This window comes from Mesoplodon mirus (genome assembly GCF_964341445.2).
Source record: "Mesoplodon mirus genome assembly, chromosome: 3".
In the NCBI taxonomy this organism is placed as follows: Eukaryota; Metazoa; Chordata; class Mammalia; order Artiodactyla; family Ziphiidae; genus Mesoplodon; species Mesoplodon mirus.
In genome coordinates this window covers 177250832-177322920 of record NC_138978.1, presented here as the reverse complement: position 1 = coordinate 177322920, position 72089 = coordinate 177250832, and the positions used below count along the sequence as shown (strand labels likewise).

General features: G+C 43.9%; 2 protein-coding genes and 1 pseudogene across 3 annotated transcripts; all 3 read right to left on the bottom strand.

The window, feature by feature from the left end:
• Window positions 1-5292: 5292 nt before the first annotated feature.
• LOC309801476 (left-right determination factor 2-like) lies at window positions 5293-7852 on the bottom strand (the record flags this gene model as incomplete). The annotated part of the gene is made up of 4 exons (XM_082616320.1): window positions 7547-7852; window positions 6467-6713; window positions 5988-6230; window positions 5293-5656 (listed from the first exon to the last, which is right to left on the bottom strand). Exons 1-4 carry the CDS (start codon window positions 7794-7796, stop codon window positions 5293-5295), a joined length of 1104 nt encoding a protein of 367 aa, XP_082472446.1. The 5' UTR covers window positions 7797-7852.
• Window positions 7853-16024: 8172 nt separating this feature from the next.
• Window positions 16025-16958, bottom strand: LOC309801098 (deleted in azoospermia-like; annotated as a pseudogene). Its single transcript has one exon. The product of its transcript is annotated as a deleted in azoospermia-like (transcript).
• Window positions 16959-41063: 24105 nt separating this feature from the next.
• On the bottom strand, window positions 41064-54704 carry SDE2 (SDE2 telomere maintenance homolog). The gene is made up of 7 exons (XM_082612071.1): window positions 54513-54704; window positions 48257-48374; window positions 47141-47252; window positions 46645-46814; window positions 45517-45631; window positions 43305-43812; window positions 41064-41399 (listed from the first exon to the last, which is right to left on the bottom strand). The coding sequence occupies exons 1-7, from the start codon at window positions 54684-54686 to the stop codon at window positions 41178-41180; spliced, it is 1419 nt and encodes a 472-aa protein (XP_082468197.1). The 5' UTR covers window positions 54687-54704; the 3' UTR covers window positions 41064-41177.
• Window positions 54705-72089: the final 17385 nt, after the last annotated feature.

Here is a 72089-nt window from a genome sequence, read left to right as displayed (position 1 = left end):
GGCGCCTCGGTGCGCCCGGGTTGGAGCTGGGAGGCCCCCGGCTGCCGCCCGCTCCCTCCCGGCCCGCGCGGGGAGGCGGCGGGGGAGCCGCGGTTACTCACTTGAACTTAAGTGGTTCACGCGATTGGTCTTATTAACTGGATTGCGAATAGGGTTAGTTCCTCTGTTTAGGAAATGATGGGCTCTTTAGAGCCTGACTAAAGTAACCCCGACCACCGCCACTTGCTTTAAAACGCTCCACAAACGTGATGTTTACGTTTTCATCAGTAGTAAATTTAAGTACTACGGGGGGACAGGTGACAGAGGAAGGAGATGGCATCTCAAGAGGGAGGCGTCTCAGAACAGCAGGAGAGGCCCTTGGTTCCCCACCGCCTCTCTCAGTCTTTCTACAGGCCTTTCCGTATAATCCACACCCCACCCCCAGCAGCGGGCTGCTTTCTGCAATGTTCCTCTAGTTGATCACGTCCAGGAGGACAAGTCCCTGGTTCTTGAGTTTCTGGACCCTTAAAAGTGAGGACCAGGGACTTCCCTGGTGTTGCAGTGGTTAAGAATCCGCCTGACAATGCAGGGGACACCGGTTGGATCCCTGGTCCTGGAAGATCCCACATGCCCACATGCCGCGGAGCAACTTAGCCGGCACGCCACAACTTTTGAAGCTGCACGCCTAGAGCCCGCGGGCCACGACTACTGAGCCCGCGTGTGACAACTACTGAAGCCACAGCAATGAGAAGCCCGTGCACCGCAATGAAGAGTAGCCCCCCCCCTCCTTTGGCAGCAAGGAAGACCCAACGCAGCCAAAAATTAATTAATTTTTAAAAAGTGAGGACCAAATATTTACTATGAAGCAAAATTACATTTCTATAACTTTCTCTGATTAGGAAAGTAATACATGTATATTGAGAAAAAATTTAGAAAATACAAAAAAAGGAAAAGTCAAAATCACCCATAGCCATACTTCCTAAGGACCATTTTCTGCAGACCTTTTTTGTGTGTTTCCTTACACACTATTTTGTATGCATACATAGCTTTTCCATCGTTGGAAATGAATGATATACATGTGGTTTTGAAATTTCTATGCTAGATATACAATAAATATTTTCCAATGTCACTGAAAAGTTATTTAAAACAAGATTTTAGTGACGACTTAGCGTTCCATTAAATGGATGCACTGTACTAATTAGCCATGCTCTCAAAGATCAGCATTAGGTTTATTCATTCATTCAGTATATATTTATTGAGCCAGTTTCTGGGGATCCAGCCACGAACAAAACAGACAAAAGTCCTTACCTTCATAAAACCTCTATCAATTTTAAAAATTACTGTTCAAACTACTGTGAGAAAGTCTTTACCTAACTCTTTGACTATTTCCTTAGCCTGGATCCCTGAAAGTGAGATCTCGTGGTTCCGTGTGTAGAAGCCTTAAATGCTTCCCATAGTGGCCATGTTGCAGCCCAGCCTAGTTGTCACCAGCATGGGCTCTGACACCAGAAACCCTACAGCTCAAACTAGCTGAAGGAAGCGGGGGACTTACGACACAGCCCTTAGGAAAGGTGCCGAGGAGCACACTAACCAGAAGGAACACCCACATCACGAGGACCTTGGGGACTGGAACCAGAACTTCCTAACGGTGCCTGTGCTTCTGAGGGATGCTCGGGTTCCCCACGGTCCACTGGGAGCGTGCAGGGCCCCCTGGCCGTCTGGCTCTGACCTGCAGTACAAAAGGTTGTGCGCCGAGTGTGTGTGTGCGCGCATGAGTATGTGTGTGTTGGAGTGGGGCGAGGTGTAGGAGACACCAGTATCTCACACCTGTCAGTCCCCTTACACACATCCATCCCTTACCTGGTTGCCTTGGTAACTCCTGCCTCAGCTTCCAGGAGTGGAGGTGAAATATGAGGAGGACTGGAGAGCCTGGGAAAGGAGGCCGAGTTGGTGGCCCCCGGTGCTGGCTGGATTCCCAGCCAGGGCAGGCCACGTAAGACAGAGAGCAGCCAAAGCACTTGGTCCTCCTGACTAAGCTTGAACATGTGAACTCCTGACCAGAAACTGGCTATTTTGGGGGGTACTTTGTGATCTTTTTTTTTTTTCATCTCCAAAGTTTAAAGTTTAGGCGTACAAAGTTTTAAATATATTTTTTAATTGCAGGCAATCCCATTTCATTTTCTTGTAATGACCTTGATGACTCTAAAGGCTCATTTCGTCTGCGCAGCGGCCCCTGCTGTGCCTCCCATGGCCATTACGTTTGCTGCCTGTGAAGTTCCTTTGGGTACAAGTGTTGGATGGATGAGATGAGATGAGATGAGAAAAGACCCGTCCTCCCCACCCAGCCACTTAGGACATACCCTCAGGAAGCCTGGTGCTGCCATTCTGCCATGGACATATACTCTCCTTCTCTGGCACCTGTCTTCTTGGGTGCCTACTCTATCACTTTCCTCCATCTGAACAGACAGAGAAGTCCAGAAGGAAAACAGGGAGTTCACTAAGCTTCCAGGACGGCCCACCTCACTCCTCTCCTCTGATCCTCGCATCCACCAGTCAGATGGGTTGAGCTGTTCCTGCCCCTCCTCCCTTCTCACCCCCCACCCCACGGTCCTGCCCCCTCTTCACCTCCAGCTGTCCCAACAAAGTGGACAGCGCTTCATTTCTGCCTTCACTTGTCCAGGGTCTTCACTCTCAAGGCTTCAGGGCATCCTTCCTGGTCTGTCTCTGGATAGCAGGCTCATCTTCCTAAGAATGGAGATGATCCAGGGAATGAGGGCGAATCCTGAGCTGCTCCCAGCCAGTCAAATGGCAGGTCCCCTTGACTCCTTCCCGATATAGGAATCTCCAGGGAGTCACACTTTGCACGCATATTTGACTTGTTGTTGTTCTTATACCAATAATCCATGTTTACTGCAGAACAATTAGAAATTAGATCAAATGGAAAAACGAACACTGCCTTTAATCCCACCACCTAAAGAGAATCAATGTGACCCTTCTGGAATATGACTCTACACCTCTTTTTCATATGCGGTAAGGCACACCTTAACCTTGATTTTTTTTTTGGCCATGCCACGCGGCTTGCGGGATCGGGCTTTTTCCCCGACCAGGGATCGAACCTGGGGCCCTTGGCAGTGAGAGCGCTGAGTCCTAACCACTGGACCGCCAGGGAATTCCCTTAACCTTGATTTTAAAAAACAGGTACGTACTCATGTTGTATGTAAACAGGTCAGGTTGTGTATGAACAGGAGATTCAAAAAGCCCCAATCTCCCTATGTTAAGGTCTGTAAACTTAATTACATTTGCGAAGTCCCTTTGCCATGTGACAGAACATAGTCACAGTTTCTAAGGATTGGGGGGCATGGACGTATTTGGGGAGAACATTTTGTCTGCCACATTGTTTCCCTGTACTGATGAGCACATCCTTACATTTTGAAATGAAGCCGATCTCCCAGGTATTTTTAGCTCGCATGGGATGATGTGAGCAGGCCCATCCTTGGCACTGATTGCATGTGACTGGTTGGGAGTCCACAGACCTTTTAGAGCCACAGATACATCACTGAGAAGCTGGTAGAATTCTTTAGATGATTTTGATATCCTTCTTGTAGAGAAAGCGACTGTATGCCCTGGTACTCACAACATGCCAAGTGGCAGTTCTTCATTTTGATGTCTTATAGAGGTAAGATAGCCATTTACAAGTCAGAGACAAATCTTCTCTCCCCATCTCCAACAATATTCTTGCCAAGTCCTCAAGTCCTGGCTGTCCATAGACTAGCTCGTTTTCCCCTTTGCTATTCAGTTGCTATTAATTAGCTTTGTATGCCAAAATAGAAAATCCATGAACTTCAATAAGTCAGGCATAAGGAAACCCTGCTGAGCGGGAAAGGTAAATGTAGGGGAGTTGCCAGATGTGGCAGCTTCCAAATGACATGTTAACTAATGCCTGCGTCATCAGCAGAGCATGGGGCATGCTGATCTCTAGCCCATAGATTTGCATTGCCTCAGCCTTGATTTCTTCATCTGAAAAATGGGAATAATAATACCTACCTCAAGGAGTAGTTGCAAAAATTAAGTCATATAATGTATATGAGGTTGCCTAGCATAGCTCCCAGGTTCAGAGTGAATGCTCAGTAAACATTCGCTTGCCTGCCCTGTCCCCAGAACCACTATTGCAAAGGTTAAAGTGCTTTCTAAGGAGATGACATATGTGAGTGATTGTTTACAATACTATTTTTGGAATGAGAGTTGGAGGGATATAAATATTACAAATAAAAGCAGAATCTAAACCGTTATTACAGTCTTCAGCGCCACCTAGGGGTTGGGGGACCTTGGTCACGCCCATTCTTCAGATCATTATGTCGCTCTCATTCCCCATTATTGCTCCCTCTCTCCTACGTCAAGGACACTAGAAATTAAATACAGAGACACAGAGTGAAACATCACTTTTATTTCAGCAGATTATCTACATTCGATTGTTTTCTTTTTGCTAAGTTAAAAAAAAAACGAACACGTAAATACATGTGGGTTCTGGTGATAAGTTCTCTAAAACAGTGGGGGAAATAACCTAAATATGGACAGGCAATGCTGTCTCTGGAGGAGCAGAGAAGTGGGTGAGTTTAGGGCTGTCTGATCCCCAGGGCAATGAAGTCCTAGAGCTGAATCCCAAACCCTCCTTTTTAAAAGGAAATGGTGGCCCAAAGGCTTCTGCATTTGTTTGAGGTCACAGTTTATGGCCCTATTAGATCCAGAAACCAGGTGTCCTGATACCCTGTCCACTGCCCCTAGCCTAAAACCCTTCATCCTCCCTTCTAGCACTCTCTCAGGGGACTGGGGACCCAAGTATATGTACAAAGGCCCAGAGTGGATGAACATTTTGGTGAATGGGGGTTCTTTTTAGACCTCCTCCCTACCTAGGGGAAACAGAGGGATTTTTTGTTTTGTTTTAATTCATCATATAATAGAGTAAATCAGTCTATTTTCCCACTTCTCATTGTAGGGTCTGTTGTCCCATACTCGGTTGAGAATCTGCTAGAGAACAGAAGCTCCTAGCTGACAATCTGTCCCTGCTCAGCTATATCCTTTAACAAGTAGGCTGGGGTTTCCTTCTACAGCTCTGCAATCGGGTTGCATTAATTACTCATGTAAGTGCTTAGGGTGACGGACAGGAGAGCAAGAAATGGAAGAACACACGAGAAAGGTAAAATAGGGGCACTCAATTGGGGCAGGGGTAACTTGCTAAGTAGAAAATTAGGACCTATGTTAAGACCTGTTTTGTGCACGCATCTAGTCAGAGGCCTCTATGGCTGCACCCCACACCTACGGCTTCAGCTTCCTTGGTACAGGTGCCCCATCTGAGGCACAGCTGCACTTCTGCACCCTCATGTTGGGCAAGCTGACTACCTGGGTCCTGGGCTTGCCTCCCTCCGGGATGCTGACAATCATGGGCAGCGAGGTCGTCTCTGAGGCGATGCACTGTCGAGGCCCCAGAAATGGCCACTTGAAGGTCAGGGGCTCTGGGGGCTGCTGGCAGGTGCCCACACACTCATAGGCCAGGAAGCCTGGGGGCTCCAGGACCCAGTTCTCGGCCCACTTCATCCCCTGCAGGTCAATGTACACCTCCTGGCGGCAGCAGCGGGTGCCCTCGGTCACTGGTGCCTTAGGATCACAGTTTCCCTGAGCTCTGTGGGGGGCAAGGAGAGGCAGAGTCAGAGGTCAGCTGGGAGGGCAGAGGTCAGGGGGCCCAGGGCGGGGCTTAGTGGGGCATCTGGAGGGAGATGTATGGTCCATCTCTTGTTATGTTCAAAATGCTGGGTATTTGTGATAAGGATGGATAACTAGAAATAACCCCCAAATAAATAATTAGACCTGATACTACTCCTAAGAGCGTTAGGAGAAATTTTGTATATTCATCCATTCCCATAGCACCCTGTAAAGTTACCCATTTCAAAATAAGTTTAATTCCGCCATTTGCCTCATTATTCGGGTTCACCCATCTGACCCACAGCACCTACCCGTAATCCCTGAGGTCCAGGGTGTGCAGCTCCAGCTGGGGCTCCCGCTGCCTGGCGCCCGACGGCCCCTGCGAGGCAAAGCGGACCAGCCTGTGGGCGCTGGAGGCCAGCGGGCCCAGGTGCTCCCGCTGCACCAACACCTGGAGCAGCAGCGGCTGCCGGGGCCGGCGCAGCTGCTGCCAGAAGTTCACGGCATCCGTCACGTCCAAGGCCTTCCAGCCGCTCTCGTGGATGGACACCAGCCTGCGACACCACACGGAGACACAGGTCCGCGCTGAGGGGTGGGGACTGGGACGGCTGGGGTGGCCCCGGGGGGGCCCTCTCCCACCCCCTCCCTTCTCCCCTCCCTCTCCCCTCCCCCGCCAGGGGCCCGGCCCCGACCGCGCCGCCCCTCCTCCCCCAGGCCGCCCTCCTCCCGCGCCGGGCCCAGCCCCCTCCTCATCCCCCGCCCCACATCACCCCAGCCGCCACCTCCCCACCTGGAGTCGATGAGGGAGGTGCGGTTGGAACCGTCGTCGCGGACGTGCAGCCACTGGACGGTGACCCGGGCGCGGTCGCTGCGCGGGAAGAGCCGCTCGTGGCTGCGGAGCGCGGCCTTGGGGACCGGCTCCTGGAAGAGGCGCAGCACGGCCTGCACCAGCTCGCTGTGGGGCGGCAGCCGCTGCTCCATGTCGAACACCAGCAGGTGCGAGGAGACCTCGGACACCAGGAACCTGCCGGCCACCTCTGGGGACACGAGCGGGGTCAGCGGGGCCCCTCCGGGCACCAGGGGAGCTCTGAGGGTGGCAGGGCCACTGAGGCGGTGGCCAGGCAGGGAGAGACCAGCCCCTGTTCTGTCTCCCTGGGCCAAGCCCAGTTACCTGAAAATCCCCCTATGCGTCTGGGCCTTGTTTGTAACAATCTCCGCCCAGCGGGAAGGCTGGCAGGGCTGACAGGGCTGCCTCAGCTGAGATGCTGAAGATCAGAATCCTCCCCTGGGGGCACATGGCCTTGGGCCTAGCTCTGGGCACTGAGGAGGTGAGTCCAGCCCAGGGAGGTAAGAGGCTGAATAGGACTCAGGATGGCTGCATCCCTGACAGCTGAATAGCTCGGCGTTACACTACAGTGTTGTCCCTACACCTTTTCATCCACAATAACGCACTTTAATATTCACAGCGCTGGGAGATGGGTCAGCTACAGTCACACCAGTGCTCCGGAGGAACAAACAGAGAAGCAAAAAGATGATCCTAAAACCATTTGCTCAGGCTACTGGTGGCAATGTGAAAACGGTACCCCGGAAGCCCTGACTCTACGCCACACCCACACGCTCCCATTGGCTCTGCTTTCTCTTCTCCATCCTCATCTTCTCTGATGCCTTAGCTTTGGTCCAGCTCGTCCTGGCCCCGAGGGGTGGGGCCCTCAGTGCAGACAGAGACCAGGGACCCGGGCCCAGCCTTCCTCACAGTCCATGGTCCCTCCTCATCGCCCTGTGGAGCCTGCGCCCCCAGACCGCCTCCCCAGAGCAGCCTCCCCCCCACACCCCACGAGGACCAGGCTGCAGCAGGGAGGGAGGGCCTCACCTCGGAAGTTCTGGCTGAACCTCTTCCCCCGGGAGCGGGCCTCGTGGCTGCGCTGCAGCAGGGCCACGTACTGGGCCCTCACGTGGGCAGGGATGATCAGCCTTTCCACATCGGCCTCGTCCAGGACGGGAGCCTCGCTGAGGCGCAGCTGCCGCAGCAGACTGCCCAGGACCCGCTCCTCGGTCAGGGCCACCGCGGGGCCGGCCAGGGGCAGCGCCCAGAACACCCAGCAGAGCCAGAGGGGCCGCATGGTGCTGCTCGGGAGAGGGAGGGGCAGAGCGGACGTGTCCCCGGACAAGGCTCCAGGAGGGTCCCAGCTGGGTGTGCTGAGGGCCAGGCTGGGCCAGCTTTATAGCCAGGCCTGGGCTGGGCCTGGGTGGTGGGAGGGAGGGAGCCCGGGAGGGAGGGAGGTCACACCCCTCGGACCTCCTGGGAGTTCAGCGGCCAGACAGGTCCCTGAGCCCCGAGGAGGGGGCTGTCTAGAAAGGGCACAAAGGGCTGTCTGGATGCCACACGGGCCTGGGGTCTCTGACCGCTGCTGTCTGCAGCTCAATAGTAATTTTAGTGCCTATTGAATTTCCCTGACCCCACCCCAGTCCTAGTCTATGAAAAAGTGAGCCTATTCTGTGGAGACGAGTGTCCCAGTAGCCGGCTGCTTAAATCTCTTCCCTGCAGGCCAGTCTGGGCCTAGGTTTGCTCACTGAGAGGAAGGAGGGAAAGTGTTCTGCACTCCTGCCTGTTCCGGTCCAGGCCCCGTTCAGGGCACTTTCACAGAAGCCCCTTGAGTCGCCTCCCTCCATTCTCCAGTCCCTGCAAGCCCCCTCCTGTTCATCTCCACAGTCCCTCAGGTGACCCTGTCCTCCCCGTCACAGAAGGAAGCTAGACACTATCAGGACAGGAAAGCTGGCAGCTTGGCTCTCTGCCAATCCCAGGAGAAGCAATTTCTGCAAATGTCTTTGCAACCACAGGACTGCAGTGAGGCAGCCCTCAGGCGCAGCATCCTTCTGGAGAGCCAGCCCTCTGCACGGTGAGCTGGCCGCGGGCTCACAGCACCAGCGCAGTCTGAGCCCAGGTCATGCCCGGATTCAGAGCAACAGAGCTGCCCAGAGTCACGTGGGTCGGAGCCCCCAGTGCCTCCTCGAACACACGTTTGAGGCTGGCTGGGCTCAAGTAGGGAGCCTGCTGCTCGCTGGCTATTTGACCTGCTAACAAGTCCCCTAAGTTCTCAGTGTCTCAGTTTCTCCTCTGAAGGAGGGGTCAATGACAGGTCTACTTCACGGGCTAGTGTGAAGATTGAACGGATTACACGGGTTAAGACGCTGGGTGCAGCGCCTGGTGTAGTGAGCACCCTAGAGGGTTGGCTCTGGTTACCATCTGCCTGCTCTTGCAGTCTCGGGGGCACCTTTCTAAAAATGACGATGACAAGAAGAGCAGTCATTTCCTGAGTGTCGCTCTGTGCCAGGCAGTGTTCTGGGCCCTGAACGTGGATTCACAACAGCCCTAGGAGGCAGGTGCCAGCATCCGCAGATCTTCCAGATGCGAAGTCAGAACATGCGCGAAGGAACCTGCCTGCGCTTGCTCAGCGAGTCCCCCACGCCCCTCCTGGCACAGGGGATTTGAGTATGCACAGGAGGAAGCCTTTCCCTAAACGAGACAGCCTCACCTCCCCCTGTCCTGTCACGTGGGAGGTGAGCAATGACGGTGGAAGAGGATGGACGGTGGTTGGGGGCCGAGGGGCCCAGCGCACAGGGAGCACCCCTGAGCCCTTTCCCAGCAGGGGGCACTCTGGCCTCCTCTGTGGGTATGCTGTGTCACTGACAGGTCTCTCATGCCATCCCCCTGCCTCTGTGCTCCTCACATGTCCCAGGCAGAGGAAGAGAGAACCTTCTGGTGATTGAGGGCGGAATTCCCCCTGGAGGAGAGCACAAATTGCTACCATATGCCTATGTGCGTACATTATATATATATATATATACACACACATATGCATATACCTGTGTGTGTGCATTTGCTTGGGTTTTAGTAATAAGGTGGGGGAGGGCTTTGAATTCAAGGAAGGGGAGAAATAATAATAATGCTGATAATAATCATAATGGCTAATATTGTTTATGGGCTGCACACTGTTCTGAGTGCTTTATATACATTAACTCTTTATCCTCACAATTTGCCATGAGTGTTCCCATTTTATAGATGAAGAAACTGAGGCATAAAACTGGGTACCTGACTTGCCCAAGGTCATACAGCTAGTAAGTGGCAGAGCTCGGGTTATCTGAAGGGAAGGAAACAAGGATTCTGTCAGACACGCTCACAGGACAAGGTAAGAGGAAATACAGAAATCCTGACAGTTGAACGGGGTGGGAGGGGTAATGGATGGGGGAGAGCTGGGAGCCTCTCAGGGGGCAACACAATCATGACCTTTACTGCTTCTCTGCTCCCCTTTCCTTCTCTTGCACCTCTGTTTCCTCAGCATTTGTGTAATTCACAAGGCAGAATTCAAATCCCATCTTGGAGTTCATATATCATGTTGTTCCGACACCCCCTGAAATATAAGGCGCCACCTCTGGGTCCGGCCTGAGGGGGCCCTCCTGCTCTCCCTGCGAAAAGTGTAGCCTTCTTCAAAAGGAGAGCTGTTGCCTTTCTTTGCAAGTGATTAGCAAGGAAAGGACTTACTTGATGCAAACATTTGGGCCTTGAGTCAGGCCAAAAGGTGCAGAAGTGTCACATTTACAGGAGACCCAGGACTTGTGGCCCTCAGTCCCTGGAAGTAGTTCCATAAATATGCAGTAGTCCACCACCCTCGCTGCTGGGTGAGAGGAAGAGATGTGGCTTATCACTGGCCAGGGTGGTGCCAAGGATATAACACCCAGGCTGCCCTTGCAAGCCGAGGCCCCCCTCCAGGCCCCCAACATCTAGACCCCCCGGAGCTCCCCGGGGCTGGAAGCTCACGATGAGGCCTTGTGGGGCCCCTGTGCTGCAGCTCCCTGACCAGCCGGTGCGCCGAGGAGATGCCTCAGGGCTGAGGACCTCTGGGAGTCCCCCCGGTCAGAAGCTGCTTCTGTACCTGGGGTAACTGACCAGTGAAACTGAAACTTAGTTTTTCAGATAAGAAAGTAAAGTGGAAGCACCCTCCTCTGCCAGATTTTCTGCCTTTCCCAGGTGTCTCACTGGGCTCCTGGGCTGGCCTCCTAGCACGGAGCCGACTCTAGACTGAGTCCTTCACGGGAACTGGAACTGACCAGGACCAGTCCTGCCTTCGTGGATGGGCTTCTGGGGTCCGGTGCTCAGGGAGCTCCTAGGGCCACTGGTGCCTGGGCAGATGGTTCATGGTTTGGAAACTGAGAATCCTTCCCAATCTTCCTTAAGGCACGAGAGCCTGGGAGCATTTGTCACCCTCAGAGGATTTGTCCAGCAAGGTGCCCCATCCCCGGCCGTTTCCTGGCTACTTTGTAGAATCAGAGGGCTTAAGGCTGAAGTGGACCACCCCATCCATTCTCCTGCCCCCCGGTTTTTAGAGCTAAGAAAACTGAGGCCCAGAGAGGAGATAGCACCTCCAAGCTCACACAGGTGATGATGGACGCCAGGTCTTCCGATTCCCAGCCCCACATCTTTCCACACCTTCCAACTATTTCCAGCGCATGGTCCTGCAGGACCCCCTGAAGCTGGCTGGGAGCATCCATAAGCCCCAGGCAAGCTGGGGACTCAGTCAATCCAGGGTCGAGTCTGGGCTGGACAGGGGATGCAGGGGAGGCAGACAGACAGAGGGCAAGTCCCCCAGACTCCTGAGGCTTTCTGGACACAGCATCCTAGTCCTGCAATGTGGATTCCAGGCGGACTGAAGAGTTTTGTTGGGGAAATAAAATAATTGAGCAATTAGCTAGTGGTGAATGTGGATTGGGAGACTTTTTTCAAGGGACCTATTAGTTGCAGGGAGGAAGGGCAACTGCCCTTTGTCATGCAGAGCTGGGAACCAGGCCTCCCCTCCGACTGTGGATCTGGGGGGAGAGTCTGGTCAGGCAGTCTGTGGGGTCAGGTTGGGCTTGGAAAGTGGAAAAATTGTAAAATAGCCTCCACTGACCTCGTGGGAGGGGAGACTACTTACAAAGCTGTCTGAATCAGACCTTTCTAAGGTAGAAGGAGTGCATACTGTTCACGAACCTGTGTTGTTAGGGGTTTGAAAAGTTTGTGAAGACTTTTTTTCCCCAGAGGTAGTATGTTGTGAATGCTCTAAATGTAATCGTGTGAATTCTGTACAAGCATGCAGTTACTCCGCCTCCCGTCTGTTTTGTTGGCATGTTGTGGGCGTGCACATGCGTTAGGACTGGGGACATTTACGACCAGTCTCCTCCCCGCCCCCGGTGGCCTTTAGATAACCTAGACTGGCAGCCTTGCTCTGTTTTCCCCAGACCAGAGTCCACGGCTCCTGCAGCCGCTTTCCCTGACCTGGCGTCACCCACCCCGGCCACCCAGCACAGCTTGGTCATCATGGAGCCACAAAGCCCGCAGCCCCTGAGTGTCAGGGGTGGCCCCCCCATGCCTCCCCTCCCCTCAGCCCCAGGCAGCTTCTCTACAACCCCTGTTCGGGCACCTCCCACCTTCCGCCAGGTCTGGGTGTTTTTCCACAGGAGACTCTTGGGGGCAAATCATCTGAGGAGCTGGTGTAACTATGGATTCCTGGAATCCAGTCCAGACCTCCTTAAGGGGTCGGATGGGGGTCCGGGGCCAGGAATCTGAATGTTAGAGCTTCTGCACGTGCACATGAGGGTGGAGGAGAGCAGGGTTGGGTGGCTGTGCGATAGGAGTCCTGTGGGAGAAAAGCATCCCATCCTACCATTAAGGAGAACTGTAACCCAGCCCTTTCCAGAGGGTTCCTCCGCTTCCTGATTGCCTGTGATGAGAGGAAATAAAGTGACCGGAAAAAAAAGGGAAAAGAATTTTTTCCCTGAGGTCTTTTCTGGGCTTTCCCTGAACATTTGAGAGTAAGAGCAGGCGAACAGAAAGGTTTTTTTTTTTTTCTCCCTCTGGTAAAAAGCCCTTTTGTGTCTTTCCCCACAGCTTCAGCACTTCTGAATATTTTCCCATTCAAGGACCGTTACATAGGACACGGGAGCCCAGGGTGCTGATTCTGAACCGTGCCTCTCTGCCCAGGGGATGCCTAACTTGTCACTCTCTCGTGGCCACACGGAGCACAGACAGAGGTTCCTCCCCCGGGGCCCAGCCCGCTTTCCCACCCCCGCGTCCTGCCCCTCAGAGCCGCCCTCCATCTCAGCATTCAGGCCTCTCACAGAACACCCCCTGGAGGGTCATCTCGTGGCTCATTCCTCATCTCTCTTTTATCTTTGAAATGTCCTCATCTGGCAAGTCTCAGCATAAATTTCACTTCCTAATGTTCTGAGCACTCCCATCTCTCCCTGCCCAGTTCATCACTATGTTCTCTGGATGCCCTTGGTCCCTCGTGAAAACAGGGGGATGACGCTCCCTGTGGCATTCTGGAAAGAGATGCTGGGGTGCAGCTCTCCCGATAGAGCACCTGCTCAGCGAGGGACGGACACCCTCTAACATGGTACCCGGCAGATAGTTTGTGCTCGAACTGCACTTGCTGAAAAAAGAGAGAGGCGGGGGGGTGGCAACAGGGGAAAAAGACAAGAGTAGATGGATGGAAATTAGACACATGAGATCTTAGTCCAGGTTAAGACCACTATTGATTCAGGAAACTAATAGCCAACACATACAACTTTAAAGTTGACCAACTTGGCAGATGGACAGACAATGAGAAGCGTCTCCTGTGCTCACCTCTAACCTCTGCTTCCCCAAAGCAACACTAAATCTTGTATGAGCTTCCGGAACGTCTGGACCTGCACAAGCCCAGGTGTGTGACAATATCCATGTGGTAACATGTTCTCCTGTTTTCACACATCCTTCGCCGCCTCCCTGCCCTTGGAGACACAGCCAGGAGTCATCAGGGCCAGAGCTGGGTCCTGGTTCTCCTGCTCTCACGTGATTCCCTTGGCCTTTTCTTTATTTTTTTTTTTCAGTGTGTCAAGATTTGCTTTTATAAACTAACTTGGCCAGATTAAGAAACTGAACAATACTTACACTTCTGAACTTCAGGGATCTAAATCTTGTCACATGCTCCCCACCCAAATCCCCACTATCTTTTTAGATAATATGACATGCATAAGTAGGTCAAAACGCTTTTGAAAAAAATTTTTTTTTCTTTATTTCTATTTATTCATTTATGCAAACACAGTATCAACATAGGTAATAGGAAGACACTTTTAAGTTTAATTTTCCATTTTGAAAGGTTCAGAATTTTGGCTCTTCTTTCTACCTTTTTAAATACTTCAGTCCAACAAAAGAGCACACAAATAAAAAGTTTATTCCCTTTTCTTAAGGTCATATTGGGATAATTAGAATTGGCTCTTTAGAATTTAGATATCATTTATAGTAAACTGGAGATTTAATCATAGAATAATACATGTAAAATGTTATAGCACACACAAAAAAGTACAGAGAATTTTAAAAAGAACCAATTTCAGGGCACTTTCAATTCTGAGGCATAAGAAAGCACTCTTGGGGATCCTTAAGTTAAAAGACTCTTCCCTTCAGATTCAGAATGAAGATTATTAGGAATTGTAAGACAATGGGCACTGATGATATGGACGATGGAAGATTCATTAGGTTAGGGAAAAATGGAGTTTCCATGTTTTAGTGAAGGGGCCGGCCAATGAAAGAAAACCCAGGAAGCCACTTTAAACTCATGTCCATGGCAGGTCAAACGATGCTGATACAAGTGTTTCCCTTAGAAAGGTATTATCCCATTGCTACCTTTCCAAGGCTTAGCCCTCAAACTGTTTATACTGATAACTTCTCTTCTTCACATCACCTGTTCTAGGAGCAAACCGCCTGGAAGAATGGTGCTACAGACTGTAAAAGCAAGACTGTGGGTATAGCAAAGGGGCTCTGGATCTCAAGTTATTTGTCATGGTTTACACTGTCTAACGAGGAATCTAGCTGATCTAAAAATGGACTGTTAACTCTAAATCTAGTATATTTTGGGGATATGCTTATCGCTAAACAACTTTTTTGGTTTAGAAATGCCAAAACTTCCTTGACTCTCCTGGACATATTTTACTTTAAAAAAGGAAATATAATAGGCTAAAAAACAAAACTAAAAATCTATCTGTTCTTTAACAAATAACAAATATTTTAACGTTTTTATAGAAACAATTCCTTTCAGGTGCTCTGAGTAACTTTTAAGTGACATTAAAAAAAGTTTCAGGGCTTGCCTGGTGACATAGTGGTTAAGAATCCGCCTGCCAATGCCGGAGAAACGGGTTCGAGCCTTGGTCCGGGAAGATCCCACATGCCGCGGAGCAGCTAAACCCGTGCGCCACAACTACTGAGGCTGTGAGCCACAGCTACTGAAGTCCGTGTGCCTAGAGCCCGTGCTCTGCAACAAGAAGAAGCCACCACAATGAGAAGCCCGCGCACTGCAACGAAGAGTAGCCTCTGCTCACCTCAACTAGAGAAAGCCCGTGCACAGCAATGAAGACGCAACATAGCCAAAAATAAATAAATTTAAAAAAGAACAAAAAAAAGTTTCAGCCTTCTTGAATAACAATATTTTGCACAATTTAAGATACAGCCATTGAGTTTAGCATTTCAAGGGAAAAAAAGTAAAGAAAAAAAAGGAGAATGGTAACTTATCGAGAAGCTTATGTACTTAATAAAGTTTAGTTTGTTTTGGAGTCTTTAAAAAAAATTAGGCCCAGAATTTAATTATCCTCATTACCATCCCAATCGGATATCTCTATGTGTGGATTCTAGATAAAATAAAATATTTTGAACTAATAAATGTAAGACCCACTGATTGGACTGTTTGTTTGGAATCTGTTTTACTGGGTTTAGATAAGGAAAACGTCAATAAAGCTAACTACACACGGAGTTCCACGGACTAAAAATGCAGTTTTAAAAACTCTGCTTTTGTGGTAAATTTCTGGACAAATCATAAAAGCACAACATCATAGATATTGTACTGTTCACAGGTACTTGTTGCAGAAGTGAATTGCATGTATTTAAACTATCAAAATGCTGACCTTTCAAAATAGGTTTTCTAAAACAAATTTTTTTGAAAATCAGCATTTGCTTTTAAACTCTTCAAATGTCAGTTTTAAAAATCCTTACAGATAAATCTTAAAGTTATTCCTTTCAGTCTCAATTATTTTTTTACTTTTAACTATATATTGAACACAGAATCAGTTTCTAGGTAAATGTCTAATGAAAAACAGTTTCACTGTAAAATAAAACTAGGCAATCTAATATAACTTGTATAGAAAAGTCTGAGTGTGATTTATCAAAATTCAGACTTAAATTTCTATAATAGTTGAAAAACTTTCAGTCTCTCTTCTTACTATTCAAAACCTGCAACTTCCTAGACTAGAAAGTCAGCAGAGAAGATCAAACAGACTTAAGCACTGCTCAGCTTCTGCTAAAGTGATGAACTCTTATCCTTGAAGTAGTCATCTTGAGTAACAAGGGAGTTTCTCAGTCTGTTCTCTGGATTAAATAGACACGATTCCACCGTCTGTATGCTTCAGCCCACAGATTTCTTTGATGGGCCATTTCCAGAGGATGGAGTAGCTTCATGAATTGAGCATTCACTTGGCAAAACTTCAGCTCCTGGGTCGGCTTCATTACAGTGGTAGTTAACAGCTGTATAATCCAGAGGAATAACGTAACTCCTTTGTTCCCCAGGAGGCCACTGAGGTGGCATCTGATAATTATAAACCCACAGCTGATATCCAGTCATAACCTGAACTGGTGAATTTGGATTAAGGAGGATAAGCCTGAACATACTGATTCATCGTGGTTGGAGGCTGCATGTAAGTTTCAGTGTTGGGATTACTCCAGTGTTTGGATTACACTGAAACTGTGGTAGAGGAGGAGGATTAAAAACCAAAGGATGTGGCTGTCCATGATAAGCACTTAAATTTTGTTTCCTGATTGCAGGGCCCAGTTTCAGCTTTTTACCATGGAAACTTATCTGTGATTCTACTCTCTTCTGCACATCCATGTCATTATAAAATGAAACAAATCCATAGCCTTTGGACACACCAGTTCAGTCCGTGATTATCTTCACTTCTTTTACTGAACCATATCTAGCAAAGAAACTTACAATTTCGGTTTCATCCATCCTAACATCAATTCCACCACCAAAAAAAAAAAAGGTATTTGGCATGATTTCGCCTTCTGGTAAAACATAGCCTTGGCTGGTCATAGTTGATGAAGGCTGGGTGCTGGCCTCTCTGGAGGTGGTTGAGTTTGGAGTCTCAGGATTTGCAGCCTCAGGATGGCGGCAGCCAGGGTTCCCTCAGAGGGGCTTGAGGAGGATCAGGGGCTTTTGTTAGGCCTACTCGTGCCCGCCGCCTGGCTTGACTGGGCACAGGCGGATGAGCGGGGACAGTCAGAGACGGGTGGCGAGGCCGAGGGGCACAGGCGGACTCCCTTGGCCTTTTCCTTAGGATCACCTGTTGTAGATGGAAAATACTTTAAGGCCTGGATCAGATCATATTTTCTAGGCTGTCAGTACTAAGTTCATCCTAGTGGAGCCAGAGTTCTAACCAGTCCAGGGGAGGGTGTTAATGGAGGGCGGTGGTATTGATATTTGACATCATTAATTGATATTTACTATCATAATCATTATTATGGTACGATATCATTATCCTATTCTCTACCTGATTCTCTACCTCTCATACCTGATAAAGCAGGGAGGAAGCATTTGCACATTCTGACGGGTAATTGGCAAGGTGGCCTGAGTAAACAAGATACATAATAATGAGTGTGGAGTCATTTGGGAACCCCTAGGATCAGCTCTGTCCTGCTGAGCCAGACCCTTTTCCCAGCTACTTCAGCATTTTGTTAATAGCTCAGCACTGTAGCTGTCATGGAAAGGAAACGAGATTTTGCCATCCACTCTGGTGAGAAGCTACTGGCGTGTTTTACCCGCTTCCTGCATGTTCATTAGGGAATGTGACACTCCAGCCACCAAGCAGCCCCGACACCTCCTGGAAACACTTTTTGCTTCCTCTGCAATGCAGCTCTAAGCTGTCCTTTGAGCATTTGGCCTGCTGCTTGCTCTTGGAGCTCTGAGAGTTTCCTGGTGGGAGCCGATGAGTTTTTTGAAGAGCCGTGTGTGTGTGTGTGTGTGTGTGTGTGTGTGTGTGTTCGTTCAAAGACGTATCTATGGTACTAAATCACATAGCAAAGAAAGATTTATAATGAAAAGTAATAGTCTCCCACTCCATCCTTCCCCACTCTTCAAACGTCACTTCTGACAGTTTACCTCCAGAACCATAAAAAGTATGCTTGATTTCTTACCTTAGAGGTATCTGTTGACTCCCTGCTACGAAAAACAAGGATTTAGCTCTTTTCCCCCCTCATTCTGGATTCCATCCTCCTCTCAAATTTTTAATAAGTGCATTGGTAATTTTAGTTATTTTCATCACTTCTTTAAAAAAATTTATTTATTTATTTATTTATTTTTGGCTGTGTTGGGTCTTCGTTTCTGTGTGAGGGCTTTCTCTAGCTGCAGCGAGCAGGGCCCACTCTTCATTGCAGTGCGCAGGCCTCTCATTATCTCGGCCTCTCTCGTTGTGGAGCACAGGCTCCAGACGCGCAGGCTCAGTAGTTGTGGCACACGGGCCTAGCTGCTCCGCGGCATGTGGGATCTTCCCAGACCAGGGCTCGAACCCGTGTCCCCTGCATTAGCAGGCAGACTCGCAACCACTGCGCCACCAGGGAAGCCCTATTTTCATCACTTTTGCAAATTTAAACAATATACGAAAACCTCTATTTCTTGCTCCCTGAGCTGCAGACAGTGTCTTATTTTTGCATCATGTAAAACTAGACTATGAAGTGACCATGTCTTGCACCTCCTCACCCAAACTGGTCTCCCAGCCCTGTACTAGCTACACCTTGACATTTGCAATGTCAAGATTGGTAACCTTAACATTCTGTTTAGTCCCTTGTTTATAAGTTGATTTTAAATGCTGAAAACAAGTAAGTGACATTTATGTTACCATTATTATGTAAATATTCTTTATTGTAGAGCCAAAAAAAAAAAAAGCTATGGGTCCAAAATAAACCCTGGGCCACTCATTCTAAGCGAAGTAAGTCAGAAAGAGAAGGACAAATACCATATGATATCACTTATATGTGGAATCTAAAATATGACACAAATGAACTTATCTATGAAACAGACTCACAGACATAGAGACCAGACTTGTGGTTGCCAAGGGGGAGGGGGTATGGGAGAGGGTCGGACTGGGAGTTTAAGATTAGCAGATGCAAACTATTATATATAGAATGGATAAACAACAAGGTCCTACTGTATAGCACAGGGAACTATATTCAATATCCTGTGATAAACCATAATAGAAAAGAATATGAAAAGAATATATATATATATATATGTATATGTGTAACTGAATCACTTTGCTGTACACCTGAAACTAACACAACACTGTAAATCAACTATACTTCAATTAAAAAAAAAAAAAAAGAAAGGAATGCCTTCTTTACTCCAAGATCTGTGAGCCCTTCTCATCTGAAGTTAACTTTAGGAAATCTCTTCCTCTTCTTTTTTCTTTTAATAAAATTTCATCCTCCAGCCCTGTCCATCCCCACTCTGTGGTCTTTGTTCTCTATATGCAGACCTGGTTGAACCTCTACATTTCTCATTTCATTTCATTCATTTATTTGTTTGTTTATTTATATTTATTGTCAGTGCCCGTGGCTTCACATTCAGAAATATTCATGACTTTATAGCCTAGGCTTTCCGTTGCTGTTTCTTATTTTAAATAAATATTTTATTTTATTTTATTTATTTATTTTCTACTTATACCACATGGCTTGCAGGATTTTAGTTCCTTGACCAGGGATTGAACCGGCACCCTCAGCAGTGAAAGCGCAGAGTCCTAACCACTGGACCTTCAGAAACTTCTCTAAAAATGTTATTTTAGAACAGTAAAGGAAATCATAAACAAAACGAAAAGCAACCTAAGGCCTGGGGGAGGGATAAATTAGGAGTATGGGATTAACAGATACACACCAGTATATACAAAATAGATAAACAACAAGGACCTACTGTATAGCACAGGGAACTCTATTCAATACCTTGTAATCACCTATAATGGAAAAGAACTGGAAAAAAATATATATATGTATAACTGAATCACTTTGCTGTACACCTGAAACTACCACAATATTGGAAATCAACTATATATTCAATTAAAAATCATTCTGAGAATACTAATTATAATTTTTGAGCATTTTATGTTCCCAAATAATAGTTGTTTGCTCTAGAGTCAGTCCTTCAAAGGGGACCAACCTAAGGAATCACCTATTACTTTGGAGAAAGTAGGGCTGTGGGTCTTCACTATCACAATTTGTTCTTTGGCAAAGACCTGAGGCCATGTCTCCTCATTGTGAATTTAGGTCAGCGTGCTTCTTGCACGAGGATGCATGCATTTCAGCCTCATCTTCAGTGGGAGGCTGACCAGCGCTCTGTGAGCAAAAGAGACATCCCTGGACATCACCCAAGTCCCTTGTCCAAGGGCAGCTTCTAGGTTCCCCCAGGGTCACTAACCACAGAACTGTGCAGCCCCTTGACTCTTTCGTGAGGAAGATTTCTCTAAGAAAAGGGTTCCCCTCCCCAATTTTCCCCAGAGCCTGGAGAAGCCTCTGAGGTGGACAAACTGAAGGACTGGGATGTAGGAGCCCAACACTTTGCCCGAAATCCTGCAGAAGGAAAGCAACCGGTGTGCCCCACAGAAGCCTGAAGAGGCAGTGAGATTGCGAATGAGACTCGGGGCTGAAACTGACATGCCGTTTGCAAAAGAGCACAGCGCAGCCCTTGCCCCTTAACCTGCTCGCGACCACTTACAGCGGGCAGCCTCTCAGGGGAAGATGTTGCTGTCGCCCTATGTTAACATGGCCTGTTTCTGGGTGTCTATAAACAGAAGAATACTTTTTTTTTTTAAAGCCTTCAGAGTCGTTACAAGAAGGAAGGCTCCAGCTGGAGTGGATGGGATGACCTCTGCCAGGCGGTCTGGGAACAGGACCCCGAGGCCAAAGGCCTAAGGCGGGTCTCTCAGTCCCGGAATGAGAAGCCATCTCCCTCTGAGGAAGGCCAGAGGAGGGAGGCTGAGGGAGGCTGAGGGAGGCTGAGCCCCTGCCACCCCTTTGGGCCTATGTAGGAGAATCCTAGGAAAGAGAAAACGGGGAAGGGTGGAGGGAGGAGTTTCACAAAGGATGCAGCCGAGATGGGCCCTTGCTTCCGTGGTACCCTATTCCTTCCTCTGTCTTCACCACATCACCGTGGCCGCTTCTTTTTTTTCTTTTTTTTTTTTTTGAGGTATGCGGGCCTCTCACTGTTGTGGCCTCTCCCGTTGCGGAGCACAGGCTCCGGACGCGCAGGCTCAGCGGCCATGGCTCACGGACCCAGCAGCTCCGCGGCATGTGGGATCCTCCCGGACCGGGGTACGAACCCGTGTCCCCTGCACCGGCAGGCGGACTCTCAACCACTGCGCCACCAAGAAGCCCCTGCTTCTTAATTTGTTAACAGTGGGAGGGAAGTTTAGAACTTCGTGGAGTCCAGCCTCAGCCGATGTGAAACGTGTCCAGCCAGACCCCAGAGGTCTTGGCATATCAGCTTCCTGCCTCCCAGAGGCTGAAGCCCTGTCAAGAGGGCAGAGCCCCCTTCAGGAAAAGCATTTATGAGTAGGGCAGGAAAGTCAACCCTGGGACCCCTAATGGTGCCGTCTTTGCTCTGAAGGAGTGAGAGCAGACCCTGTGGTTACGAGATCCCCGTCCAAAGGCTCAGCGCCCATCGCTTACATCTACCTGGGTCTCCTTGCCATCACATACATTCCATTTCTACCCTCACAACAGTGGGGGCCTTTGAGAAGGAAAACTGAGGCCAAAACACACAAACTAATATCACCCAAGGCCATGAGCCTGAATGTCACCCAGGGACACCACTGGGATTTGAACGCAGGCCCCCTGACCAGGGTAGGCCGGGCCTCAGCACCTTAATCTCGTGGGTAAACAATCTCTTAATCTCAGTAGGTGGGCCACTTCTGGTCAGCCAGCTCATCCCATCTGCAGTTCATTCATTCAATCAGCATTCACTGAGCACCTAACAATCACCAGACACCTCAGGGCTGGGGAGACAAAGACAGGGTCCCAGCAGTAGGAAGTCCACCCTTAGTAAACAGACAGCTGCACGGGGTGATAAGTGTGGCTGGGCTGACGTGAGGCTAATGTGGATTCTCGCTAGCTTCCCAGTGAGCAGTCGATGTCAGATTTCTCTTCCTCTGGGGTTTGGGACACTTCCATGCTGACTGGCAGAGGTAGCCCTGCCATCCACTGAGCTTTGGGGTTGGAAAAGGCCCTGACACAGTGACTCACGGCTGTGATTCCTTATGACCTGTCTGTGCCACAGCCTTGACTACAAAGCAAGTGTCATTCTTGACACCCCAAGGACACTGGCCAGGCTGCCTATAGGCCCATTAATGTGACCAGGCTTGGCAACAGTGTCCATGCTCAAGGCACCTGAAGAAATAAGACAGGGCCTAAAAGAAAGAAGGGTGATGAGTCAGGGAATGCATGGCTGAGACCCAAATCAGAGGTGCTGGGTTCTTTGCGCAGCAGCAACCCTTCCCTGCTTCTGAGTGGCCCCAGCGCCTGCTCCCAGACCGAGCCCAGCTCTACCTTGTCACAAGTCAGGTGGCCTTGAGCTGCTCTCTGTGCCTTAGTTTCCACATCTACTGAATAAGGAGGATGACAATAGAGCCTTCATTGTAGGGTTATTTGAATTAGTATTTGTTAAGCACTTAAACAGTTCCCAGGACATGGAAAACACTATGGAAGGGCTTTTTAAAAAAAATAAAAGAAGGGATCCAAGAGGCAGTGGAACTATATTCAATATCTTGTAATAAACTATAATGGAGAAGAATCTGAAAAAGAATATATATCTGAATCACTTTGCTGTATACCTGAAACTAACACAGCATTGTAAATCAACTAACTTCAATAAACAAAAACAAAAACAAAAAAACAGGAAGGTAGCATTATTCAGGCACCAAATTAGTAAAGACTTCTTTTAAGAAGTTAATAGTCAATGTTGCAGAGAGAGCGGTGAGAAGGTGCCAGGTGCATTTACAGGTGCCACCTTTTCAGCAGTAATTTGGTCATATGTATCAAGGGCCTTAAAAATAGTCATAAACTTGCCCCAGTAACTCTCCTTTTAAATGAATCTGTCCCATAGAGATAATTTGAGATTTAGACAACAGTTGAAACACAAAGATTTTCTACAGCATTTCATACAATTACCAAAAAAATTAAGAAAATGAAAATACCCAACAAAAGAAAGATAAATACACAAAATAAATTGTTAAATAGTCATTAAAAACCATGTTCAGAAGAATTTTAAATGGCATAAAGAAAGCTCACACTATGCAATGTCAGTTAAAAAGGAATACGTATCATCATTAAAATGTATGATTTCATGCTGGAAAGGGTGTGGAGAAAAGGGAACCCTCCTACACTCTTGATGGGAATGTAAATTGGTGGACCCACTACAGAAAACAGTATGGAGGGTCCTTAAAAAACTAAAAATAGAGTTATCATATGAGCCAGCAATCCCTCTTCTGGGCATATATCCAGACAAAACTATAATTTGAAAAGATGCATGTGCCCCGATGTTGATAGTAGCACTATTTACAATAGCCAAGATGTGGAAACAACCTAAATGTCCAACAACAGATGAATGGATAAAGGAGATGTGGTACATATATACAATGGAATATTACTCAGCCATAAAAAAAGAATGAAATAATGCCATTATCATACTAAGTGAAGTAAGTCAGACAGAGAAAGACAAATACCATATGATATCACTTGTATGTAGAATCTAAAAGATAACACAAATGAACTTATCTACGAAACAGAAACAGAAACAGACTCACAGACATAGAGAACAGACTTATGGTTGTCAAGGGGGAGGGGGTTGGGTTAGGAGTTTGGGACTAGCAGATGCAAACTATTATTTATAGAATGGATAAACAATAAGGCCCTACTGTATAGCACAGGGAACTATATTCACTATCCTGTAATAAACCATAATGGAAAAGAATATGAAAAAATAAAATGTATGATTTCAGTCAACGCACACAGAAGAAAAAAAAAAAAGAAAATTTACCAGTGTGTTAACAATGATTACTACTGAGTTGAAGAAATCTGGGTGATTTTTAGTATCATCTTTATATTTCTTCTGTATCTTCCAGAATTTCTGAAGGCCTTTTTTAGTAATTAGAAAAATGAGATTTTTGTTTTGCTTTGCTTTGTTTTTAATGCACAATCTCTGTAGTTAAAACAGATAAATTCTGACGATAACCTGCCTGCATAGGAGCTTGGGCAAGTTATTTAAGCACTCTTGATAACTCGGTTTGATCCACCACAAAATGGGGGAAAGAATACCTACTTCATGAAGACTGGAGGATGAGAAAATGAAGTAAAGCCAGCATCTGGCGGTTCCGTCCACCACACCTTAGGCCAGGGGGGGGATGCCTTTGGGGAAGAGTTGCATCCTCCCTTGGGATGTCAGAATAGACCTTTTGAGAGTTTACAGACTGGCTTTGCTGCCCTTACAATTTTGAAAAACATTCAGAAGGAAGTGCTTCTTGGCTGCATAAGCTGTATTCATTAACGCACACAAAGAAATTTCCTTCCAAGCATTCAATTGAAAGAGCGTTCGTAAAACGGTCTTGCAGGCAAAAGATGTCAAGGGCTGTTCAAGGGTTGGGGATTGTTGTTGGTAAGAATTGTGTGACACATTGGAATATTTTTCAGCCACAAAAAAGAAAATCCTGCCATTTGAATAAGTGGGATGGAGCTGAAGGACATTACGCTAAGCAAAATATGCAAGACACAGAAAGAGAAATACCACATGATCTCACTTTATGTGGAAGCTAAAACAGTCAAACTCCTAGAAGCAGAGAGAAGGATGGTGATTGCCAGGATGGGGGGAGGGGGAAGTGGGGTGATGTTGGTCAAAAGTACAGCGTTTCAGTTATGCAAGATGAATAGGATCTGGAGACCTAATGTACTGTATGGTGACTATAGCTAATAATACTGTATTGTATAACTGATATCTGCTAAGAGGATGTAGCTTAAATCTTCTCAACACACACACATACAAATGGTAAGTACATAGACGTGATAGATACATTAACTAGCTGCATTGTGGTGATCATTTCACAATATATAAGTACATCAAAATATCAGGTTGTATCCTTTAATTATATACAATTTTTCTATGTCAGTGATATCTCAGTGATATCTCAGTAAGGCTGTTTTAAAAAAAACAGACCCCCAAGACCTAATACCCCCAACTCCTAATACCATCACACTGAGGGTTAAGGCTGGCACATATGAATTTTGGGGGGACACAATTCAGTCCACAGCTGTTCTTACCGTGAACCCAGAACACGCTGCATTTTACAAGCACCAGTTCGACAGCTCTTCACCACGACCCTCTCGGGAAGGTGCTATCATTACCCCCACTTCACAGATGAGGAACCTGCGGCACAGAGTGGTGAGCAAAGTGTTAGTAACTTGGGGCTGAGAAGTAAACTCAAGCCATCTGGTTCTAGAGGGAAGGGAGAAGAGCTAAGAAGGTGACGTATAGAGCACTTGGAGAGAAAATGAAAGTGCGTATCTGGGGTCTACTTTAGGGAGACAGGGAGTTAGGTCTCCGTGATGAGCTGACATTTAATATAGTACATGGAGAATGAGTAGGCTTTAGCCAGGCAGGGCAGTGGAAAGAGAGGCTGCCTGCTCCAGGCTGGTGACTCATTGCTCCCCACTCTTACTTTTAAGCTGAAAACACCCAAACAGCCAGATTTTTTTTAAAGGTTTTTTTTTAAAATTTATTTTTGGCTGTGTTGGGTCTTCATTGCTACGGGCGGGCTTTCTCTAGTTGCGGCGTGCGGGGGGCTACTCTTCATTGCGGGGCACGTGCTTCTCATTGTGGTGGCTTCTCTTGTTGCAGAGCACGGGCTCTAGGTGTGCGGGCTTCAGTAGTTGTGGCACATGGGCTCAGTAGTTGCGGTTCCCAGGCTCTAGAGCGCAGGCTCAGTTGTTGTGGTGCATGGGCTTAGTTGCTCCGCGGCATGTGGGATCTTCCCAGGCTGGGGATTGAACCCGTATCCCCTGCAATGGCAGGCGGATTCTTTTTTTTTTTTTTTTTTAATATATTTATTTATTTTTGGCTGTGTTGGGTCTTTGTTGCTGTGCACGGGCTTTCTTCGTTGTGGTGCGCAGGCTGCTTGTTGCGGTGGCTTCTCTTGTTGTGGAGCACAGGCTCTAGGCACACGGGCTTCAGTAGTTGCAGCACGCAGGCTCAGTAGTTGTGTCTCACGGGCTCTAGAGCGCAGGCTCCGTAGTTGTGGCACACGGGCTTAGTTGCTCCACGGCATGTGGGATCTTCCTGGACCAGGGTTCGAACCCGTGTCCCCTGCATTGGCAGGCGGATTCTTAACCGCTGTGCCACCAGGGAAGTCCCTCAATTCTTTTTTTTAGTTGAAGTATGGTTGATCTACTATGTTGTGTTAATTTCTGCTGTACAGCAAAGTGATTCAGTTATACATAAACATACATTCTTTTTTTATATTCTTTTCCATTATGGTTTATCTCAGGATATTGAACATAGTTCCTTGTGCTATACAGTACGACCTTGTTGTTTATCCATTCTATATGTAATAGTTTGCATCTGCTAACCCCACACTCCCAGTCCATCCCTCTCCCTATCCACCCCCCCCCAGATCAATTCTTGGTGGATTATGGACCTAAATGTGTGAGGCACAACTAAAAAATTTTTAGGAGAGAACATAGGGTTTATATCTCAATGAACGCAGGGTAGGGCAAGATTCCTTAGACACATCAGACGCTAGAAGAACTATCATGAAAGAAAGGATTGCTCAATTTGACTGTATTAAAATTGGAGATGTTTACTTATCAAAGATATTTTAATTAAACAGAAACAGAAAAGAGTTAACCATAAAGGAAAAAAAACTGATAAGTTAGACTATATTAAATTTAAGATTTCCGTTCCTCAAAAGCCACCACTGAGTGAAAAATCAAGCCAGAGAGTGGGAGAAGATATTCACAAGTCATATATTTGACAGAGGACTTGTACTCAGGATATAGAAAGACTTCCCAAAAGTCAGTAAGAAAAGGACAATAAGACAAGAACAGACAATCCAACAGAAAAATGGGCAAAAAACTAGAACAGGTGTGTCACAGAAGAGGCTATCCAAATGGCCAATAAACATATGAAAAGATGCTCAATTCATCATTAGGGAAATGCAAGTTAAACCACAACACAATACCAGCATCCTCCCACTGTAATGAAAAAGACAAAAAGTACCAAGCATTGGTATTTCTCCCAGTGTCTCCTCAAGAGGAAGATATACACACACATCCTGTGACCAGCATAGGTGTACACCCAACAGAAACGTGTCCTTGTGCTCATCAAAAGCACATACGAGAATGTTCACAGCAGCACTATCTGTAATGCCTCCACACTGGAAACTATCCAAATGTCCATCAATCATAGAATGGATAAACTGTCATGTAATAGACTGCAATAATGTGACAAACATGAGTTAATAACAACTGCCCAAATCAATGCACTGAATCCCACACGCAAGCACACACCAAAGAGAACTTTCCTCATCTCCCATGTACGTAAGTCAGGATAGTGGTTACCTTGGAGGGTTGGTGACCAGAGGAGGCATAAAGGGGCTTTGGGGACGCTGGTGATATTGATTCTCAATCTGGATGCTGGTCACACAGTTCATTTGTAAAAAATTCACATTGTACTGTATGATGTATTCACTGTTCTGTACGTATGTATGTATGTTATATTCAATAATATGTTTATTTTAAGACCCCATTAATGAAAAGGCAAGCTGAAAGTAGGAGGAGATATTTGCAACACAGAAAAAGTATGCCGGTACATATATCACTTAGCTCTTTGCCAGCATGTTAAATTAAGGGCTTTTCCTTTTAAGATCTCCTCATCCTTCTCTAACTATGCATTTTTATGTGTTTCTATGGATATGTGTAATTTGAACCTAAATTATTTTTTGTGTTTATTGAACAGATTTTCCCTCATTACAAACTTTTAAATGCAGATGAGTGGAAATCCTGCTCTTTCTCTGGGGAAATGTTTCAAATAATTTTTTTATGTTGTTCTTGGTTTCTTTCTTCCTCTAGTTAAAAGATTTGATATATTTCTTTTTCAAGCTCTTTACCCAATATTCTCAGTTTCTCTCCCTCCCTACATCGTCACAAAGTGCTAGGAAGTTAGGAGGAGACACATGCTGTCAGCATGCCCCACCTTGATTTGATGGAAGGAGAAACTGAGACCTTCAGTCCAGCTACCTGATCAGGAGGCTGTGGATACAAGGAAGAGAGAGAGAAAACCTGGGTTCCTAAAGTCAAGTGCAGCCCCTTGCAAGGTCACAGCCACCTTCTAATATCAGTACTTTTATAAAAGCGCATTTAGGACAAGTGAGCAAGTGACATTAAATCATGGCAGGTCACGCCCCCTGCAGACAGCCCGACAGTGCCCATTCAGCCAGGCGCTCATCAGAGCATCTTTACCGAGCCCACGGCAGTGACCCAGACGGCCAGGCCTGCATCTTGTGAAGCTCCCATTCCAAGGAGAGGAGACAGACAATAAACAAGCCACCAAAGAAGCCAGATAATGTGAAGGAAGTAAACAGGGTGATGAAAGGGAGAGTGACCGGGGAGGCCTCACCAAGGAGGCAACATCTGGAGTGAGAATGAACCAGCGCCAAGGGAGCAGGGAAGATGGTTCCAGGCAGAGGGCAACGTGAGTGCAGGGCTGGGAAAGGGCTTGGCGTGTTCCGGGATTAGGAAGCGGCCCACGTGGCCAGAGCACAGAGGCCGAGGGGCGGAAGCTGGAGGAGGGCATCCCAGCCATGGGAAGGTGCTGACTGAGAGCCATGGGAAGCCACTGAGGAATCTTAAGCAAAAAAGGGACATGATCTGATTTGCATTTTAAAAGATAATTCTCATGGATAAACAAAGTGTGGTATACACATACAATGGGATATTACTCAGCCTTAAAAAAGGTAGACATTCTGACACATGCTACAACCTTGAGGATATTACGCTAAGTGAAATAAGCCAGTCACAAAAGGACCACTACTGTGTGATTCCACTTACGCGAGGTACCTAGAGTCATCAAGTTAATAAAGACAGAAAGTAGGATGGTGGTTGCCAGGAACTGGAAGCAGTGGGGATAGGGAGTTACCGTTCAAAGCGTTCAGAGTTTCAGTTTGGGAAGATGAAACTGGGGTGGAAGATCTTTTGGTCTTTTTGTCTGGGGTGGATCTTTTCGTCTGGGGTGGAGGATCTTTTTGTCTGGGGTGAAAGATCTTTTAAAACCCAGGCCCCCAGTCGCCTCCCCAGTGACCTGATCTCACTCCACCAGATGGAATGGGTCCTCCTTCTTCGTGCTGTGTCACCTATGAATACGCTTCATTATTGCACCTTCTATGTATTGATGAAAAACTATTATAACCACGTTATAGACACCTACTTTGGCTGCTGGATTTGACCTCTGTGAGAAAGGCATCCCCAGGGCCGGGTAGAGTAGAGAACAGGGCAGGTGCTCAACAAGTATTTGTTAAATAAAATCGAAATAAACCAAAGTGACGTTCCAGCAAAGGAGCCATAACATGTTTCATTGTTATAAAAATTATATATATGGGACTTCCCTGGTGGCGCAGTGGTTAAGAATCCGCCTGCCAATGCAGGGGACATGGGTTCGAGCCCTGGTCTGGGAAGATCCCACGTGCCGCAGAGCAACTAAGCCCGTGTGCCACAACGACTAAGCCTGTGCTCTAGAGCCTGGGAGCCGCAACTACTGAGCCCACGTGCCACAATTACTGAAGCCCACACGCCTAGAGCCTGTGCTCCACAACAAGACAAGCCACTGCAATGAGAAGCCTGCGCGCTGCAACGAAGACCCAACACAGCCAAAAATAGATAAATAAAAATTTTAAAAATTATATTAAAAAATTAAATACATATACACATATATAGATAATGGAATATTATTCAGCCATAAAAAAGAAGGAAATCCTGCCATTTTTGACAACATGGATGGACAATGAGGGCATTATGCTAAGTGAAATAAGTCAGACAGAGACAGACAAATACTGTATGATCTCCCTCATATATGGAATCTAAAATAAAATAAAACAACGACTTGTAGATGATACAAAGAACAGATTAGTAGTTGTCAAAAAAAAAAAAAAAAGTAACCTGATCATAGATCATAGAATATTTAGGGGATATATGAGATTAGAAAGAAGGGGGAGTAATCCATTTTCACATCCCCCAGTGATAATTTTGGTAAACATTAACCCATATTTCTTTTTTTTAAATATTTATTTATTTTATTTTAATTTATTTGGCTGCACTGGGTCTTAGCTGAGGCACTCAGGATCTTTGTTGCGGTGTGGAGGATCTTTAGTTTTGGCATGCGAGATCTTTAGTTGCAGCATGCGGGATTTCTAGTTGTGGCATGTGGGGTCTAGTTCCCTGACCAGTGATCGAACCCAGGCCCCCTGCATTGAGAGGGTGGAGTCTTAACTGCTAGACCACCAGGGCAGTCCCAACCTGTATTTCTTTCCAGTCATTTTTTCCTAGATGTGCTGTTTTTACATAATGATTTTGTAATTTATACATGCAATTTTAAAATCTGGCCTATTTTAACATTATAACTGTTACAATATTTCATTCTTTTTTTTTTTTTTTTTTTTTTTTTGCGGTACGCGGGCCTCTCACTGTTGTGGCCTCTCCTGTTGCGGAGCACAGGCTCCAGACGCGCAGGCTCAGCGGCCATGGCTCACAGGCCCAGCCGCTCCGCGGCACGTGGGATCCTCCCAGACCAGGGCATGAACCCGTGTCCCCTGCATCGGCAGGCGGACTCTCAACCACTGCGCCACCAGGGAAGCCCAATATTTCATTCTTAAAGGTCAGTTTTCATTCTTTTTTCCCTCTTTGGTCTGGATTATCCATTTTTCCAAAAATCATGTTTCCAAAATAACAATATAAAGAATTAATGTCTCAAAGCTTTCAAAATTGCTTTATCAATAAACCCTGTTTTTATAAATTGAATATTTTTTTTTTTTTTTTTTTTTTTGCGGTACGCGGGCCTCGCACTGTTGTGGCCTCTCCCGCTGTGGAGCACAGGCTCTGGACGCGCAGGCTCAGTGGCCATGGCTCACGGGCCCAGCCGCTCCGCGGCATGTGGGATCTTCCCAGACCGGGGCATGAACCCGTGTCCCCTGCATCAGCAGGCGGACTTTCAACCACTGTGCCACCAGGGAAGCCCATAAATTGAATCTTATATAGAACTCAAATATACAAAGAGATAATACTTTATTCAAATAAAATCATTTTCTAAGTCAAAAGCCTGGTATTTGCTTGTGGTAACATCAGTCAATTTGCACACTAAGGCTATTTAGATGAAGACAAAATTGGAGCCTGGGGCTACATTACAGGCTCTGAGGAGCCACACCCACAGAATCACAGCACCCTGAACACCCTGGGATTCTGTGGCAGCTCCATAGAGAAGGGGACAGACCTGCCAGCTCCCCAGGAGCCTGGCAGATGGGTTTCCCTCCCCATGCCAGGCTGTGACCAGTCAAGATTTCCAGGCAGTTCCAGGAGCCTCCCAATTCCGCCAAGTGAACGGAGGAGAGGAAGAGGCATCTCTGAGGAACCCCATCTACCTCAACACTCACATAGGGTGACTTGGGGGATTGCCTTTAAGCAAAAGCAGCCACTTATCTCTGATTTTCCAGGGCAGAGGCTGGGATTTTGTCCTCCCCACCCTCAGGCACTGATTTCTCCCTTCTGCCCCTCTCCTGCAGTCTCCTCTCACTCAATCTGTGGTCGAGGGCTTCCCTGGTGGTGCAGTGGTTAGGAATCTGCCTGCCAATGCAGGGGACACGGGTTCGAGCCCTGGTCCGGGAAGATCCCACGTGCCGCAGAGCAACTAAGCCCGTGCACCACAACTACTGAGCCCACGTGCCACAACTACTGAAGCCTGCGTCCCTGGAGCCCGTGCTCCACAACAAGAGAAGCCACCGCAATGAGAAGCCCGCGCACCGCAACAAAGAGTAGCCCCCCGCTCGCTGCAACTAGAGAAAGCCCGTGTGCAGCAAGGAAGACCCAATGCAACAAAAAATAAAATAAATTAATTAAAAAATAAAAATCTGTGGTTGAACCTTCCAACAGCCTTTCTGCAGAGATGAGAGAGAAGGAAGAGAAGACGGGGTATTTTCTTGTGCCTCTGCGTTTCGGGACAGGAGGCCGGCTCTAGTCAGAGGCCTCTTCTGCCAGCTGGAGTGAGGGCAGTGAGGGGCCGTAGTACGAGCTGGAGCATCAGTGCACACAGTTCCCACTAAAGTGACCTGAGGACACCGGGCAGAAATAAATGTCAGAGGTGTACAAAATACAGCTGTACCCGCCTCCCCTAATTTGTTTTATAACACAAAAATAAAGCAATTGTTACACAGGGATACTCCAATTCCTCTGGCAGAAAACAACAGCAAATGATTAGGAGAGAGTTGTTCGTTAAGAAGTAGCTCTGGGGGCTTCCCTGGTGGTGCAGTGGTTAAGAATCTGCCTGCCAATTCAGGGGACTCGGGTTCGAGCCCTGGTCCGGGAAGATCCCACATGCTGCAGAGCAACTAAGCCCGTGCGCCACAACTACTGAGCCTGCAGCCTGTGCTCTAAAGCCGTGAGCCACAACTACTGAAGACCACGTGCCTAGAGCCCGTGCTCCGCAACAAGAGAAGCCACCGCAGTGAGAAGCCCGTGTACCGCAACGAAGAGTAGCCCCCGCTCGCCGCAACCAGAGAAAGCCCGCGCGCAGCAATGAAGACCCAACACAGCCAAAAGTAAATAAATAAAATAAATAAATTTATTAAAAAAAAAAAAGAAGTAGCTCTGGGATACTCAGCAAGCCTGTAAATGAGTTATTAACACCTGGAGGAATGAAAGCTGAAATGCAATACGGGAATCTAAGAATCAGAACGGATAGAGCCTGGTCAAATCCAGGCCAGCTGCCCCTGACCCTCTGTCTGTCACCTCACCTCGGAGCAGGTTCCCACCGTGCCCTGCTCCTGTTCACGTTTGTTGGTGCCCATCACCCTCTACTGGCAACAAGAAAAGTCTTTCTTCCTCCAGAAACCGGCAGTGTTTTGTCGCTTGGCAGGTGGTGAACAATAGAATCCCTTTCTGTAGCGTGGCCCTTCCTGCACAACTGGAGATTGCTCTCAGCTTTTATTTTGATAAAATATTAAGTTCCAGTCATTTTCCACAACGACCTTCAAAGGCACCTACGTTTACAAGCAAAGGTTTCAAAGGCACTCCATTGGATATGCCATATGAGGGATGATGAATATATTCTGAATTCCATGCTTATTGTTTTTATAAAATACATCATATTAGGGCAGTAGTACATTCATTCGTTCAATAAATATTTTTTGAGCTGCTTCTATGTACCAGGTACTAGAAAACAGACAAATATTTCTGCCCTGATGGAGCTTATCTCTGTGGGGGGAGGGGGGAGAGGGACATTTAATAAACAAGTAAAATAAATAGCATGGGGCTTCCCTGGTGGAGCAGTGGTTGAGTCCGCCTGCCGATGCAGGGCACACGGGTTCGTATCCCGGTCCGGGAGGATCCCACATGCCGCGGAGCGGCTGGGCCCGTGAGCCATGGCCGCTGAGCCTGAGCGTCCGGAGCCTGTGCTCCGCAACGGGAGAGGCCACAACAGTGAGAGGCCCGCGTACCGCCAAAATAAATAAATAAATAAATAAATAAATAAATAAATAAATAGCTAGCAGGAAATTGGTGGAACAAAAAAGAATACGCAGGAAAGAAAGTACGGATATGTATGGGGGAGGGGTAGTTGCCTTTTTAAATTAGAGAAGTGAGGATATCTGGAGATAGAATATTCCGGGCAGAGGGAAGTTAGTGCAAAGCTCTGTAAGCAGAGTGTCTTTGGTGTGTTGGGTTTGTCCAAGAAACAGCAAGGAGGCCACCTTGGCTGAGGTGCAGTGAGGCGGGGAGGAGATGAGGTCAGAGAGGGGCGAGGGCAGAGACTGTGAAGGGGTTGCCGGGGATTGTAAGCAAGCACTTGAGTTTTTTTTTTTTTTAAAGGGCTTCAAATGCTTGGCTTTTATTTTTTTTAATTTTTTTTTAGCTGTGTTGGGTCTTCAGTTCTGTGCGAGGGCTTTCTCTAGTTGCGGAGAGCAGGGGCCACTCTTCATCGCGGTGCTCGGGCCTCTCACGATCGCGGCCTCTCTTGCTGCGGAGCACAAGCTCCATGACGCGCAGGCTCAGTAGTTGTGGCTCACGGGCCTAGTTGCTCCGCAGCATGTGGGATCTTCCCAGACCAGGGCTCGAACCCGCGTCCCCTGCATTAGGAGGCAGATTCTCAACCACTGCGCCACCAGGGAAGCCCAAGCACTTGGGCTTTTTATTCAGAGGCAGATGGGGCTCTAAATAGATAAGTGACATGATCTGGGGTAAACACCCCCAAGTGTTTTACTGATAGACGTGCACAATTAATGTTTGGAAACTAGAGGTCTGCAGAATGAACTCTAAAATCAGCCCACTGTTTCCTTTCACTGAGACCCACATTGGAGGAGGCCAAGTGAGCTGTCTTGAAAGATGAGAACTTCAACAAGCAGATATGACAGGCCTTCCTAGACTAATCGTCATTCCTATGCTAAACCTCGAAGTGTAGCAAGTGATCTAGTTGGTAAACTGAGGCATCCAGCACTGGGGGCCTTCTCCATACTGAATGCCCATTTTCACTGAGTATTTGTCCACACTCCTAATTCCTCACTCTCTTCCTTACTAGTCCTGATTCCTTACCTGAATCAGATTTCTCCCCAGAAACACGTCGACAGACAGATGGCTTAGAGCGAGGGCCTGTGTGACACAGTGACACCTGGATTCCCCGTGTTCGAGTTCAGGCACACAAGGAGTGTCATGAAGTTTAACAGTTGGTACCTTCCCGATTTTGATCAGAGCCAGCCTAGACTTGTTAACACCTGCTATTAAAATATTGGACTTTCTGGGAGGCACTTTTAATTTAGAAAACCCACTAACAGGGGCTGGTTCAGGATGGTAATCTGAGAACATACACTTAATTCCTTGCAAACTCCCACTTAAGTGATCAAAGGAATATAACAAGAAAACTCTGTATTAGTACTAGAAACTGAGGAGAGAGAAAGGCTGCTACCTTCAAATCAAAGTGTGAGCAAGTAAGTGAAATGAGTCAGACAGAGGAAGACAAATTCACAATCTGACTTATATATAAGGAAAAAAAACCAAGCTCATAAAAAAAAAAAAAGAGAGAGAGAGAGAGAGAGATCAGACTTGTGGTTACCAGAGGTGGAGGGTGGGAGAGGGGGAATTGGAGGAAGATAGTGAAAAGGTACAAATTTATAAGATTAAATAGGTTATCACTAGGCTGTGATAACCTATATAAGAATCTAAAAAAGAATGAATAAATGTATACGTATAACTGAATCACTTTGCTGTACACCCGAAAGTAATACAACATTGTAAATCAACTATGTTCCAATAAAAATAAAAAAAATTTTTTTTAAGTACTAGGGATGTAACGTATGACAGGACTATAGCCAATACTGCTGCGTGGCACGTAGGTAAGTTGTTACAAGTAAATCCTAAGAGTTCTCATCACAAGGAGAATTTTTTTTCCTTTTTTCTTTTCCTTTTATTGTATATATTTGGGAAGATGGATGTTAGTTGAACCTATTGTGGTAATCATTTCACAATATATGTAAATCAAATCATCATGCTGTACGTCTACAACTTATAGTGATGTCTGTCAACTATTTCTCAATAAAGCGGGAAAAATAAAAGTGTGAGCCATTGGAATGGACCGCAGCAGAAGCTCATTAACATCCCCACCCGTGGACCAGTGAGAGCTGGACAAACTACAGCCACATATAATGATGTCAAGATGGTCAGTCTCTGTTCATTGTGAACCTGCTTACTTCCAGTCTTTAATGCTACAAGGGGCAATTTCAGAATTATGACCTTCTTATTTTGCCAGTCAAGGTCATTTTGCTTTGGGGAGCAGGGTGAGGGCTGCTCACACTTCCACACTCAGTGAAGCAGGGCACAGCTCGAGCTGGCAACTGAAGGGCATAACCATGCCACTTGGGAAAGGGGCACTGACCCAGCCAACTTCATGCTGCCACAACAGAAAAACTCTTTGGACATGGCTGCCCGAATCTCTCACACGTGAAAGAACCTCTAATCTGACAAAGTAAACCTCCACTAAATCTAAACTCTCCCCTTCCCCCTTTGAGTGTGCTTTTTAAGATTTGCATAGGCACCCACATAATTTGAAGAAAACGGATTTCAACTACCTGAACTAGAAAAATAATCCTAAGCAACAGAAGAACATACTGTGGCAACCATGTGTAAATACCCTTCAGATCCCCTGGTGGAGAGCATCATTGCCTGATGGTCCCATCGGCTGCCCCCTGGATCCACCAAGTTCACCCCAGCCTACACTTCCCGGGGACTCTTTCTAGCCAATGAGCATGGTGGGGTGCTAAGGCAGGCCCATTCAGCGAGATGCTGGATTCCAACAGATGACTTTGGCTTGAGTCTCCATCCGCCTGGCCAAATCTTTCTTGGAACTGTAGTCCGAGATTCTTCCTATCTTCTTTCTTCCCTCTCCTTCCATGGGTGTCAAATCTAGATCTGAAGCCTCTCCCTACCTTCTCTGGCACCAGCCCCCAGCCCCAGCCCCCAATGAATCTCTTGTAGATCTAATCCCATCCTAGCAGACCTAAATGCATGCACATGCAGACATACTAAAAAATCGAAAAATTGTAAAGAAATCAATTTGAGGGATTAGAGGAAAGGTGCCCTTATGAAAGAGAAACAGTAAACATAGAAGACCCTAAAGCAAATGCATACCGAGTTTCAAGAGAACATATCTAAAAATCCAAGTAAGCATGAAGAGGGACTAATCTGAGAGTGAGAAAGATTCTCTAAGGGAAAAACCTAATGTTGACAAATACAGGAGGAGTGGTAAACAGCAGACTGGATGTGGCAAAATAGCAGGTTCCATGGAAACAGAGCAGAGAATAAAGGCAAGAATCAAGTAATAGGAAAATAATGGTCTAAAATTAAAAGGCTAGTCTTCAGACCTCAAAAAGGTTACCCAACCTTTTTGGGTAAGAAAAGGAATATTAAGGAAGAGACCACACCTAGAAATAACATGGTGACATTTTAAAATCTAAAGGATAAAGAAAAAGATATAGAGGTATCTATCTAAGGAGAAAATTTCACATTGTACAAAAGAAACTCAAAATCAGACAGAAAGCTTCTCTTCTGCAATACTCTATCCCAGAAAACAAAAGCAAATATCTATTGTTTTTAAAGGAGAAGATTGTAAGCTAAGGATTTGATATCCAGTCACGGTATCACATATGCAAAGGTAACAGAAAAACATCGCCAGCTATGTGAGGGTTCAGAAAGTGCACCACCCATATACTCTTTATTTAAAGAAAAAAAAGAAAGAAAGAAATTAAGAATACCAGAGAAGACAAAAAAAATAGTAATAATTAAAGAACTGGCCAGACTATGTAGTATGATACTGGAACATTAATTTGGGCCCAAATAAAAACTGAGACATTACAAAGGGAAGGGAAGGGAGTGGAGTGAAGATACAGTAAAAAAATAGCAATTAATGGAAACCAGGAAAAACAGTGGTGTCTCCGTAAGGTTGTTTCTATCATCGTGAAACAAGGTAATGCCCAAAATATTCCTGAAAGAATAAAGAAAAAAATGCACTTCTTTTTGATTCCTTAGGTAACTATTTACTGTCCAGTTTTGCCCAAGGCATTTCATTGAACAGCTGTTTTCTGTGTAATAACCATACTTCTATATAAACAGAGAGGCCCCGGTAATACCACGAAGGGAATTATGGCAGTGGCTTTCTCCTTTACAGGAACACCGTTTGAAAAATCAGACAAAATCAATAGCTAAGCACATCTAATAAATGCTGTGCAGAGTTTAGCCCATTACATTTATGCCTTATGTAATCTTCAAAACCCTACCATTATTCCTTTTACAGCTGAACAGACTGATTCCCAGAGAGGTTAAATAATTTTTCCAAAGCCACATAGCTTGTGAAGTGTATGAGCTAGGACTGCAAATATCTCCAAATCCAAGTTCTCCATCACTACACTAAAATGCTTCATTTTCTTCAGAATAAAAGCACTTACACACAAAATTGTGCCTATAATTTTACTTGTAGTTTTACAGACAACCCTACTGAGCTGTTAGGAACCATTAATACGTGTGTATGAACAATTTCACCATGTAAAATCATCCCTTCATAACTCAAAATATATGGACTCTTGCAATTCAGTTTATAAAGATATAGACACACACACATCTGTAATGCAGTACTAGAGGTTCTGCTCCTAATATGGCTGAGCAGCTTCTTTTGGACCAACCCTTCTGTTGTTAATAGGTATAAACTCTGGACAAAATACAAAAAACAACTAACTGAATACACTGGAGAATGACCAGAAGCAGGCAGAGTTCACACTTCAAAGAAAGGAATAGCACTGCGGAAGTCTCCCACTTTTACAGTTTTTAGTCCCTTCTCTATACCTTGCCAGGCAGCTAGAACTCTGATGGAAAAATTGCAAAAATTCACTGATAAGAATTCAGGGAAGTCACAGCTGCAGGAAAGTGAGGGAGGAGGCCCTGGAAGGCAGAGCCAGAATAGGTAAGCCAAAAATTCTGTCTACATTAACTCTGCCCCCTGAACCACACAGGCACAGGGCAGACTCTAAGCAGCAACTGAGATATGAAGTGCTACCCACCTAGAAAAAGAGCTTAGGGTTTGAGTCCAGCCGAGTTATATGCCTAATAGGAAACAAACAAAGAGCAATACTCTTGAAGGCATATAACAGAAACCAGAATCTCTGTAAAATCATTCACCATATCCAAGATACAACCTAAAACTATTTGACATGCGAACAATCCGGAAAATGAGATCCATTTTCAAGAGAATCAACAAAGACTGAGCCTGAGATGATCCAAGTGTCAGAACAAGCAGACAAGGATTCTAAGGCTGCTTTTTCAAGTTTACGTGGAACATTCATCTAGACAGACCATACACTGTGTCATAATACAAGTCTCAATAAAATTAAAAGGACTGAAATCATAAACAGGCTATTTTCTGACCACAGTGGAATTAAAAGCAGAAACCAGTAACAATAAAATATTTAGGAGAAAAAACAAACATTTGTTCTATGTTATGCCATCCATAAAAATTAACTCAAATGGATTAAAGACTTGAACTTAAGACCTGAAACCATAAAACTCCTAGAAGAAAACACAGCGGTAAGCTCCTTGACATAGGTCTTGGCAATGATTTTTTTTCAATCTGACACTAAAAGCAAAAAAAGCAAGAATAAACAAGTGGGAACACATCAAACCAAAAGGCTTCTGCACAGCAAAGGAGACCATCAACAAAATGGAAAGGCAGCCTACTGATGGGAGAGAATATTTGCTAATCAAGTATCTGATAAGGCGCTAATATCCAAATACATAAAGAACTCATATAACTCAACAGCAAAAAAAAACAATCTGATAATAAAAATGGGCAGAAGATCTGAATACTTTTTTCCAAAGAAGACATACAGGTGGCAAACAGGTACATGAAAAGCTGCTCTACATCATTAATGATCAGGGAAATACAAATCAAAACCAGAGTGAGGGGGCTTCCCTGGTGGCGCAGTGGCTGAGTGTCCGCCTGCCGATGCAGGGTACGCGGGTTCGCGCCCCGGTCCGGGAAGATCCCACATACCGCGGAGCGGCTGGGCCCGTGAGCCATGGCCACTGAGCCTGTGCGTCCGGAGCCTGTGCTCCGCAACGGAAGAGGCCACAGCAGTGAGAGGCCCGCGTACCGCAAAAAAAACAAAAAAACAAAAAAACAAAAAAACCCAGAGTGAGGTATCACCTCATACTTATTAGAATGGCTGTTATCAAAAAGACTAGAAGTAACAAGTGTTGGCAGGGATGTGGAGAGAAGGGAACCCTCCCTCATGCACTGTTGGTGGGCATGTGAATTGGTGCAGCTACTATGGAAAATAGTATGGAGGTTCCTCAAAAAATTAAAACTAGAACTACTATACAATATAGCAATTTCACTTCTAGGTATTTATCTGAGGAAAATGAAAACATTAACTTGAAAAGCTATACACACCCCCATGTTCTCTGCAGCATTATTTATAATAGCCAAGATATGAAAACAACCTAAGTGTCCATCGATGGATGATAGATGAATGAAGATGTGGTAAATATATATGATGGAATATTATTCAGCTTTAACAAAGAAGTAAATCTTGCTATTTGCAACAACATGAATGGAACTTGAGGGCACTATGCTCAGTGAAATAAGTCAGATAAAGACAAATACTGTATGACCTCTCTTAAACGTGGAATTAAAAAAAATTTTTTTTAATTAAAAAAAACCCTCAAGCTGATAGATACAGAGAACTGATTGGTGGTTGTCAGAGGCAGGGGGGTACAGGGTGGGAGAAATGGGTGAACTTTTTTTTAAGTTTAAATAAATTGAAAGTTTAACATTTGCTAATTAGACAACATACTTCTAGATAATCCATGGGTCAAAGAATTCACAAGGAAGCTAGAAAATACTTGGAACTGAATGAAAATGAAAATACAACATATTAAAATTTTTGAGATGCAGCTAAAACAGTGCTTAAAGAAAAACTTACAGCTTTAAATATTTATACTAGAAAAAAAGTCTAAAATCAATGACCTAGGACTTACCTTAAGAAGATAAAAAGAGCAAAGTAAACCCAACCTAAAGAAACAAAATGATAAAGAGCAGAAATCAATGAAATTAAAAACAATTAAAAATCAACAAAGCCAAAAGTTGGCTCTGAAAACAGACCAACAAAACAATAAACTCCTAGCTAGACTGATCAAGAAGGAGAAAACAGAAATTACCAGTACCAGAATGAAAAAGAAGTTACCACTACAGCTCCTAAAAGATGTTAAAAGGATAGAAAGGACTATTATGAATAACTTTATGTCCACAAATCTGACAACTGGGGTCAAACGGATAAATTCTTTGAAATTATAATTTACCTAAACGACCCAAGATGAAACCCAAACTCTGAATAGCCCTATATTTATTAAAGAAATAAGTTGAAAGAAACCTTCCCACAAAAAAAACTTCAGGCCCAGAGGGTTTCACAAATTAATTCTATAAATCTAATAATGAAAAAGAGGATAGTTAGAATTTGGTTATTAAAAAGTCACCTTTAATAGCAACAAGAATAATGCCCAAGAGTCAACGTTATACAGGTTGTAAGCGCTAGCCTATAAAGACACAGGAAATCAGCTCCGATGAAATTCACTTCCTCTTCCCTTTCGAAGGCTTGGCAAATAAAGCTGGATCTATCTGTTCCTTTGCCAGTCCTCTGACAGAGAAGAGCCTCGCTGCCCGCTCCTGGAGAGTGCCCCCGCACTTCAATCCCCGGGCCGTGAGTTCACACTTGAGCTTCTCCAAACCCAGCAACTCCACTTCTGCAACAGAGCTGAACGCCAGTAAATCTACAGTTTCCTGACCAATATCCTGAGAAGAAGAAAAAGAAAGAAAAATTTTAAATAGGTCCATTCCTCTGAATAAAACTTTTTTCAATTGTCATCGACCTTCTGTTTTTCAAGAAATCTTCATTTAATATGCCATATCTTACTACTGAATTGTAATAATCATGTTATTCTCTACACATTGTCAACACATATAATTAATAAATATTAATTTTTTTATCTATATACTTAGAAACAAGTATTCAGAAGAGTAACAAGTTATAGAATTTCTGAACAGATTCTTAATATTACTTTTCTTTTTTTGATTTTTCCAGTAAAAATTCAAACAGCAAAATGTACCTCACCTACGCCCATACTATGACCAGAGAAAAGAGCAGCACCCTCTAAAGCCTCATTTTAATGAGATTCCTATGCCTGTGAATCTACTAACCCCATAATCCTAAGCTTTCTATTTTAATCAAATAACTGTGATTATCAAAGTTCTCACTTATATAACTTGACAAATTTAAATGCTGTTCAAAAGACTTGCAACTGTTCTATCCACCAAGTACCTTTATAGACTTTTAAGACAAAATTAAATACTTTTTTTAAAATTAAATACTTGTAATGACAGGTGCTCTGCAAAGAATGAAAACATTCACCACCTAGGGTTTTTTTTAAAAAAACATATTCAAAGGTCAGTAATTTTCTCTCACAGCAAGTTGTTTTTTAAAAATATTGAAGAGCTCTAGGGACAAACTATCATTCTAGGTGATCTTTAAAAAAAAAAAAAAAAAAGTCCATTTTGTTAGATTTCTGGAGTGAATCTTGGCTTCTTTATATATGGCCAAATCCTAAACCACCACTTATGTGTCTTTGGAGAATCACACATGGTTGTACATGATTATTATGAATACAACAGCTACAACTACATCAAGAACAAAATTTCCACAGTTAAAAGCTCAAAGATTGAAAGTCAAATCAGGTTTTATTCTATTTTCCTTTCTTCATTTTTCCAAGACTTTGGTTAGGATAAACTCCTAGCATATATGAGTAACATAAAACATAAAAGCTACATGCTTGTAACTCCAGTTGGTGTAAGGGTCAATTTAAAGCCCTTAGCATAAAAAATTTCACTATCTTCCCTAGAAAGGGCAATATGTGCATTTTTGCTTATTTAACCAGCACCAGTAGGGAAGGTGCTGGTTAAATAAATAATGATAGGCTTTGTGTTTACCAAAGAAGCCAAGTAGTTCAGGTTTCATCTATCCTAAAAAGCAAATCATTAGACTGAAGAGTAAACATTAAAGATTTTTGCTGGAAGTAAGTCCATTAAAGGCAGCAAATAACTAGTTAAGGAAAAGCATGCACAATGAAAATAAATTTTTAAAAGGTTGAGTGTGGGGCTTAAGATTTAATGATAAATTAAAAAGGAGCTGCTCCTCTTCTACAGGAAAGATCTTCACATCCAACTGACAACTGTGTTCAACAGTAACTCACATGAGAAAGAAAAACTAAGTAACTAGAAATTTAGAGATAGGAAATAAGCACATTTTATCAAAGCTAAAAATGCCATCTATCATAATATGCCTTATTAGTGCATGTGTTATTAAGAAAGAATAACAATACCAATTAAACTATAACGTGATATATATCCAAATTCAGAGGTATTAAAACGTGAAAAACGTGCACATAGAATTGATGAAATATGGAACCAAGGACACCACCTAGTGGCAAAATAATACCAATTCCAGAGCTTTAAAAAAAAAAAAAAAAACTAAGGATTTTTCGGGGGAACATGGCAAGCTTCACCATCATCTGTACTTCTGATTATTAAACAAGCCTTTCCACTAAGCAGCTGATGGGAAAAAGCACATCTTTTCATTTTAACGACTTACTACAGAGATTAAACTGATTTGGCTTCAGACGTCAACCCCCCAAATTTACTTACTGTGTTTCCTGACTGGCTTTCCTCCAGCTTGGCAACAGGTATGTTTTCCCTGTCTCCTCCAGGTGCTCCCTTGGCAGCTCTTTCCCCATCAGTCATTTCTTTGGTGTCCTGCTCCTTATTCAGTCCAACTCCAGCTGCTTCCTTTTCTAAGGGTTCTTTACTCTCTGCCTCATTTTTCTCCTGGGTTTTCTCTGTTTCTATAGCCATCTTCCTTTCCATGTACTCCTGGGTAGATGCCTCTCCCAGCTCAGCAGCATACAAGTCTTCTGAAATACCATTCCCAGAGTCCGTCACAGGGGTCTGTAGTTTTTCTCGTGATCTAGAGTCTGCACTCAATACTCTTGCCCGCTGAGAGCTACTAGGAAATTCGGCTGCCATCTCAACACCATCACTGCCATTTCTGGGAACATGAAAGCTCATTCCTGAAGTACTAGGTGCTTCTGCACTGTCATCATCGGAGCTCTCAGAGCCAGATCCTTCTGCAGTCTCTAGTCCTTCCATGCCCAACCTATTAGAAGCAACAAAAAGGTTTAACACCATTTACAGCTTCTACTTAAAAAAAAAAAAAAAAAAAAAAAGAGTTGCAGTTTGTCCAGGAAACAGACTCTGAATAAAGGTATCAGCTAACTTGAGATGGAGAGTAGGTGAGTTTCAGAACAAGATATTCCAGAGGTATAAAAGGAAAAAAAACTTCAGTGAGACTGGAAGCAACATGCCAAAGATCCAACAGGATCTCCTTTTAAAAACTGTGACTCTCTTAAAACAAACTGGTTTTGCTTAAAACTTTTTTGCCCAATACTGTATGAATTTTAACTGTTGGAAATTAGATAAAATAATAAACAGTTAAAAGAAAATCCTGGGAATTCCCTGGCGGTCCAGTGGTTAGGACTCCCAAGTTTCCACTGCAGGGGGCACAGGTTCGATCCTTGGTCGAGGAACTAAGATCCCGCATGTCACATGGCACGGCCAAAAAAAAGGAAAGAAAATCCTGTTTTATTCATAATTGCCCAGAACTGGAAACTACCCAAACCTCTAACTGCTAGAGAATGGATGATAAACAAATTGTGGTACAGCCATACCAGGCAACAATACTTGGCAATAGAAAGGAACAAACTACTGATACATATAATACCATCTGTGGATCTCGAAAGCATTACTGTAAGTGAAAGCAGCAGACATAATGACATTCTGGAAAAGACAAAACCATATGAACAAACATCACACCAGTGATCAGGGGTTGCCAGGAATGGAGGTGGGGGAAGAAAATTAACTGCAAAGGGACACGTGGGAACTTCTTAGGGTGATGAAAATATTCCATAGCTTGATTTTGGTGATGGTTACATGACTGTGTATTATAAAATTTTAAAAACTTGTACAACTGTTCAAAAAGGGTGAATTTTACCATATATAAATTATACCACAATAAACCTGGCTTGAAAAAAAGAAACCCACAGGAAATACTACTATCTTTTCTCTCAGGAACATTTAATTCACATTTCAGAAAGAACACAAAAAATTCTATGCTGGACTCACAGAGTTACATGGTGTTTAGTTAATAATTATCTTTCTATCCCCAAAGGGGAAGCCAACAATGAAACCAAGATCCATTTGCACTTATCATATTCTAGAACTCGGCCCAAGGGAACTGAGCTGGTAACCAGAGGACCAACTGGGAAGGGTGGGAGAACTGTAAGAAGAATGGATAAGAAAAAGTATTGTTGTGCTTTTCACCTGCAAGTGCAAAACTGGTGAAGAGAGGTCTGGCAAAGTGACCAAAGACCTCAGTGATGACTACGAAAAACCACAGAGAAAACAGAACAACCTGGAAAGTAAAGCCATGGCTTCCACCTGGAATTTCTGAAAGTTAACTCTTTCAACACCTAACAGTAATTCAAGTATAAAGCTATTTTTATGTGATTTTCCACTGTAAGGAAAAAAATTATCCTTTAGATTCTATGAATGGCACTTACGGCAGAAACCATTACTAATGTATACAATGTGAGAATCACTGAAACCTGAACTGAAGCACTCTGGAAAATTTCTGAGCTTCCATCAGACTTTACTTAAAAGTATATTTATTTCAGGTAGATAAGAAAAAAATATAGTAGGTAAGTTTCAGAACAAGATATTCCAGAGGGATAAACAGAAAGAAAAAAAAATTTTTTTCTTCAGTTCTCAAAGATCTATTTGAAATGAAAATGAACATACTTACCAAAAGCATTTCCTTTTCTCTGCACTGGCTGCTTTGTCTGTTTTTGATTTGTTAGGCCGTTTCCGACTCTCACGGATTTCTGCCGATACCGTCTTGCTGGAGGCAGCCTGCATACCTAACCAGACATTTTAACAACTCAGTTTCTGCTATCAGGACTAAGTTCAATTAAAGAATTTATAAATAATCTGAATTGCAAAAACAGCTGCAATCTAAAGCTCTAGATTTAAATTTCTTAACATACCAAAAGTTAATCCAGTTAAAATGAGACTAATCTCAAATTTACACAGATTTAAGATAAGCACTCTGGCTCTTGAACCGGATTTTTTTTTTTTTTTTTTTTTTTTTTGCGGTACGCGGGCCTCTCACTGTTGTGGCCTCTCCCGTTGCGGAGCACAGGCTCCGGACGCGCAGGCTCAGCGGCCATGGCTCACGGGCCCAGCCGCTCCGCGGCATGTGGGATCTTCCCAGACCAGGGCACGAACCCGCGTCCCCTGCATTGGCAGGCGGACTCTCAACCACTGTGCCACCAGGGAAGCCCTTGAACCGGATTTTTAAAGCACCATGTCCAATTTGTAATTTTGAGGCTGACAGATTCATACCTATCTCTCCTCAAACCTAAGGATTCATCCCCTTGTGCTTGTAATTTGCATACAACTGTCTTTCCCTTGTTATGCCATAACCCTTTTGATGGAAAGACTCCTTCTTATTCAATTGAATGCACGATAGCCCTAGCATAATGCTTTGGATGCTAAAAACATAGAAGTTAATGAAAATCATTCTCATTAAAAACCGTGTTTCAAAAAAGGGACCTAAAACTGGATGCAAAATGTTGGGGTCTAGGCACCTCCTGAAGACTTAGCTTATTCCCATGAAGCACAAAAAGTATTCTTACCTGGGGCCCAGGAGCCCACAAAGTTCAGGGGTCAAGTATGTCAAATGTTGTGTGAGTGTGTGGGTTTTTTCCCTGGGTTGTAAGATATACTGTATTCATTACTGAGGGGAGAAATTCCACAGCTTCATCAGTTTCTCAGAAGTCTGTAACCCAAAAAGGCTTAAGAACTGCCCTCTGTGCGGAACAGCTGGCTCCAGGGACGCCTGCTGATGGCACTAAGGAATCCTCATTCTCACCTCGGAGGACGGAGTCCTCCAGACGCTCGGCCATCTCATGGCACTGCTGCTGGTAGTCGGGGCTGGTGAAGCAGTGCCTGGGTTCTGCAAGCTTCCGCTGCAGTCGTTCCAGGCGCTTTTGCTCCCTGTCAGCTTCTCGCTCGGCTTGTTGTTTTACCCATTCAGCCATTCTGGGGATGGGAGAGACGAGATGTAACTGAATGGCTATACTATACACATGTGTTTTGATACATAAAACACCCCACCCAGACAAATTACTGCACTCTTGTTCATACTGTGATATTCCCTCAGAAAGGTGTGCCATGCTTCCTACTAGCATACGGTTATGGACTTGACTAAAGCCCAAAGGTAATGATTAAATTACAGGAAAGGTAAATCTGATAACAACAAATTAGAGCATAAGTATTTCAGGTTTACATTTCTGATATGCATGGCATGTGTACAATGATAGAAAAGTATGATTCTTAAAAAAAATAAAAACAGGTGGGCATCTTACGCTTTTTCGTGATTGACATCTCGCAGTCTCCTTCCACTGAGATCCCGGCAAGCTTCTCGATTGGTTGTCTTCTCAATCTGAGCACCAAGTGCTCGGAGCATAGACCCAAAACCTGAGCGAATATGTTTGGAGAAAGCAGGTTAAAAAAGTGTTCAAGGATGGACAAAAGCCAAATTTGTGAAAATAGTATTATATCACAAGACTACAAGTGATCTCTACTTTCTTTTCAGTTTTAAAGGAAATGTACATCAAGATTCTAACCCAGGTAGCAAAGGTAAGAGTACTGATAAACTTGATTCAATCTCATGCTTTTTACACTTCCTCTTATACTTCTGCAATATTGTATCAATACCTGCACCACTGGGCTATTTTAGAGGGCTTTACCTAGTGCCAGAAATCCCAAGATTCCAAGATTAAGAATTTTAAAAATTATATGGTGAGATTTTGCAAGGAGGCCATTTTAAGCTGTCACTGGCTGATACGACAAGCTTCATTCTTACTGACACAATTTCCAACAGCAGGATGATTAGAATCTGAAATGTTAGCTCTTTGAAAACCAAACCGAATCACCACAGATTCTGAGAAAGCCTAAGGATTATATGTTAGTGCATCAGGAGAAATACCAAGAACGGTTCATATTCAGTTTTTGCTCTTGTAGTTTCTTTTTTCTCTTCTAAGATGAGTTACTACAACCAGGACCTTAATCTACCTCAATCTGTAAATGGTTGTATTTCATAAAGTGACTTTACACCTCCCTTGGAACTACAATAACTAGGCAAAAATCTTGAGAAAAGCACAAGGAGATTTGATTGTTTTGACACTCGTCTGCAAACTGGACAGAGTAACAATCACCTCTCTTCATCTAATCCTCCCTAGAGCTTGAGAGCCTAGGGTGCCTAAGAGTGATCCAACTGGAGAAGGTGGGAATTTTATCATACGGTATCTACCTCAAAAAGAATAAAAGAGAAAATATGCAAAATGAGATAAGCAAACAAAGGATTTCACAAGGCAAATCGAGGCTGGTACATTACAGACACCAAGGAGTTTGTTAATTTAATACATATGGCTACAGAACGCAGATGTGTTACAACTAAGCCATCAACATTCGTGTCCTACCTCCTTTTCCACCACGAAGTCTGGGTTCCAAACTGTAAACAGCTCCATGCTGCACTGTGTCACTGGTGTTAACGAGTGATCCATTGCATTTCACAAAGTAGCATTCCACTGGAATATCCTAGAGAAAAGTTCGGGGTTTTTTCAATGCTGTTTATGAGACAATACAAGTTTCTTGCAGGAAGGGACCTAGCTTATCTTTTTATTACTCCAGTTATAAGGAGATACTGTGTGTTCAATTAGTATTTGTTGAATTGCAAAAATGGAAACTACTAAAAGAAAAAACTCATTTTGTATGATGTATGCTAGGTACGATTTCTTCCTAATACTTAATCATGATATACAGAAGAACTTTCTGCCTTTTGGGTGAAAATTAAAACTGCTCTCGGGACTTCCCTGGTGGTCCAGTGGCTAAGACTCCACACTCCCAGTGCAGGGGGCCCAAGTTCGATCTCTGGTTAGGGAACTAGATCCCACATGCCACAACTAAGAGTTCGCATGCCACAACTAAAGATACTGCATGATGCAACTTAAAAAAAAGATCCCGAATGCTGCAAAAGCCCGCATGCAGCAATGAAGATCCCATGTGCCGCAACTAAGACAGGCACAGCCAAATAAATAAATAAATGTTAAAAAAAAAAACAAACCCAGAAACAAAAAACCGCCTTTTCTCCTTCTCTAATAGGAAATAGGGGTCAAGGTAGAAGACTATTCAGTGCTCAGATCTAGTAACTCTGAAGGTCCCATTTCCTCTGACTTTTTAAAACAGGTAGTATCAAGTTGAACACTGAGTGGCCCCAAGTTTAAAAGTGACATCTTGGGGCTTCCCTGGTGGCGCAGTGGTTGGGGGTCTGCCTGCCAATGCAGGGGACACGGGTTCGAGCCCTGGTCTGGGAGGATCCCGCATGCCGCGGAGCGGCTGTCCCCGTGAGCCACAATTGCTGGGCCTGCGCGTCTGGGGCCTGTGCTCCGCAACGAGAGAGGCCGCGGTGGTGGGAGGCCCGCGCACCGCGATGGGGGGTGGCCCCCACTTGCCGCGGCTGGAGAGGGCCCTCGCACGGAGATGAGGGGCCAACACAGCCATAAATAAATAAATTAAAAAAAAAAATTTAAAAGTGACATCTTGAAAAGTGTAGATAGGGATAAGAAGAGAGGAGAGGAGGAAACAAGAGTATGATTTTTAATATACTACCTATATAAGCTTTAACAGTTTTAGGACCAGCTGGCAGTTGGTGCCTCATCTCTTCTGCCAGCATCCCCCTGAGTTCCAGCCAATCACTGCAGAAGCCCAAGTACACTCCCCCAAACCCACTCTATGTATTTCAAAAAAATTCTCAGATCAAATGATGAAAAGAAAATATAAAAACTGTAAGTCTTTCTAAACAAGTTTCTAATGCCATAAAATGAGACGAGAGAGGAGTATTCTCCAAAGTTATATGGAACTTAGGAGGTTGACAATTAAATCTGCAACAAGAAGAAAAGAGAGATCTAAATAGGAATAGAAAAGAAAAATGCATTGCCGGCAACTTCCTGAAGTGGAAACTATGAACATTCATTCTGAACCACATCATACAGCTATTTCAATGGGACCCATTCATTCATTCAGCAAATATTAAGTACCTACTATTTGCCAGGTACTTTTCTTTTTTTTTTTTTTTTGCGTTACGCGGGCCTCTCACTGTTGCGGCCTCTCCCGTTGCAGAGCACAGGCTCCGGACGCGCAGGCTCAGCGGCCACGGCTCAGCGGCCACGGCTCACCGGCTCAGCCGCTCCGTGGCATGCGGGATCTTCCCAGACCGGGGCACGAACCCGCGTCCCGTGCATCGGCAGGCGGACTCTCAACCACTGCGCCACCAGGGAAGCCCCTGCCAGGTACTTTTCAAGTGTTGGAATACTACCATGAATACTACAGTGAATATAGATCCTGCCTCATGAAGCTAACATTCTAGTGGGGGAAGACAAATAATGAACAAATTATGTGTCATGTCAAGTGGTGATATGCAGGGTAAAGGGGATAAGATATGTGGATGGGTGTGGTGGTAATCTATTTAATATATATATAGTCAAGGAAAGCCTCTCTGATCAAGTGACATTTGAGTGGAGAATTAAAGAAAGTGAGAGAATGAGCCATGTGACTATCTGGGGGAACAGCATTCCAGACAGAGACAAGAGCAAACGCAACAGGAATGAACTTAAGAGCATTCAAGGAACAACACAGCCAATGAGGCTAGAATGAAGTGCACAAAAGGGGAGTGATAAGGCCTTCAAAACCATTGTAAGGACTCTGGATGTTACTCTGAATAAAACTATTGTAGAGTTTTGAACAAAGTGAGATCTGAGTCATGCTCTTAAAGTATCACTCTAGCTGTTAAACTGAAAGTAAGACTATAGAAGCAGAGAGATCATTGAGAAGCTATTGTGATAATCCAGGTAAGAAATGAAGGCTATTTGTACCAGGGCAGTAGTGGCAGAGATGATGAGAAATGTGAGATTCTGAGGATACTCTGAAGGTAAAGGCAACAGGATTTGCTAATGCTCTGGGTGAAGGGAGTGAGATCAATAGAGGAATTAGAGATGATTCCAAAAATCTGGTTTGATAAATGGGAAAATGGAGTTGTCATTCATTAAGAGGGAAAAGGAAGTTTGAGAGAGAAAATTTGTCTCATCTCAGATATTTTACTTTGAGGTGTTCATTGCACAGCCAGATGGAGATGCCGAGTAGACTGGTGGCTATACAAGTCTGGAGTTTGGGGAAGAGGTCTGCACTGGGGAGTTACATTTGAAAGTTGTCGGCATACTGATGATAGTTAAAGCCATGAGTATGCATGAAAGCACTGGGATGAGGGAGGGGCCCCTCCAAGATTAGAGTTCAGGGTGATGAGGAGGAAGCTGTAAAAGACTGGAAAGGAGAGGTCAGTGAGGTGGAAGAGAACTGAGAGTGATATCTGGACAAGTGAGAAAAGTGTACTCCGGCGGGGAATGGTCAATTGTGCAAACTGGCACTGACAGACAAAACAAGATGAAAACTGCAAACTGATCACTGGATAGGGCAACACAGAAGATACTGACCAGTATGACAAAGAGCTGTTCTGTTGGAGTGATGGCAACAAAAAAGCCTTACTAGAGTGGGTTCTAAAGGAGAAAACTTTTATGTTCAAGAATATTTTTTTATAAAGAAAATCAGAGAAAATAAGGTGATAGCTAGAAGGGATGTGGGCTCACGTTTGCGCACTGGTAGGAATGATGCTGTAAAAAGGGTAAACACTGGAAAATACAGGGGAGAAAGAACTAATGTCAAAATAAGTCTTTCAGTAGGTGAGGGGGAGGGGTTACTGTACAAAGTAGAAGATAATTGCAAATTATTTGTAAAATAATGACAGTTCATCCACAGTAACAGACAAGAAGGCTGAATATACAGCAGGTACCTACCAGAGGCACCAGTGTGACGATGCAGAAATTCTCTCTTTACTGCTTGAGTACAAAGTATGGTCCTTGGGATGGAAGAAGTCTTGGAGATTTAAAGAGAGAAGATGTGAAAAAGTAATCTAGGAGAGTGAAAGAGTGATGAACTGAGCAGTGCCTCTCAACCCTTTTCACACCATGGTATACACAAATGATATGTGGATGACACTCTAGGGAAAATGAGCAAAGCTACTGAAGATGTGAAGATGTGTTGAGATCCTGGGTTCTGTCCAGCTGCCCAAGGACTACTTAGATCAATATTCTCAGCAGTCCTGCAACCCAGTGGAAGCATGCTCTGGGTTAGAGAAATACAGTAGAAATGTCAAGCACCACTAAGTTTGGTGTTTATGAATTTGTAGTGAGACTGGTTTGCGTGATTAGTTCCCCTACCACAGTCACTGCCCAGATGCCAGGTAAAATAGGTGGAGAGTTGGATTTAAATTGACTGGAGTTTTCCCAGGCAAATATGATACCAGGAGACAGGAGCAAAGGAGCTCAGGCTGTATGCAATGATGTGATTAACATGAAGGACTATTCTTGCCTATAAAATGCTGTCCACTTTAAAGAGCTGTAAAAATTAAATGAAACATGTAATATACCTCCTATATGTTTAATGTTTATAAATTAAAAGCTACTTTAGCTTCTTTTAATATCTTATATATCCAATGGGTATGGTATTTCTAAAATCCTAAATAACTTTAAAAGACTTTAACATGAAGGCTGAAAGATTATACATCATGCATCATACTTCATTTCCAAACAGAACTGCTTATTTAACGAGACAACTGATGAACAAAATTGCATTTTCTACTTGTTAAGATACTTGTCAGTTAATAATCACTAGTAGAAAAAAATAACAAAGAAAATTTACAATCAATTTAACTGTTTTTAACCATTATAAAGCATTTCAAGCAGAAAGTATTACGTGTGTCTTAGGCCAATCAGCCGAAGGCCACCAGAGACAACATATAGTTCAACAACTCAAATTTCTTGACTCACTACAAGAGAGGGACTGCACACCAGAGGAATCATGAGGTGTCTCACCAACAAATAAAAAGATATAGTTACTACAGGATTTGGGGCAGATGGAATTTAGGTAAAATTTAAATGAAACAATGTTTTGAGAGGCTCACAATAAAGCAGGGCTGTGTGTATTAAGGGTCAACATCAGGTCTAGACTGTGAAGGAGATCCAGGCTCCTCTTTCCTCGGAAACTACAAAGTTAAGATAAATGTGGAATGTTGTGTCCAGAAACCCCTAATCTGAAGCTCTGCACCTGGGAAATCAAGAGTGCTTCTCTACATCAAAGTGACTTAGATTCTCAAGGTAAGAGTGGGATGCTTCTTACTGATAAAACTTCCAACAGCAGTTTATTCTTATAATCTATGATTTTTGAGGTAAGGTTTCACAAAGACTAAAAAAGAAGCAGACTTTCAAGGAAGTCATTATGACATTTCATCACTGTACCATGTCCTTGGGAGAAACACTGTTTCCTATTAACTTTGCAGCTAGCTTTATCTGTGTATTATCCCAGCCTGATTTTTACTTTATCAGGTAGAGCTAACACCAAATTTATCATGTGTCAGAATAGTTGTTTTAAAAGGCATAAGCATGAACTTGAGCTATTTTTATTCGTTCCAGTGTCTCATCAAATGCCCTTTTATAAGTTTTGTGTTTTTGTTCATATTTGTCACGGCCATGTGTCTTAAGTATATGAATGAATCCATTCGTTTATATTTCTTGCTTATTTTAAATTATTTTTTCCAAGACTCCTCATAATTAAGATCTTATTTTTTTCTGGTCTCACTTTGGATCAACTGTCAGTAAGTCTGAAAACTGGTCATCAGATAAAAGTTATTTTCAGAGATATTAAAATCCAACTATTTTGGAAAATATTTCCCCATTCAGATGGTAAAAACATTTCTGACAGTTTTTAAACTGGACTGAAGTCTAGGAAGAAAAATGAGGAAACTGAAAAACCACATTATTTGCAAACAGACATTGCTTCTTCATGGAACCAATCCAAGTAAAGATTTGGTTTAGACTGCAGTGTTAACGTGTTAATAGGAGATCAAATGTCAAAATTAAAATTAGATTCATTGGGACCAGCATATTCTTTAAATAACTGAATAGGTTTAATATCTTATACTTGGTAAAAGCTTGCTTACTTGATAATTAAGTAAACCACACATGTAACTTTAGAAGTCAATGACAGGTTTTCAAAAATATGCCTGGGCAAATCAGAGCATGATAATGATTAGTGAAAACATCTACATGACAGGCCCTAAGAATCATGCCCTCGACATGACCTATGTGAGTGCTTGGCCCCGACCAGTGACCAGATAAATCCATTTCCTTCCCAACCATCCTTTGGCCTGGGTTTGGATATGACATACTTCTCTAGGTTGGAGCTAAGAGGGTTGTGTTATCAGTGGACAAAAAATGCACGTCACATAAGCACAGAGCGAACGTAAGGAAATGAGCCTTAAAAATCATCTGGTCCAACTGCCTCATTTACGGATGAAGAGAATACCAAAGTGTATTCTGTTAGTCCAGACTGAGGGCCGGACTAAACGCCCGTGAGCGGAGGGGTTTTTCTCCCTTCTGTGAGACAAAACCACCACAAAACAAAAGCAAAGGCAGGCCTCAGCATCAGTTTGAAGCACCTTTAAACCCTAACCCTCAGCCTCAAAAACTGAGAACCCCAAAGAACAGACGTGCCCCCGACAGACCCTCACCGCACCTAATCCTGCCCCTGTCCTGCTTTCCCATTCCTTCCAGGAACCACAAACCTCACCTGATCTTGGCAGTGTCGGTGGATAAAATCGCGTACGGAGCGCGGGGCCAAGGTACACCACACCGCCTTGCACCCGAAGCTGGGGCCCCGAAGCCACACCAGGGCCGCAGTCTCCGCCATTTCACCCAGTCGCCGAATCTCAAGACTCCCAGAAGCGCTAAGCGTCACCACCATCTCGGCCTATCTTGATGACGTTGAGCTCGCCCTCCAGCGCCCCGCCCCTCACATCTTCCGCTCATCCCGTTCCTCCCCTGGGGATAGTCACGTGACTTGGGACGGCCGAGCCTGCTGCCTGGGGGAGGGGAACAGGAAGAGCCTGGCAGAGGCAGATAAGACCGCGGAGCACCCGGGCGAGGCGTTGCTAGGACAAGTTGCTAGGGCGGGGCTCCAGGGACTCTCTATAAAAGGCTAGCTCTGGGTTAGGTTTCGAGCGTTCTGGCTGTAAGCGATAAGTCTGTAACTAAGTACCTCCCTGTGCCGCAGGCTTTGGCCCTTTTCCTCAAGCCTGTGTAGTTATTTTTGGGTCGCAGGGAATCGTGGCCTGAGAAGGCGCTGCTCCCTGGGGGCGTGAGGAGGGACGCTTCAGTCCCGGAAGTGGTTTTGGGGGGCTGCTTCCTCGGCTCTGGGGAGCTCCCCCAACCCTAGGGGCAAGGGAAACAGAGGTCGGGAGGTTTCTAAACAACAGCCCTGGGCGGTTTTTTCCTCCCGGTTTACCAAGCATTCTCTTCCTTTGCGGAAACTGCCAACCTCTCGGTTTCTGCCAGCCACGCTCAGTTTATTCGTACTTCCGCCTGTTTGCGCTCTGCGTTAGCTTCACTTCAGCTCTGTTTTCAAAATATTTCACAGCAAGTGGGCCCTTGTGAAAGGCAGTGGCAGGAGTGACGCTTATAGAAATGCTGCTTCGAAAAACCCTGCCGTAACTTTAATTCCGCACCATGGAAACACACTCGCACACATTTGCATAGCCTAACTTTAAGGCTCTGGGAATCCGAAGGAGTCCCTTCATATTTAATATGCTGAGATTATGGTATTTCTAAAATCCCGAAAAATATAAAGGCGAAGAGTGTGAAGATAGGAGGGTTCTTAGGAGATATCTGCGCCTGTTAAACACAGATATATCCGCCCACAGAATCGAATTCTCTGCCGCTCAGGTACTTGGCAAATGAAACTCTGCTGAAGGGAAAGCAACAAAAAAATTCAGAAATCATTTTAACTGTGGCGGTATGAACAACCATAAAATTTCAAGGCCTCTGAAGTTATAGACTCTGTTACCTTTATTTCACTTACACAGGAGGAAAAATGAGAAAGTGCCTCCATGGGGGTGCCAGGAAATAAAGAAAAATTACACAAAATAACAAAGATGCGGTGCTAGAGACCAGTGTTTTGCAAAGAGGGTGACATGGTGACCCTGGAGTCAGTAAATGTCTCACTAAGTATGTATCTTTCTCATAAGCGAAGCCCACATTGTTTATTACTAACTAACATTATATCTAGTCCTTCCAAAACCTGAAGTCTGAATGAAATTGTTCACTCTTTATCCCTTTGTTGCATTTAAATTCCTATTGTTAAAAAAATCCCAAGTATTGAAAAGGCGTTTGTCCTATAATACATGAAATAACGATTATTAACTTTTCAAAGACAAAAATCTCCTGAGCAGTATATAATCTGTTGTTAAATCTTTACAATAAGCACTTAGCACTATGACACACACAAAGTAGACATTAAATCAATATTAGCTGGATATTTGATGAATTACTAAGGTAGTAAGTGTAATTATTCCCAATATACATCTGAAGAGACATAGCTTGCACTAATAGGACGCTTTCTCTCCTAAGGATGCAGATTCAACTTGGGTTATCATTACTGAATACATTTAAATAATGAGGAAATTGATGTACCTAAGGTTAGGGCTGTGGCCAAGAAAACAGTGCACATCAGTGGAAAAAAATCTAGAAACACAGCTGACTGGCTGGATGGCTGAGAGTGTGTGGTGGTGTCCAGTAGACGGTGTTGTGTGGCCAGGCTGGTCAGTGGTTATGATAAAATAGAGATAACTGCTGCCATGTTTCCCACCTCAAGGTGTTAGGTAGGGAAGGGACAGGAAGACACATGTAGGGTTGTGACACTAAGTGGTGAGGGGGTGGGGGCCTAGTTCCTCTACTATCAGAAGAGTGTAGCTCTGCTCTTAGAACTGTATTTGGTGTTCTTTCCAATAAACCACACTGACCTTGTTTCTGCCCATCTTCTCCAAAAGATTGACTCTAGCTACACATTTGCTTTTTGAAGACTGGTTCCACCACCACGAGAAGGACACTGTGAGAACATCCTGAGGCAATGGGGAATATTGTTCACTGTCAGGAAATGAGAGCACCAGACAACGTTTGTGTGGCAGCCCATGACAGGGGCTCAACTGAGTCTGTAAGAATAGGAAGCAGAGCCGTACAGCTCTGGCAGTTTTCATAAATGACAGCAAGGCTCCTAAACTAGAGAATCCACAGACTATATCCATGTGTGACATGCAAGTCGCACTTCTGCGTTTTCAGCCATGTTCTGTGCTCAGAGAAGACGAAAGGAGGTTGTTAATGCCGTCTTTACGACAAAAGACAATGGAACAGGATGACTCCTCCAGCGCCACAAACACAAAACTGCTCTAGACTCCCCAGTTGGTAAGTGTCACCTTGTAGATGGCTCCCGACCCAGGAACAATGAGGTCAGCTTCTAGGATGGAAAAACAGCTTCTGGGTAAGAGCTGTGTAATCCACACTGGGTGGTGGTTGGTGTGGGAGGTGGAGCCTGAAGCAAGCACCCAAGATGTTTGGCTGCCAATGAAGGCACAGCTCCACCCTCCTTCCTTTACTGGATGGAAGAAAACAGGACCCGTCAAGGGTGAGATGGAGGTGAGAGGTAGAAGAGGTTTGTGTTTAGCTCTGATGATGGAAAGGGTCTGGAGAGGGCAGAAGAGGAGAGTAGGGTAGAAGCGCAGAGCAGAGATAAAAAGCTGGACCCACAGTCAGTGCTGAATGTAGAAGCCCACCTCTTTGTAGTACCAGCAAGAAGAAAGCATCTCACTTAGGGTGGACTTACATCAATACATTCTGTCACTCCTGATTGCCCTAGATATTACCTTGTTTGCATCATCATGCCAACAGTAGTTTCCAAAGGCTTATTTGGTATCATCATTCTTACATCACCATCAAGTAATGTCATTACATTAAAAATTTCTGCCGTGCTGTGCTGTTCAGTGTACTAGAACTATAAAACAAAACTGGCAAAGCACCTATCTTCCAGAAATTTACTATCTCAGCACTGGAATTTTTTCAACACTGAAATTTAATTTCTCTCTAGTCAATAGAAATCCACAATCCTTTATGAATTCTGTGTAGCTAAGCCTTTCAAAAGGGGATTTTCCTGCTGGAGAAGTGATAAGTCTTTGGGAGTATTTTTTCCTTTAATTAGTTGACATTAGAGTATGTCCACTACATTAGTCAGTGTTCTCCAGAGAAACAGAGTCAATAGGAGATATGTGTGTGTGTGTGTGTGTGTGTGTGTGTGTATACAGAGAGAGAGAGAGACTTATTATAAAGAATTGGCTCACACCTCGTGCAATTATGAAGGATGACAAGTCACAAGATCTGCAGGGCGAGTGGGCAAGATGGAGACCCAGGAGAGCTGATGATGTAGTTCTAGTCTGAAGGTCAGCAGGCTCAAGACTCAGAAAGAGCCAATGTTTCAGTTTGAGTTTGAAGGCAGGAAAAAGATGATGTTCTAGTTTGAAAGCAGTCAGGTAGAAGGAATTCTCCCTTACTGGGAGGAGGGTTGGGCTTTTTGCTCTATTCAGGCCTTCAACTGATTGGACGGGGCCCACCCACATTAGGGAGGGCAATCTGCTTTGCTCAGTCTACTGGTTCAAATGTTAATCTCATCCAGAAACACCCAGAATAACGTTAGAACAAATATTTGGGCACCTCGTGACCCAGTCAAGTTGACATATAAAATTAACCATCTGAGAGGGAGACGCAAGAGGGAGGAGATATGGGGATATATGTTTATGTATAGCTGATTCACTTTGTTATACAGCAGAAACTAACACACCACTGTAAAGCAATTATACTCCAATAAAGATGTTAAAAAAATAGGGCTTCCCTAGTGGCACAGTGGTTAAGAATCCGCCTGCCAATGCATGGGACACAGGTTTGAGCCCTGCTCCAGGAGGATCCTACATTCCCAGGAGCAAATAAGCCCGTGCGCCACAACTACTGAGCCTGCACTCTACAGCCTGTGAGCCACAACTACTGAGCCCACGTGCCACAACTACTGAAGCCTGCGCGCCTTGAGCCCGTGCTCCACAACAAGAGAAGCCACGGCAATGAGAAGCCTGCACACCACAATGAAGAGTAGCCCCTGCTCGCCGCAACCAGAGAAAAGCCCACACGCAGCATCAAAGACCCAACACAGTAAAAAATAAAATAAATAAATAATTTTTTTTAAGATATTAAAAAAATAAATAAAAAATAAAAATAAAGTAAAATTAACCATCATGTCCACTAACTGGAGTTATCTTTAGTAAAGAAATAATCTTCACTATTTAATTTTACTTTGCACCTGAAGAGGAAATGTTATGTGGTGAATAGAGAGACTGAGAAAAAATCAGATGTTTCTTACTCCCCAGAGGTTTCACTGTGTGAACTCAGGAAACTCATCTGACTGCTCTGTGTATCTGTTTCTAAATAGCTGAAGAACTACACTACAACTGTTGTTAGAATTTATCTTTGTACTGCAGGGTGTGGTCAAACTTCAAGTGGTGAAATCCTTTGAGATTTTTTGAATAAAAGGTGTTGTACCTTATTAATTAAAATGTCAGGGGTCATTGGGCAACTGAATTAGGATTCTAGGTTAAGTAAATTAACTAAGTTTATTTTAATAACTCAGCTGTCTGCCTAACTCACCTACCTAAGAACACATTTTTTAAAAGTAAAAAATAAAATAAGCCCAAAAGTCTCTACACAGCTAACATCTGTGAATTTATCTCATAACATCCTGGACTCCTTTTTTTATCCATTAATTAATTTATTCATTCATTTAACAGATATTTACTGAGAATCTACTAGATGCCAGGCACTGATCTAGGCACTGAGAACAAGAAGAGGATAAGATAGACAATTCTTCATCCCAGAGAACTTAGATTCTAGTGGGACCATAGAGGCAGAGAATAATACATTTAATTACATGAAAATGGAAATGCTTCTAAAGGACAAAAGATGTCACCAGCAAAATGACAATGCTAGGAGAAGATACTTGCAATGCACATAACCAAAAAGGATTAGTATCTGGAATATATAGAAACGCTTCCTAATCAAAAAGAAAAAGACAGACAACCCAATAGAAGAATGAGCAAATGATATAGAAAAAGAAAGCCAAATAGTCAATAAACATGAAGAGATTTTCAGCATAATTTGTAACAACAGAACCCTAGACTCTTTTTGTTTTAAAAAGGATTCTAAGGGAATTCCCTGGCGGTCCAGTGGTTAGGACTCGGCACTTTCACTTTTGTGGGCCTGGGTTCAACCCCTGGTCAGGGAATTAAGATCCAGCGAGCCATGTGGCGTGACCAAAATTTAAAAAAATAAAAATAAAAAGGATTCTAAGAAGAGTGGTGTTCTGCTATGCAAAATTAGTAAATTAATATGAAGTAAATTCTATGAAACAGGGAGGCAAGAATGAAGAGCGAAATGGGGGCTGCAAGAGTCTGGTGTGGGAACAAGAATGAGAAGTAGTAGTTGCTGGCCAGAGTGATATAAAAGACAAAACTAATGCCAGGGAAGATTTGGAGAAGATTTTGTGATGAGTCAAACAGTGTGACACACCACTATAGACCATAGAGATCTTCCTATATCACAGTAGAGTGAAAGTCTTGAAGGAAAGTCTCAGTTATGTGGAGTGTACCCTAGTTCAGATGACAAGGTGGCATGATACACATTTTAGAAAAGATCTACCCAAAAGGTAGAATTTTGAAAACTCATGAGAATATAGGTTAAACTCTAGCAATAAAGAAAACTCAGCTATCCAGAACAGTATGTTTCCTGAAAGCTCCAGATGTGAAAGTCTTAGCTGTTTAAGCTCTCCCCACAAATAACTTTTGTCTTCTAACATATTTCAAGTAGAGGGTAAGACAGACTGCTTTGTGTACAAATAAAAAACTTTCTCCTTGTTACTATAATATGACAGTGATTTCAACACATAACTTCTCTTTTAATTACCCAGTGCCTTGAAAGGCAATCTGTGCCACTCTGGGTAAGAAGATAAGGTTGGAAATGATACAAAAATTCTCTCATTTTCCATAAATTAGTAGAGGGCTTTCCTTTGAATATTTACTAAAAACCTACGACCCATGTATCTGGGCTAAAGGATTCATAAAGGATATGACATGCATATTTCTCCTGTAATCACTGTTGAAATCCTCTGGACCTTGGAAGAAGGAGAGGAGTAATGCATATTATGTGCTGCTCTTAGGAGATGCAAAAAACTCATATACAGTCTTCAGGTATTAGTGTTAAATTAGAGCAGTATTTCCCAAAGTGTGTTCCATGAAAAGCTAGGTTCTTACAATGCACTATTATAAAAGAATTCCATTTTCAAATAAATTTGGCAACACTCACAGACCATATGCTGGCTCCTAGAGATTCACAAAGTTCATTAACATGATAAAAGCCCTGAGAAATTCTGTTATCTTTGTTTAATCCAATATTTCACAAACTTATTTGACTATGGAACTTTTCTAGATACACCTATTTGCTTGCCCTAGGATTAGTATTTTAAAAAGGCTGAGGCAGAAGTATCGTTAACTGTGGGGTTTCTTTCCCCCCCACCCCCAGTTTTATTAAGATATAATTGACCTACAGCACTGTATAAGTTTAAGGTGTACAGGACGATTTGTCTCACATATATTGTGAAACAATTACCACAATAAGTTTAGCTAACATGCATCAACTCATAGAGGTACCAAAAAAGAGTTTTTTCCCTTGTGATGAGAACTCTTAGTTAGGATCTACTCTCTTAACAACTTTCAAATATACACACAGCAGTGTTAACTACAGCTATCATGTTATACATTACATCCCTAGTGCTCATTTACCTTATAAGTAGAAATTTGAAGAGTTGACCACCTTCATCTACTTCTTCCACCCCACCCCCTGACCTCGGCTGACCACAAATCTGATCTCTTTTTCTGTGAGTACTTTTTTGCTTTGTGTTTTAGATTCCACATGTAAGTGAGATCCTACAGTATTTGTCTTTCTCTGTCTGACTTATTTCACTTAGCATAATTCCCTTAAGATCCATCCATGTTGTTGCAAATGGCAGGATTTCCTTCTCTTTCATGGCTGAATGATATTCCATTGTATGTATTCCACAACTTCTTTATCCATTTATCCGCTGATGGACATTTAGGTTGTTCCCATGTCTTGGCTATTATAAATAATGCTGCTATGAACATGGGGATGCAGTTATCTCTTCAACATAGTGTTTCCATTTCCTTCAGATATATTCCCAGGAGTGGAATTGCTGGATCATGTGGTACTTCTATTTTTAATTTTTTGAGGAACCTCCATACTCTTTTCCATGATGGCTGTACCAATTTACAATCCCACCAACAGTGCACAAAATATCCCTTTTCCCCACATCTTCACCCGCATTTGTTTTCCCTTGTCTTATTGATTATAGCCTTTCTAACAGGTATGAAGTGATATCTCATTGTGGTTTTGATTTGCATTTCCCTTATGATTAGTGATGTTGAGCCCTTCTCATGTACCTGTTGGCCATTCATATATCTTCTTTGGAAAAATGTCTGTTCAGATCCTTTGCCCATTTCTGAATTAGATTATTTGGGATTTTTTTCTTTTTTTTGCCATTGAGTTGTATGAGTCCTTGGATATGAACCTATGGGGATTCTAAATTTAAAAAAAAAAAACAACAGAGGGGCTTCCCTGGTGGCACAGTGGTTGAGAGCCTGCCTGCCGATGCTGGGGACATGGGTTCGTGCCCCGGTCCGGGAGGATCCCACATGCCACGGAGCGGCTGGGCCCGTGAGCCATGGCTGCTGAGCCTGCGCGTCCGGAGCCTGTGCTCCGCAACGGGAGAGGTCACAACAATGAGAGGCCCGCGTACCGCAAAAAAAAAAAAAAAAACCAGAGACGCTGACCACAAAGGCAATTCCTCAGGGTATTATAGAGCTCAGTTCATTTTAATTCATAAAAACAAACACACTTTTTCCCTCCACACACTATCAAAATCCGCTTTACCATATATATTTTTTCTAAATTGTTAGGACCTATGCTGGTGAGCTAAGTCTTCTTTCTGCCTCTTGGGGGATAAGGTAATAAGTGAACACAATGACATTCCTTGTCCTCTTCATGCCCACATGAAGAGTCAATAAACACAAAGGAATTTACTGTGTCAAGATGAGCCTCCATTACCTTCATAGTTCATACTGGGGATTTAGAGCCCTGCAGTGTGAGTGAATTGTTCAATTCAATTTAACAACCGCTTATTTCTTACCTCTTAAGTGCAGGAGAAGAGAAGGGAGAGGAGGGGACTGGACAGAGAGATACCAAAATAAAAAAGTTAAGGGCCCACTCTCCTGACGCTCTAAAACCGTAATAAATGAAAAATTGTTCTTAAAACAGCTCAGCCCAATAGATGCTATAATAGGCATTCTAACAGACAAACACGAACTACATCCTATAGGCATATAGGGAAGAGAGAGAGAAAGGCAAAGAATTTGAGTTTTGAATGGCTATGCTATGTATAGGCTGGTTAGGTAAACACACACACACACACACACACACATGCACACACACGCACATGCACACGATAGAGAGGCACAGAAGAAGAGAGCACAGGGTTCAGGACTGCAAGAAGTCTGAGTTACTGCAAGAGCATGCAAGGTGGGGGAAGAGGGTGGAAACCGTAGAAGAGAATGGCTGGAGGGGTGGATAGGGCTTTTAACTCCAGGCTGAGACATCCAGACCTCAATCTTCAAGGAAGGAGGGAGAGACCACAGGAGATTTTGAACAGAAGAAACATGATCAGATCTATATTTCAGAAAAATAAATCTGGGGAGAGATCAGAGGCATAAGCAATCACAAGAGCCACCCTTGACTGAGTAGCTCTCCCTACTGATAGCTGATTCCACAGCATCAAGACCTACTAGTCGGTCCTACATTAGGCTGTTGCCAAGGTCAAAGCGGCCTGCAGGCAGTGACAGCGAAAAGAAGAGAACAGGTGGGAGACACGGAGGAAGCAGAATGACTAGCTGGTGCCCTGCCTATTCCCCATGATGTGGCGTCCTCACAGAGAAATCATAGAGAAACCACCATCTAGAAGAGAGATTATCATGGGGGAAGAAACAGGAAGACATTTGGTGAATCGTGAGCATCTTCTTCCTGCCTCAAGATGGCTGTTGAGTGCTGAGCAGGGAAACTCAGGGACTCGTTTCCGTTGTGTCTTTATCTTCAATGCACTTCTTGCCAGATCCCTTTTCTTTGCCTTTCGTTTTACATATATGGGTTCCGTGTGCAGCCTGTCAATGTCCGTGTTATGAATTCATAATGATATTCTGTTATTATCTACATGAATCTGGAAAATGCTGGTGTGTTTGCATCATATTGTGTTGGCCAAAAAGTTCTTTTTTTTTTTCTTTCCGTAAGATGGCTCTAGTAGCAGTTAGTTGTCTTTAACTTCATTCAAAACAATTTTTGCATTAAAAAAAAAACATCAAAATTGGTGAATATTGAAGGTGGAAGGAAAAAAGCAACATTTTTGGCTTATTATGCTTTATTATTTCAAGAACAAAAATGTAACCGAAACGCAAAAAAAGATTTGTGCAGTGTACAGAGACTGTGACTGATTGAACGTGTCAAAAGCGGTTTGTGAAGTTTCGTGCTAGAGATTTCTGGCTGGACAATGCTCCACGGTCAGGTAGACCAGTTGAAGTTGATAGCGATCAAATTGAGAACAATCAATGTTATACCACGGGGGAGATAGCCGACGTACGTAAAATATCCAAATCAACCGTTGAAAATCATTTGCACGCACTTGGCTATGTATATTGCTTTGATGTTTGGGTTCCACATAAGTTAAGAGGAAAAAAAACCTTCTTGACCATATTTCTGCATGTGATTCTCTACTGAAACATAATGAAAATGTTCCGTTTTTAAAACAAATTGTGATGGGGGATGAAAAGTGGATACTGTACAATAATGCGGAACGGAAGAGATAATGGGGCAAGTGAAATGAACCACCACCAATCACACCAAAGGCCGGTCTTCATCTAAAGAAAGTGATGTTGGGCTTCCCTGGTGGCGCAGTGGTTGAGAGTCCGCCTGCCAATGCAGGGGACACGGGTTCGTGTCCTGGTCTGGGAGGATCCCACATGCCACGGAGCAGCTGGGCCCGTGAGCCATGGCAGCTGAACCTGCGCGTCCGGAGCCTGTGCTCCGCAATGGGAGAGGCCACAACAGTGAGAGGCCCGCGTACCGCAAAAAAAAAAAAAAAAAAAAAGAAAGTGATGTTGTATATATGGTGGGATTGGAAGGGAGTCCTCTATTATGAGCTCCTTCTGGAAAACCAATCGATTAATTCCAATAAGTACTGCTCCCAATTAGACCAACTGAAAGTAACACTCGACAAAAAGTGTCCAGAATTAGTCAACAGAAAACATAATCTTCCATCAGGATAACGCAAGACCACATGTTTTTTTGCTGACCACGAAAAAACTGTTACAGCTTGGCTGGGAAGTTCTGATTCATCCACTATATTCACCAGACATTGCACCTTTGGATTTCCATTTATTTCAGTCTTTACAGAATTCTCTTAATGGAAAAAATTTCAATTCCCTGGAAGATTGTAAAAGGAACCTGGAACAGTTCTTTGCTCAAAAAGATAAAAAGTTTTGGAAAGATGGAATTATGAAGTTGCCTGAAAAATGGCAGAAGGTAATGGAACAGAAGGGTGAATACGTTGTTCAATAAAGTTGTTGGTGAAATGAAAAATATGTCTTTTATTTTTACTTAAAAACCAAAGGAGGCACTTCCCTGGTGGCGCAGTGGCTAAGAATCTGCCTGCCAATGCAGGGGACACGGGTTCAAGCCTTGGTCCAGGAAGATCCCACATGCCGCAGAGCAACAAAGCCCGTGCACCACAACTACTGAGCCCGTGCTCCGCAACAAGAGAAGCCACCGCAATGAAAAGCCCGTGCACCACAACGAAGAGTAACCCTCGCTCGCCACAACTAGAGAAAGCCCGCACACAGCAACGAGAACCCAATGCAGCCAAAAATAAATAAATAAACAAAAAACGAAGGAAACTTTTGGCCAACTGACTACATCTGCGTAAGTAGAAAACCCCAATGAAAAGGGCTGGATGCCTAGCATATTCATGGAATACAGATATAGATAAAGACGTTAGGCCTGAACCTGTTACCCTGAGTTACATTCCTTTGTGTGATTGCTGTAATGTTGGGTATATACCTTGTTTGTGCATTGAAATTGTTTCCTGTCCGTGAGGCAAGAGGTGCTATAATTTTGACACTATCTAGGACTTATTTTAGGGTAAAAGTGGCTTCCTGGAAATACCACTACCTTTTCTTTGAAATCAAATCAATGTCCAGATCCTTCACACCTCTCCCAGCCCCTCCCCCCGATGCTAACACCTTGTTTCAGCTGTCATGGTCTCTGGCCTGGGTGGGCTCTCAGCCACCATCCTCAGTCCCTCCACCCACACTCCATAGTGATCTCCCTGAAACCAAATTTAATGATGTCACTCCCCGTTCAAAACTCTTCAGTGGCACCCTGGGGCTTCTAGGCAAAAGTTCAGGCACCCACTGGCCTCTGCCTAATGCTGCATCATGATCTCATCTAACCTTCCCCATTGGACTCTATGCTTCAGCCATGCTGGCTACTTATGTTTCTCTATATTTACCTTGTTATTCACATTATTCACACCTACATGTTTTTGTTCAATTGCATCTTTCAAGCTTCTCCTATGCTTACCTTTCCTCAACATTCCCTGCCTTTTCTGGTGGGATGAACCATCTCTTCCCTGGTGCCCTACTGGACCCTACGACAATTCTAACGGCGCCAAGGACTCTCGCTGCCCTATCATCTCCTTGTCTTCCCCGACACACTGTAGTCTCCCTAAGAACAGGGCTGCATCTTATTTATTTTTGTACTTGTAGCTTCTAGCACACTGTCTGACAGATAGTTGGTGCTCAACAAATATTTGAGGAAGGAATGTTTTTGTTTTTGTTTTTAACGTCTTTGTTGGAGTATAATTGCTTTACAATGGTGTGTTAGTTTCTACTTTATAACAAAGTGAATCAGCCATACATATACATACATCCCCATATCTCCTCCATCCCACGTCTCCCTCCCTCCCACCCTCCCTATCCCACCCCTCCAGGTGGTCACAAAGCACCGAGCTGATCTCCCTGTGCTATGCGGCTGCTTGCCACTAGCTGTCTATTTTACGTTTGGTAGTGCATATATGAACATGCCACTCTCTCACTTTGTCCCAGCTTACCCTTTCCCCTCCCCATATCCTCAAGCCCATTCTCTAGTAGATCTGTGTCTTTATTCCCAGCTTGCCCCTAGGTTCTTCATGACCATTTTTTTTGTTTGTTTTTTAGATTCCATATGTAAGTGTTAGCATACGGTATTTGTTTTTCTCTTTCTGACTTACTTCACTCTGTATGACAGACTCTAGGTCCATCCACCTCACTACAAATAACTCAGTTTCCTTTCTTTTTATGGGTGAGTAATATTCCATTGTATATATGTGCCACATCTTCTTTATCCATTCATCTGATGATGGACACTTAGGTTGTTTCCATCTCCGGGCTATTGTAAATACGGCTGCAATGAACATTGGGGTACATGACTCTTTTTGAATTATGGTTTTCTCAGAGTATATGCCCAGTAGTGGGATTGCTGGGTTGTATGGTAGTTCTATTTTTAGTTTTTTAAGGAACCTCCATACTGTTCTCCATAGTGGCTGTATCAAATTACATTCCCACCAACAGTGCAGGAGGGTTCCCTTTTCTCCACACCCTCTCCAGCATTTATTATTTGTAGATTTTTCGATGATGGCCATTCTGACCGGTGTGAGATGATATTGCATTGTAGTTTTGATTTGCATTTCTCTAATGATTAATGATGTTGAGCATTCTTTCATGTGTTTGTTGGCAATCTATATATCTTCTTCGGATAAATGTCTATTTAGGTCTTCTGCCCATTTTTGGATTGGGTTGTTTGGTTTTTTGTTATTGAGCTGCATGAGCTGCTTGTAAATTTTGGAGATTAATCCTTTGTCAGTGGCTTCATTTGCAAATATTTTCTCCCATTTTGAGGGTTGTCTTTTGGTCTTGTTTCTGGTTTCCTTTGCTGTGCAAAAGCTTTGAAGTTTCATTAGGTCCCATTTGTTTACTTTCGTTTTTATTTCCATTTCCCTAGGAGGTGGGTCCAAAAGGATCTTGCTGTGATTTACGTCATAGAGTGTTCTGCCTATGTTTTCCTCTAAGAGTTTGATAGTGTCTGGCCTTACATTTAGGTCTTTAATCCATTTTGAGTTTATTTTTGTGTACGGTGTTGGGGAGTGTTCTAATTTCATTCTTTTACATTTAGCTGTCCAGTTTTCCAATCACCACTTATTGAAGAAGCTGTCTTTTCTCCACTGTATATTCTTGCCTCCTTTATCAAAGATAAGGTGACCATATGTGCGTGGGTTTATCTCTGGGCTTTCTATCCTGTTCCATTGATCTATATTTCTGTTTTTGTGCCAGTACTATACTGTCTTGATTACTGTAGATTTGTAGTATAGTCTGAAGTCAGGGAGCCTGATTCCTCCAGTTCCGTTTTTCTTTCTCAAGATTCCTTTGTCTACTTGGGGTCTTTTGTGTTTCCATACAAATTGTGAAATTTTTTGTTCTTGTTCTGTGAAAAATGCCAGTGGTAGTTTGATAGGGATTGCATTGAATCTGTAGATTGCTTTGGGTAGTAGAGTCATTTTCACAATGTTGATTCTTCCAATCCAAGAACATGGTATATCTCTCCATCTGTTTGTATCATCTTTAATTTCTTGAGGAAGGAATGTTTATTAATTTTTATTACCTTCTTTGGAAACTTTATTTTTAGGAATTTCAAATTTTTGCATTGGGGTAGGCATAATATCTCATTTGTTTTAATACAGAAGATTTTAACCTTTTTCTCCCAACACTGTTTCCAGCCTGTAAAGACTCTGATGTTTATATTCCAAGTGGGAGTGAGAGACCAATCAGGAAGCAAGAGGCAAACACCTGGTTAAGTAGAGCCACATCCAGTGAAGAGGGTGATTTGGCTACAGTAAGACTATTGCAATTTGGAGGAAACAATGGGTCTCTTTAAGACTATGAAGTCAGCTGCAATTTTATTTATATTCATATCTAATCTCAAATTATAAAATGTTTATCATGGGGGTGGGGTTTAAAACAGCAGAATAATCTTTAGTCCTGGAGATTGCCTAAAATCTATAGGCAAACAAATGTTCTTACTTTGAATGTAGTCAAATTTATCAGTTTTTCCTTTTTAGTTAAATGCTTTTTGTGTCTTAAGAAGTCTTTTCCAACTCCAAGTTCTAAAAGATTCACCTGCATTTTCTAATTAGAGTTTTTATGTGTTTTTTTATATGTAAGATCTTAATCTATTTAATGTTAATTTTTACTTATAGTCTGAGGTAGGGATTTGACTTCATCCTTTTTCATATGGATAATAATTTTATCCAACTCCATTTATTGAGTAGTCTCTCCTTTCCCCACTAGTCTTAAATGCCACCTCTGACACAGAAAAATTTCATACCATCCCATTCTATTCCGTTGGTCAATTTTTCTATCCCTGGGCCAGCACTACACTGCTTTCATTACTATAGCTTCACAATAGTTTTTGCTATCTACAGCATAAGTTTCTCCTTGCTGATCTTCTTTCACAAGTATCCTATCTGCTCTTCACTGTAACAAAAAACTCCATAGCAACTCAAATGCCAATCAAAAGGAGAATAGATGGATAAGCTCTATTTTATTCCCACAGTGGAATGTAATGCAGCAGTTACAACAAATGAACTACAGCTTCATGTAACAAAATGGTTGAATCTTAGCAATATATGAAGTGAAAAAAGTAAATTCCAAAAAATTACATTTATTATAAGACTCTTTTTATATAATCAAAAAAGACCAGAATAAAAATGTACTTTGTAGGAATACATAGAGATGAAATAAAATGATATGAAAGGACAAGCAAATAAATGAGAATACAGGATTCAGGATGACAGGTTCCTTGAGGTACAGGAAGGCATGTGTCTCTTGGGGGTGGGTTTATGGGTGCTTGTTACATGAATAAACATAACTAAATAAAAGAGAGACTTGCTTGAATAATGAGGATATGTTTAATCCAATTCTGAGGTTTAAAAGATGAAATGAAATAAAAGATATAGGAGCTTCCCTGGTGGTGCAGTGGTTAAGAATCTGCCTGCCAATGCAGGGGACACAGGTTCGAGCCCTGGTCTGGGAAGATCCCTCATGCTGTGGAGCACTAAGCCAATGCGCCACAACTACTGGGCCTGCGCTCTAGAGCCCAGGAGCCACAACTACTGAGCCCACGTGCCACAACTACTGAGCCCACGTGCTGCAACTACTGAAGCCCAAGCTCCTAGAGCCCGTGCTCCGCAACAAGAGAAGCCACCGGAAGGAGAAGCCCGCGCACCGCAACGAAGAGTAGCCCCCGTTCGCCGCAACTAGAGAAAGCCCGTGCACAGCAACGAAGACCCAAAGCAGCCAAAAATAAATAAATAAAATAAATAAGTTAAATAAATAAAAGGTATAGAAACGGGCTTTGAGAAGGTGTGTTGAGTTCTAAATGTTCCAAGGCCAAAGATTTTTGTTGCTGCACCTCAGTGTAATCTAAAGAGCTACTCAGAAACTGCCCGACAAAGATATTGTAAAGACTAGCAGATGAGTGTGATAAAAAATTACACTGCTATTTATTCCACACTCTTTTATTTAATCAGCATGGATTGTGTACTCTGGTGGGTAATAAAGGCTTTCCTGCCCAGCATCCTTCCCTTCTTCAACAGCCCCAAACTTGTCTTCAGCATCCCCACTGTGGAGCCGTGGGAGTTTGGGAGGAGTTGGACGGCCCCTCATTCCCGGCCAGGCTCTGACTGACCAGGGTGACCCCACCCCCTTGCCTCAGTTATCCCTTACGGGTTGAGGGATGAGTATCTGATGTAAACTGGCCTCGCCAGAATGAAGTTAAAGACTTCCATTTGCTGTTTAGGGAAATGCATTCTCCCCCCTAGACTTGAACTGAGAAGTCTGTAGCCCAGCCTGTTGCTACTGGCTGTACTGAGAACAGAGATGACACCTCAGAAACCAGAGCTGAGGGAATCCCAGGACACAGAGCCTGAGCCCTGATGGAACCACCCATGAAGCCTGAATATATTTCCTCAGGAATCTTCAGTTTCATGAGCAAGAAAGTCCTTCTACTTTGTAAGCCAACCTGAACTGGGGTTTTGAGTCCTTTGTGACAGGAAAACCTCGTAACACCAATATGCTCAGTCTAGGACGCCTCTCACTCGGCACGTCAGAGGGATATAGAAAGTGAAACAGAACAAGTAAGCTGAGGTCCCTGGTACATTATAAAATCTGAGGGAAAATGTGATGAATACGATAAAAGTATAAAAACACAGTGCTGTGTGCCTGATGGGGGATCGAGAGGGGCTCTGGGAGGAGCGGCGTTTGAGGCGCACTCTGGAGAAGGAGGCGGCGCAGGCAACCTCTGCGACGGATCGGGGCGAGGCCCAGGGAGGCTCCGAAGTGCAGAATGGCAGAACCAAAGACGCAGGCGCAAGCAGAGGACTTTGATTTTACTCATGCTTTCATACCAGGCACTTATACGGATTATCTCTTTTAAGTCTCACTAGGTAGATGCTATTATTACTGATTTTTTTTTCCTGCAGAAATCCTGGGGCACAAAGAAGTGTTTTGTTTTGTTTAATATTTATTTATTTGGCTGCATCCGGTCTTAGGTGTGGCACGCGGCATCTTCGATGCGGCATGCGGGATCTTGTGTTGCAGCGCGCAGGCTCTTCGTTGCGGCGCGCGGGCTTCTCTCTAGCTGTGACACGTGAGCTCAGTAGTTGCAGCACGCGGGCTTAGTTGTCCCGAGGCATGTGGGATCTTAGTTCCCCGACTAGGGATCGAACCCGCGTCCCCTTCATTGGAAGGCGGATTCTTAACCACTGGACCACCAGGGAAGTCCCCCCACAAAGAGGTTAAACAACTCTCCGCCTCTCTAGTTAACGCAGAAGACAAGCAGTCTGATTCCCATGCCAAGCCATTAGCCTATACTGCTGCAAGTTCAATAAGCAATTAACTTGTCTCCACACACGGTCAGTGTTGAATGACTTCACTAGGTACCCGGTGGCAGGGTTATGAAGTCCAAGTAATGGACTTCCTCAAGAAGTCCCAGTTGGGGAATTCCCTGGTAGTCCAGT

Excerpts from the sequence above, each read along its gene's own strand:
- SDE2 (XM_082612071.1), bottom strand. The coding sequence starts at position 54,686 with ATGGTGGTGACGCTTAGCGCTTCTGGGAGTCTTGAGATTCGGCGACTG. Across the intron at positions 43,813-45,516 it reads GAGAAAAGGAAATGCTTTTG|GTTGGGCATGGAAGGACTAG; the intron begins GTAAGTATGTTC and ends TGCTTCTAATAG. Across the intron at positions 41,400-43,304 it reads AAAGCCAGTCAGGAAACACA|GATATTGGTCAGGAAACTGT; the intron begins GTAAGTAAATTT and ends TCTTCTTCTCAG.